We start from the raw sequence: 72,089 nt of genomic DNA, 5'->3' as shown, positions 1-72,089 counted from the left end.
CAGATTGGCAAAAGACTTTCAGTGAGTGATCTCATCGTACACTATATAAAACCTGTTGATACAAAATTAAGGTTTTACATGGAAAACCGAAGTGTTTGAGTTAATGCTGGAAGCGACTAAAAGGGATATTATCAAGTCATTAATTTCTTGGCCAGGTCATGATTGTGATATGCGACCAAATACTGTAGGCTGTGACTGGCGTGTAGTTGTATACAGTAAAAGAACCGGAAAATAATTAAGCAAACCAAGCAAGTGTCGCCCGGAACTATGCAATCAGGAATTCGACATATTTCTTCCGATACTTCTAACCTTGCAAATAACAAAATATCGGTGACGAGTCGTAGCTTGAATATTGCTCATTTAGCCTACAGAACACTGATTTGATTTGACACCAGATCAGAAGACAAAAACAATAAAACAGCCACCACAGGCACCAGCTTAAATAATCTGAAAGAGCTGACAGATGCCGACGCTTGCTAGATCCTTACAACGTTTCATTACATATCATACCTACAAAAAAGGTTTGATACCTTTCTTAATTGCCATACCTACCATTATTAGGTCACAAGAAGGAATAAGTTTTCATTTCCTCATTCTTTGAGACACCAGTCATGAAGTTTACATTAACGGAAACAGTTCACGACTCTTGACTACTGTTAAGATAACGTCAATATCTAGGTTACATCTCAGGAGTTTCCGGAGTTTGCCGGAAAAGTCCGAAGATGCCCGAGTACTTGTCGTTCGATTACGACAGGCAATGTAGTCTATCCGACTAAGCTTCCACTTCGGAAAATAATTTGTCATTGTGTCAAGAATGTTTCTGGTAAAAAATTGAATTGACTTCATTGTATTTTTTGCATTTAGATAAACTATGAAATGATAATGTACATGTACTTTTGTCAATATCAAATCATTTAGCAGTTAACTGGAGGCCTATGCTTTCTTTCTTTCTTTCTTTCTTTCTTTCTTTCTTTCTTTCTTTCTTTCTTTCTTTTTCCATTTTATAACATACTGGCTACCATTCATTAGGTGTGTTGACTCTTGAAGTTTTCTTTTGTTACTTTTTCTTATTTTGTATTGATGCCGCACAGGCTGACGGTCGGTCAAGAATACGTACACATTTCTGAATGCTCCTTAACATTCTTCCTGGTCTTAATTCACCGCAATAGCCATGCCCACAATTAAAACTTTACACGCGTCTTTAAAGATTAGAGTCGGAATAAAAGTGTTGACAGTCAAGAGAAAATGTAAAGATTTGAAATAACAATTAAAGCATTGCTGGAAAATACTTTTCACCTTCCCCGATCACTTGGATGACTTTTTGCTCATACCTGAGATTGTCCAGTCCATGGCAATCCAAGCTATCCAGCGGAACTTACGTTAACTGATATTTTGAACTTGAAAACCAATTAAAAATAACCAGAATAGAGAGTAGTGTGTGACATTTGAGTTTGTTCGGTACGGGGGACTCAGGTTAAAGAGCGGAAACGAATCTTCCATTCAAAATAACAATGACCTTTACAATCCCGAACAAGCTTGATAAGAAAACAGTATTACAATTTGTCATATTGAACTTGCGCCCTTGTCGGGAAATGGTGACCTTAGCGTTTGACATATGGATCCCACAATCTATTCCAAGCAAGCACTCCTGACTGAGTTTGAGTTTGATTGATCCACTTGAACTGCTATATTGTATGCAAAGGTTTATGAAGACGGCAGGACGGACGGCAGGACGGACTGACGTCCCTGCGTCTGTAACAACGATTGCCAGTTTCATTCCTGGAGGGATTCTAATCCAACTGAATACACTTATAAAACACCAAAATATCAAATATCTTGGGAAAAGTTGAGTATTAGCGTTGTTGAGTCGAGGCCATTGCTACATTTTATAGAAAATTGTCACAGCTCTTACAACGCCATTCCAGTATGTTTCCTTTCTTTCCAAATAAAAAAAGAAAATATATTGTGAAAAATAGTAGGCAGGGGATGAAGTAAAGTAAAAACAAAAGTAAGAAAAATATCTCAATGGAATCCGAGTGTATGCTTAAGTATACATTATTGCTGCGCTACTGCTGACGTTCATTTAACAACTTAGTCCGGATTAGCCACTTGTCCTATATCGTGTCGCGCATAGTTAAGGACAGGAATCTTCAACGGATACATTTGATTGGCTGATGATGGTTATTGATGTCTTCAATGTGGAGACAAAGACACTTCATTCAGTGAGTGACTTCCGGATCCATTTTGTTGAAAGTAGGTTTGGCTAACATTATCATATTTCGGTCAAATCCCGACGTCAACAGCTATCTGAAAACGGGATTATACATGTACCAATGTCAGTTTCTGATTATAACTGCTGTTGTCAGGACTGCATTAGTTTTTTATGACAAAGTTAAATATTAGATCAGCAAAGAAGATATTTCCATTTTCATATCATTGACTTTATATAACAACGCAAATCTGTAAAAGAATTGACGAAAGCACATACGTCGATAAACAAACAATATACAGTATGTACATAAAAATGATGTGTATAATCTGGTGATAAAAAGGGAGATAACTTGTACAGACCACATAAAGTACAGAGGCGACAGGATATTAATCTATGTATATGGCTTCCGAAGGCTCTCAGAATCAACATTGACATAAAATTGATTAGAGATGATAAACTAACACATTTAGTTCGTAGACAATAATCTTGCTACTACGTTCTCATATACGATGTATGTTCGAAACTGTTGAGTTATATAGCGTTCAGTTGATCAAAGTGTGGCTACAGTTGGTCCTTTGTTTAGTGTAAATTTGATCAAGATTTCAAGGTTTTATTCAATCACTTTTGACACACTAACGTGTGTGGCAACAGTTCACATACATATAGTTTACATTATACATGGCATGTGATAAGAAGTACAAAAACATTTTCTGTTAATAATGACAATTCACTTTTGCATAATTACACAGAGAAGGAGCACCACCAGGTACAGAAATTAGCTCAATGATTCATCAAGTTTTCTATAAATCTACAACTTTTTGTGAAGATTTTTACATTGAATATAGCAAACAAATCTTACATTCTAATTTGGCTTGGACAAGTGAATTGATATATTGGTATGTATTTCTCTCTTGTGCATTTTACAGATTCATTTTGGCAATTCAATAAATAGTGAAATTCATTTCCAATAATCAGAATAGCATAAAGTGCAGGTTGTCTTTTGATGAGGAATACCTTACCATCTTCCTGTTTCTACAGGTAAATTCATATTTGAAGAACGACACTTACATATAATTTTCCTATATTTAGTATTAAGCTGATTAAAATATTTTTCTGGTTTTTTTCTCTCTTAAATATTGAATATGTCTACCATTAAGATGAGTTAAGAATATCATTTAACCCTTTTGTATATATTGATCCTTCAGTCTATTTCTTAACAATGTCTTATTTTCATTTAAAAATGAACATGTAATTTGATAGTACCAGACGCAATTCAGGCCAATTTGAGATAGAATTTCTTTTTAACATTTGAGGGCCATTTAAATGACGTGGTTCCATGTTCTTGTAACGTATACATTAACTTATAGACAGTACTTGATAACTTATTAGCGGTAATTACCTTATACCAGAATACTATTATTCTACATTTAATTTCAATGTCTAGTGGGAATCTTATCAGTCCACCTTAAACAAAGGTATTAGCCGTGTTTTTTCTCCGCGACATTAAGTGCATTTTTACAAAATTGCACATGGGTTTTATCTATGATATTTTCGAACCCCCCATATTCCTGATGAATACAGGCGAACTAGCAGGATTACTCAATCAAATATTTTCAATTGTAAATCAACTGGTAGTGAAAATTTATCTTTTATAGACTACAAAAACATATTTCTGTGTTTGTTCAACAACTTCTGACTTTGCTTTAACAACGCGACAGTTGAAGTAAAATAAAATACCTAGGTAGGTGCATCCTTCAAGTATTTCTAATTATGTTACATAATGTAAATGGGGAGTTCTTTTACAATTCCTTTATGAGAAAATGACAACTTGAGTTTTTCTTGAGTTAATCGTCAACTTCCGAGTACTACAGAATTATTCAAATTCGTTAAATGCTAATTGTAAACCATCTGGTGTCTCTGATACTAGAACGGTATCATTACCATACAATAAACATTTTGATGTACATTCCAATTTCGTCAATATAAAGTTTTGTATCAAGACAAGTTACATTTTTCTCTTCAAGATAAGTTTCTGAATCATATATATATAAATAACAATAATATTGTTTGTTGTAGAATTAAAATTGATGGTTTGATGTTTGTATGGCGTACAGTTGATGGTTTGATGTTTGTAAGGCGTACAGTTGATGGTTTGATGTTTGTATATCGTACAGATGATGGTTTGATGTTTGTATGGCGTACAGTTGATGGTTTGATGTTTGTATGGCGTACGGTTGATGGTTTGATGTTTGTATAGCGTACAGTTGATGGTTTGATGTTTGTATGGCGTACAGTTGATGGTTTGATGTTTATATGGCGTACAGTTGATGGTTTGATGTTTGTATGGCGTACAGTTGATGGTTTTATGTTTGTATGGCGTACAGTTGATGGTTTGATGTTTGTATGGCGTACAGTTGATGGTTTGATGTTTGTATGGCGTACAGTTGATGGTTTGATGTTTGTATAGCGTACAGTTGATGGTTTGATGTTTGTATAGCGTACAGTTGATGGTTTGATGTTTGTATGGCGTACAGTTGATGGTTTGATGTTTGTATGGCGTACAGTTGATGGTTTGATGTTTGTATATCGTACAGATGATGGTTTGATGTTTGTATGGCGTACAGTTGATGGTTTGATGTTTGTATAGCGTACAGTTGATGGTTTGATGTTTGTATATCGTACAGATGATGGTTTGATGTTTGTATGGCGTACAGTTGATGGTTTGATGTTTGTATATCGTACAGTTGATGGTTTGATGTTTGTATATCGTACAGATGATGGTTTGATGTTTGTATGGCGTACAGTTGATGGTTTGATGTTTGTATGGCGTACAGTTGATGGTTTGATGTTTGTATGGCGTACAGTTGATGGTTTGATGTTTGTATATCGTACAGATGATGGTTTGATGTTTGTATATCGTACAGATGATGGTTTGATGTTTGTATGGCGTACAGTTGATGGTTTGATGTTTGTATGGCGTACAGTTGATGGTTTGATGTTTGTATGGCGTACAGTTGATGGTTTTATGTTTGTATGGCGTACAGTTGATGGTTTGATGTTTGTATGGCGTACAGTTGATGGTTTGATGTTTGTATATCGTACAGATGATGGTTTGATGTTTGTATGGCGTACAGTTGATGGTTTGATGTTTGTATGGCGTACAGTTGATGGTTTGATGTTTGTATGGCGTACAGTTGATGGTTTGATGTTTGTATATCGTACAGTTGATGGTTTGATGTTTGTATGGCGTACAGTTGATGGTTTTATGTTTGTATGGCGTACAGTTGATGGTTTGATGTTTGTATGGCGTACAGTTGATGGTTTGATGTTTGTATATCGTACAGTTGATGGTTTGATGTTTGTATAGCGTACAGTTGATGGTTTGATGTTTGTATATCGTACAGATGATGGTTTGATGTTTGTATGGCGTACAGTTGATGGTTTGATGTTTGTATAGCGTACAGTAGATGGTTTGATGTTTGTATGGCGTACAGTTGATGGTTTGATGTTTGTATATCGTACAGATGATGGTTTGATGTTTGTATATCGTACAGATGATGGTTTGATGTTTGTATATCGTACAGATGATGGTATGATGTTTGTGTACTTGAGACTGATACATGACTATGTGTTGTGTACTTGACACTGATATATGTTATGTGTTGTGTACTTGACACTGATACATGGCTATGTGTTGTGTACTTGACACTGATATCTGTTATGTGTTGTGTACTTGACACTGATACATGGCTATGTGTTGTGTACTTGACAGTGATATCTGTTATGTGTTTGTACTTGACACTGATACATGGCTATGTGTTGTGTGCTTGACACTGATACATGGCTATGTGTTGTGTACTTGACACTGATACATGTTATGTGTTGTGTACTTGACACTGATACATGACTGTGTGTTGTGTACTTGACACAGATACATGGCTATGTGTTGTGTACTTGACACTGATACATGACTATGCGTTGTGTACTTGACACTGATACATGGCTATGTGTTGTGTACATGACACTAATACATGGCTATGTGTTGTGTACTTGACACTGATACATGGCTATGTGTTGTGTACTTAAGACTGATACAGGTCTATATGTTGTGTACTTGACACTGATATCTGTTATGTGTTGTGTACTTGACACTGATACATGGCTATGTGTTGTGTACTTGACACTGATACATGACTATGTGTTGTGTACTTGACACTGATACATGGCTATGTGTTGTGTACTTGACACTGATACATGTTATGTGTTGTGTACTTGACACTGATACGTGACTATGTGTAGTCATAATGTATTATTACTTTTTCAATACATTGAGTATACATATATATTATATCACACAAACTATAATTGCAGAGAACAAGGTGAAGGATATCCTCATGTACACCCCCATGGAAATAAATCAGCCTTAGTATAGTTCATGTAATATCTCGTGTAATTGTTTAGCTAAGTCACATCAATCAAAAAAGTGTTAATTTAATATGTATTATTTAACTTTCAAACACAACTATTATATATATTAATTATGATATAGTTTACATATCTTCAACATATCAATGACGGACTTTATCCTGAATTCATTCACATCTCCTTCGCTAATCTGGTAGTTTATATTTCCTCTAATCAATATATGTAATATCTGAAGCTCTGGGAGAGAATATAAATAGACACTAAACCATTTACCATTGATATCAATTATACACCATAATTGGTCCCTCAGCTCTAAAGTAAAAATACACGGTAGCACTAGATGTGTCATTGGCTATTGATAGAGAAACCCACATTTATGACATTTCATGGTAGGGTTATTTTGTCCTATTCCTTCGTAAGACTATGTTCAAATTTCCTCAGTTATGAATATAACGAAACGTTTTTGTTAAAGTTGTAGTGGTGAACCAAGCCATTGTAGTACAGATGAAGTCCACGCTTGTGTAAAGTTTTGGTGTATTTTATTGTGATGTAGTTCTAGGGACTGAACCTCACGGTCCAGCCCCTACTGGGTGACTGTTGAGTAGACAACCCCAAGTATCGACTGAGAGTGACCAAGCTCTCTGCTGTATTTATACCACGGTCCTATATTATTCAACATCTTGACAGATAAAGACAAGTGACCAGACAAATTACTTAATGGTATTAAACTCTACATGACCGGTATTAAACTCTACATGACCAACATGCATATCTATCATGTATTGAATATATAAACACAGGTGTTGACGTTTGAGATATAAGGGTATTTTGACCACAGGGTATATGTAACAATATGATGTAATATTTAAAGGTCCATGCAATGCTCAAAGGTCAGCTGAACTCTATAATAATTTAAAGGTCAGATCAAGATTAATTCTTATAATGGTTCATGAGAACAAGTATGATTTTACAGATTGATTGGTATTTCGGCTCACTGGGCCCACCTCTCTTTCTCCTGGGTTCAAGTCCTTGGTTTGGATATGAAATTGAGCCATTTACTGATAATTTCGTTGTTGACCATATTTGGTCGAAGTTCCTTTATGTGGAAGGAATGAGCCTAAGTGGAACAATGATTAAAAAGAAAATTTTGTAAATTTTATTGAAGAAGAAGAGAACGATATGTTCAAAAAAAATTTGAAAAAAATGATATTATCTATCATAAACCATGTGTACTAATCAATAGTCATGAAATTGATGATGTTGTAAATGCAATGAGTAATCTGTTCAAAAACTGTGCAAAAACAGTTTTGGAGAAAAGAAGATTTTAATAATTGAAATAAAAGAAAAAGCCACCAATAAGCCCTGGTTTACATAGGAATGCCAAAGTAAGAGACTAGATTTTCATAAAGCAAAGCGTCTGTATCATAGTGATTAAAGTATCACTAACAAAATTACATTGAAAAATACAGGTTTAGAGTATAGGAAAACCTTGAATAAGTCATAAAATACACCAAGATAAAATGGAAACAGAATAGAGAAATACTTCAAAATATGGCCCGAAAGCATTTTAGCACATTCTAAACGAAATTGATGGCGTTTGTAAGGGACAGAAATTGGATAAAAAATACCAACGACTTGTACAGTCATTTCAGAGATTTAAACAAGGGCGATAACTCTGATGAGACCACAATTGAAGACATAGTTGTAGACGGATATGATGATATTTTAAACGGAGACATTGCCGAGTCAGAAATTATTAAGTCTATTGCTTTTTTTTTTTAAATAAATAACAAGTTTTCTGGTATGGATGGGATTTTGAATGAGTAGTTAAAATTAACTATTGAGTTATTCACATCATTGTAGCTTACAGTTTAATATCACATTAAACACTGATTGTATCCCTGATTCTTGGAAAATATGATCCAATTTATAAATGTAAAGGCGATCCAGATAATTTAAATAATTACAGAGTCTCGTTTCATGTTAAAGTTTATACATCAATACTTAATAAGAGATTAAACAATTTGTCTGATGAAGTTAATCTTATCACTTGTTCTAGGTTTAGTAGGAATCATTCTACCAATGATAATATCTCCATTCTACATGCCTTAACTTCTATATATTTTTCGCTTGGAAAGAAATTGTTTTGCTCATTTATAGATTTTCGAAAGGCGTTGGACTCCGTTTGGAGAGTTGGTCTATGGAGAAAAGTACAAAAAAGTAGTATAACAGGAAAGATTTTCAGAGCAATATTTAATTTATATGATAGTACAAAATCTTGTGTCAAAAATGAAATATTAGAATTATTGAGCTGTAATGTAGGGATAAAACAAGGGGGAAATTTATCACCATTTATATGTTCAATCTTCCTTAATGATCTAGAAGATTTCTTGCAAGAAAACAATGTAACTGTTTTCAAACGTCAGAAAATTTTGGTAAAGATATCGGAATAAACAGATGACGGTATTATTATGTCCGAGACAGCCGAAGGATTGCAGTCTGTTCTTGACGCATTTTAAGAATATTTTAAAAACTGGAAACTTGGTGTTAATACCAATAAAACATAAATTGTTATTTTTGCCAAAGGAAAATGTCGAAAACCATTTCATTTTAATATTTTCAATGAAAGGATAGAAATTCTTGAGATATATTCTTATCTTGGTGTTTTAGTAATTTATAACGGAAATTATTTTAAAGCTAGAACACGATTAATAGAACAGTGTAAAAAAGCTATGTTTGCAGTTTATAAGAAAATCAGAAATATTCCATTACCTGTTGACCTTCAATTTAAAGTATTTGATTCACTAGTAGTACCTATACTTCCTTATGCAGTAGAGGTATGGGGCTTTTTGAAAATTTGAGCTCTATAGAGAAACTCCATTTGCAATTTTGTAAACGAATTTCAGATGGTAGAAAAAGCACGTCAAATTTTATGATCTAAGGAGAGATTGGCAGATTTCCTTTGTCTACTGAAGTTAAAAGTAGAATAATTGTGTATTGACATAAGTTAATAACATGTAATAATTTGTCCAGCATTATGTAAAATTTGATGTACAATTTACAAATAAGTAGTAATATGAAATTCAACTGGTTAAATAACCTACGCAAAATATTGATAGAAACTTGTGTAGATTTACTCTGGGATTATCAAAAAACATGTACATTTAAGCGAGATTATATGCAGTTTGCTGTAAAGCAAAGATTACAAGATTAGTTTATTCAAAAATGTTTAATGATATTGAAAATTCCTCTCCTGGAAATACATAATCTATAATGAAGTGAAATTTCGAGAACGTCAAATACAAATCTACCCGTGGAAACTGGTAGATGGATCGGAATGCCTAAGGAGAGCAGAACTTGTAATCTATGTTGTAGAAATAATATTGGTGATGAATTTCATTGTTTGTTTGAATGTGAGCATGCATCGATGAAAGGAATTAGAGATAAATCTATTTCAAATTATCATTGTGTGAATCCTAGTCTTAGTAAAATGCATTAATTATTATCAATTTGTAACATCAAAATTTTATCTAATGTAAGCAAATTTCTTTTAAAAACTTGAAAAAAACATCTAAATGTACATATTTAATTGTTTCAGGATACTTGTCCGCCATGTCAAGAATTACTATTAATATCGACCTCTTGTAACATATCATGTATGTCTGAGTGAGAAATAAAATCTGGAATCTGAAATAGTTTTAACAATTGACCGCTAATTCCCTAGAGGTATCCCTTCCCTTTGTTCCAACCATTAATTCCCTAAAGGTATCCAATCCCTTTGTTCCTACCAATAATTCCCTAGAGGTATCCCATCCCTTTGTTCCTACCATTAATTTCCTATAGGTATCCAATCCCTTTGTTCCTACCACTAATTCCCTAAAGGTATCCCATCCCTTTGTTCCTACCACTAATTCCCTAAAGGTATCCCATCCCTTTGTTCCGACCATTAATTCCCTAAAGGTACCCAATCCCTTTGTTCCTACCACTAATTCCCTAAAGGTATCCCATCCCTTTGTTCCGACCATTAATTCCCTAAAGGTATCCCATCCCTTTGTTCCTACCACTAATTCCCTAAAGGTATCCCATCCCTTTGTTCCGACCATTAATTCCCTAAAGGTATCCCATCCCTTTGTTCCTACCACTAATTCCCTAAATGTATCCCATCCCTTTGTTCCTACCATTAATTCCCTATAGTACCCAATCCCTTTGTTCCTACCACTAATTCCCTAAAGGTATCGCATCCCTTTGTTCCGACCATTAATTCCCTAAAGGTATCGCATCCCTTTGTTCCGACCATTAATTCCCTAAAGGTATCGCATCCCTTTGTTCCTACCACTAATTCCCTAAAGGTATCCCATCCCTTTGTTCCTACCACTAATTCCCTAAATGTATACCATCCCTTTGTTCCTACCAATAATTCCCTAAAGGTATCGCATCCCTTTGTTCCTACCATTAATTCCCTAAAGGTATCCCATCCCTTTGTTCCTACCACTAATTCCCTAAAGGTATCCCATCCCTTTGTTCCTTCCACTAATTCCCTAAAGGTATCGCATCCCTTTGTTCCGACCATTAATTCCCTAAAGGTATACAATCCGTTTGTTCCTACAAATAATTCCCTAAAGGTATCCCATCCCTTTGTTCCTACCAATAATTCCCTAAAGGTATCCCATCCCTTTGTTCCTACCAATAATTCCTTAAAGGTATCCCATCCCTTTGTTCCTACCACTAACTCCCTAAATGTATACCATCCCTTTGTTCCTACCAATAATTCCCTAAATGTATACCATCCCTTTGTTCCTACCAATAATTCCTTAAAGGTATCCCATCATTTTGTTCTTACCACTAATTCCCTAAAGGTATACCATCCCTTTGTTCCTACCACTAATTCCCTAAATGTATACCATCCCTTTGTTCCTACCAATAATTCCTTAAAGTTATCCCATCATTTTGTTCCTACCACTAATTCCCTAAATGTATACCATCCCTATGTTCCTACCAATAATTCCTTAAAGTTATCCCATCATTTTGTTCCTACCACTAATTCCCTAAATGTATACCATCCCTTTGTTCCTACCATTAATTCCCTAACGGTATACCATCATTTTGTTCTTACCACTAATTCCCTAAATGTATACCATCCCTTTGTTCCTACCAATAATTCCTTAAAGGTATCCCATCATTTTGTTCTTACCACTAATTCCCAAAATGTATACCATCCCTTTGTTCCTACCACTAATTCCCTAAAGGTATCCCATCCCTTTGTTCCTACCACTAATTCCCTAAAGGTATCCCATCCCTTTGTTCCTACCAATAATTCCCTAGAGGTATCCCATCCCTTTGTTCCTACCACTAATTCCATAAAGGTATCCCATCATTTTGTTCCTACCACTAATTCCCTAAAGGTATACCATCCCTTTGTTCCTACCACTAATTCCATAAAGGTATACCATCCCTTTGTTCCTACCAATAATTCCTTAAAGGTATCCCATCATTTTGTTCTTACCACTAATTCCCTAAATGTATACCATCCCTTTGTTCCTACCATTAATTTCCTAAAGGTATACAATCCGTTTGTTCCTACAAATAATTCCCTAAAGGTATACAATCCGTTTGTTCCTACAAATAATTCCCTAAAGGTATCCCATCCCTTTGTTCCGAGCATTAATTCCCTAAAGGTATCCCATCCCTTTGTTCCTACCAATAATTCCTTAAAGGTATACCATCCCTTTGTTCCTACAAATAATTCCCTAAAGGTATCCCATCCCTTTGTTCCTACCAATAATTTCCTAAAGGTATACCATCCCTTTGTTCCTACCAATAATTTCCTAAAGGTATCCCATCTCTTTGTTCCTACTACTGATTCCCTAAAGGTATACCATCCCTTTGTTTCCTTCTGATTAGATTCTTAATCTGATCCGATACACCAAATAGTCACATGGGATGTTTCTTCAATTCGATGTACTTACTATCAAGTATTTCTTAATATGTCGTCTAATGTATTATCTAAGTTCCCATGCCGGCATGCCGTTTTGTCATAGACTTGGCATTTAATAAAATTTGTTTCACTGTAATGATGTGTAACAAAACTCATATAGCATCAAACCGTAATCATCATAAAAAGTCTTACGATTTTTGATATTACGGTTTCTAGTGAACATTCTTTGTACTTTAAATAACACATAGTTATAAAATGTCTTACGATTTGTAATATTAAAATTTCTAGTGAACATTTTTATGTGCTGTAAGTCAAAATCATCGGTAATTATACTATGGCAACTTGTGATTATACAACATTTGATGTACTATAAAACAATAAATCAAATCACACTTAGTAATCATAAAACGCTCTGCAAGTTTTAATACAGTTTAAATTGTATTACAATTTGAAATGAACAGATTATGTACCAAAACCATCAAATTCACTACAAATCACATGTAATTATCATAAAATTGACTACAACTTGTTATGTTACAATTTCAAGCGAACATTATATCAAACGTAAAGATAAGAAAACTTACAACAACTTGCTTTATTACAACTTTCAGTAAACATTTAATTAAATCACCCGTAAACATAAAATTTACGACAGCTTGTTATGTTACAATTTCAAGCGAACATTATATCAAACGTAAAGATAAGAAAACTTACAACAACTTGCTTTATTACAACTTTCAGTAAACATTTAATTAAATCACCCGTAAACATAAAATTTACGACAGCTTGTTATGTTACAACTTCAAGCGAACATTATATCAAACGTAAAGATAAGAAAACTTACAACAACTTGCTTTATTACAACTTTCAGTAAACATTTAATTAAATCACCCGTAAACATAAAATTTACGACAGCTTGTTATGTTACAATTTCAAGCGAACATTATATCAAACGTAAAGATAAGAAAACTTACAACAACTTGCTTTATTACAACTTTCAGTAAACATTTAATTAAATCACCCGTAAACATAAAATTTACGACAGCTTGTTATGTTACAATTTCAAGCGAACATTATATCAAACGTAAAGATAAGAAAACTTACAACAACTTGCTTTATTACAACTTTCAGTAAACATTTAATTAAATCACCCGTAAACATAAAATTTACGACAGCTTGTTATGTTACAACTTCAAGCGAACATTATATCAAACGTAAAGATAAGAAAACTTACAACAACTTGCTTTATTACAACTTTCAGTAAACATTTAATTAAATCACCCGTAAACATAAAATTTACGACAGCTTGTTATGTTACAATTTCAAGCGAACATTATATCAAACGTAAAGATAAGAAAACTTACAACAACTTGCTTTATTACAACTTTCAGTAAACATTTAATTAAATCACCCGTAAACATAAAATTTACGACAGCTTGTTATGTTACAACTTCAAGCGAACATTATATCAAACGTAAAGATAAGAAAACTTACAACAACTTGCTTTATTACAACTTTCAGTAAACATTTAATTAAATCACCCGTAAACATAAAATTGACGACAGCTTGTTATGTTACAATTTCAAGCGAACATTATATCAAACGTAAAGATAAGAAAACTTACAACAACTTGCTTTATTACAACTTTCAGTAAACATTTAATTAAATCACCCGTAAACATAAAATTGACGACAGCTTGTTATGTTACAATTTCAAGCGATAACTTTACAAGCTATATTTACATTTCCGATGAGTATTCTCTAGTGTTTATTCTAATAAACAACAACGAGATGTTAATATGTATTAAATATTATCTAACCACACAATAGTCATCAATATGAGCAAGTATATAAACATCAATGAACTTTTTTTTATGTTTAAAAATAATTAACCTCCGTCCGATCTCGTTGCTCAGTAACATGACAAAATTATGTATTTCCGTGATAACATTTTTTTCTATCGGCATTCCTGTACATTTCAATTTCATCACGAAAAACTGTAAGCATCAAAATTGTTTCAGTTTTAAATTTAATTATTATAATATACATACCGAGAACATAAAATAGAAATATCCTTTTCTAGACCATACAGTTTGATTTCAATTACATATTTTCAAAAGAATCAATCATGTTTGAAAAAATAAAGAATTAAACGGGAGTTCTGGTTGATTTATTTTAATACAAAACTGTAAACTTCTTCATAGATAAGTCTGGGAAATGTGGAGAAATTCCTACCACTTTTCATGATAATGGATATTCCGAAACTGGTGTTAATCAACCTATATGTTAATTGATATTTTCCCTGTCAATCCACTGTGGAAACCCCTAATCGTATGTGTTTGGGTAATATAAATGTATCATGTACTGATTTGAAAACTGATAAAGCTTTAGGACCAGATAGTCTTAGTCCCATAGTGCTCAAGGAACCACAACATCATTAGCTGAGCCATTACATATTTTTCATAACAATTCCTTACTATACGGAATATTTCCATTTTCGTGGAAGGAAGCAAATGTGTTACCACTATATAAAAGAGCTATAATAATGTGAAAAACTATCGACCAAGTTCACGTTGACGTATAAAGTGTTCGAAAAGTGCCTTTATAAACGTAATTTTCTCTCTGATTTGAAAGTAATAACAAATAATCCATCAGGTTTTACACCAGGTGATTCCTCCATCAATAAATCACTAATTATTTCCGAGGATTTCATTCTGGCATTAGGTTCTAGCAAAGAAATAAGTAATATTTTGTGACATCAGCAAAGCAATCGATAGGGGTTGGCTTTACGGACTGTTGCACAGATTATCGTAAATCATGATCGCTCCTATAATATTGGGAAAGTTACATTACGAACAAGAAACAAGGAATTATAATCAATAATATTCATTCTGATTGGACTGAAATTAAGACTGGAGTTCCTCGCGTTCAGTAAGACCTTTTTAATCTATATTAATGGTATTGTCATGCTGATGACATTACATAGTACATGATAACTGAAGCAAATAATATTATGATGTCACATCTACAAAAATACGGAATAATCCAAATCCTGGTTAACCAATTTCAATCCTAAAACACGGAAGCATGACTCTTAGAAAGAAAAACAGCTAATTCCATCCGATTTTACATATGTGCAATAAAAATATTAGAGGTCCTTTTACATATACACTCAACAGTTCTTTTTTCGAACAATTGTAGCTGGTTTAATTCATTATTCAGGAAACAATGTCTAGGTTAGATATGTAAACTTGAAGACTGAAAATCGACAGGTTAATATTACAAACCATATACTTTTCGTTTATACGACCACTTGTAGAATAGATAGCAAAAGAAAATATTTTCAAACTAGAGAATGTCAATTTGGAAGCTGCTAGGATTGTACAAGGTACCAATAAACTTACAAGCTTAGATAAACTATACAAAGGGGTTGGATAGAACAAATAAATAAATAGACTGTAGACATCATAATAAAATGTTACAATTCCATCAAATATGTTTTACCAAAGTATCTGTTTAATCTCTTACTTAATTCAGTTACTGATGTTAATAGTTACAATACCAAACTTTCTGCCCCATCATGTATCATACCTAATGCATTTCTACCATGTAAACAATTCTCTTCCTTTACATGTTTTAACTTTTAAATCGAATTGTAAACCATGCCCACCTTCATACTACTTCCAAGGATCCTGTCTGGTTCAAATCTATCAAGACTCTTGATGTCATGAAGCTCCCTAAATGAACGTTTGTATTCTACACAATAGATACCGTCCCCGACTTCTTGATGCGGTGCCATTGAAAATGTAACAGATATACAATACACTTAGACATGTTCATATTCTTCGTTTGCAGCATCAAGTATCTAAGAATCTCTTTAGTGATGATTCTCTAACCCATCAAGAAAACACTACATGGCTATGATGAATTGTTTAAGTCAATTGTTTTCTTAAAAGTGCAAAAAGCGCCAGGGACGAGGCGAGAAAATATTTTATGGAACTTAAGTTGGAATTATGATGGCTAGCATTTGAACTGCAACGTTTGTTTTAATAATAATGTTTTTATTAGTCATAGCGGTACATTCTTTCAGAGATACTATATGATACGTAAGTTTGATTATATATTTTTGAAATACTTCAAGAGTCTATTTACAGCTTTGTTGATTATTTCATCGACAATCATAGTTACAGTAAACGTACATATTCTGGCGGTAATCTTATTTTAGTGGTTTTCGAGCTCAACACCTTCCGCTGAATTTTACTTGCGCTCATCCAGTTTCTGTATTTTGCCTTCTGCAGCAAGTATTGCGATGCTTTAATTTGCCTATCTGTGTAAATTCGGTCTCCGCTAAACTGGAGTGCGCCAAGATAAGTACGCTTACAAGATATCATATCGATTCGTGTTCCACATACTCATTAAATATAGTGTATTGATATAACATTCCCGGCTTCCACTGCATACCAATCCTTGTCCCCTTCCCGTTTTCTGTCTTTGTTTTATTGTGTCAATTACTTCATTCCTGTAGTTAATGTTGTAATTGTTGAAAATGCATCCGGTTACCAATTTACATTATAGTCATGACACTTATTTTTGTTTCATTTTCTTATTTCATGACCTGCGAAAGTAACGAAATCGTTCTTACCTGTTGAGCACGTATATGCATGCTCCTGTACCTTGTTGGTTTAGCCAGGCTATTCATCATTGTTGAACTGATATGATATTAAGCATAAATATAAGAAAACTGATTCAATTTACATTCTTTATGATTCTAGGCATTTTTGTTACTTATTATTTACTTGTGTTTACATAGAACCCGCCTTTGTTTCGCTTGCCTTTTTATACCTCGAGAAATATTTATTTTGTTTTGGAAAAAAAGTAGCGGTAAAATTTATAAACACGATTATTACACGAAAAACTAAGAGAAACAAACATTCCTTGTAAACTTGAAATGTTTTCAAACAATATCAACAGAGTTTCTGACCGAACAAACATAGCAAAGATACTGACTATCCAGCTTAACCCCATCATCGAGGAAATCTTGATTAACAAAAATATGAAGTTTTTGTTAGCGTCAGTGCTGCTAGATATTGATGTAATTTTTATATAATGAATAATCAAAATAAACAATATAATATTACCGCACAGAAAAATCGAAATTGGGATTATGAAAGACAGAAATAAAACATAGGTATGTGAAATGAAACAAATCTTTCCCCCATACCATGTTTTCGTTGGTGATAAAAGTACATTTAATAGTTTTGTGCCTAAAACAATAGAAATGTTTAATATGAAACCAACACAACAATATTTTGAAGTTTCCCAAATTCTTTCCGATCTATTTATAGCTTTAAGACTTCTGATTTCTAAGTTAAAACGGAAAGAACAAATAAACATAAAAATAAATGTACCAACCCAAGCAAAATGATGCAAAACGCCGATCCATTCACACAATGCCCTCGCAACTTTGATCTGAGAAATTATTAAGAAAATGCTTTGTGAAAACAACAAGTAGAACATTAAAACAAACAACAGCTCCAACTTTCCCTGTCGAAGAAAAGGAATACTGCAATACTGGACTAGTGAGTAGACCAGTGATATAATTGATAAACATGTACATATCGTATTGACAATATATCTATAATATACAATGCTTTCATCGGTATAATTGTCATTTTGATACTTTGATAAAAAAGTATCTATACAAAGAAAATGATTTCCAGCCTTGAAGAAAACATCTTCAGATTTGATTATCGTTTCATTTAAGTAAAAGTAATGTTGATATGTTCTTTTATCAAGAAATTTGAAATCTGAATGATTATATTCCGAGTTATTATCTTGCGGATGTACCTTAACTGCCGGGCATGGTGGAGAAGCAATCTGTGGAAAATCATCAACGACATACAACGGATTTCTGAATGAGATATTGCATTCACAAAAACATTCCGAGACGGCATCTATATGTTGTATAAAAGCACTATTGGATAAATTTTGTCGATAGTTTTTGATCAAATTGATTACCACAGCCTTTTTAAAGTCACCAGAAACCTTACTTATGTTGATTTCCCGAAGAAAATGATGAACGTGAAAGACGGAACAAGGTTTCAAAGATGTCACGTGATATCCTTTTATGAATGTCGTTTCGCGCGCTAAAAAGATAAAGTCGGAATGTGAAGTATATGTACTATTGATGACATTTTTTAACAATGCAAAAATGTTTCCAATAAATTCATTGAACATTTCATCAGGCCTGACAACGAAGTTAGATTCAAATAAAAGATCCAATGCGATTCCTTTCGTGTTGTATTCAAGGGCGTTGCATCTACCACCTGATGGTTCCATGTCAGTAGGACAGAACAGGGTTTGACAGCCAATCTAATACAGAAAAAAATATGTAAGTTTCGTTTCCTACAGACCGTTACAACTACAATCATGACTTTCGTTAACTTACCATAAAGAACCCGATCCGACAGAAGCTATGGATAATAACATTTGATACTTGTACATGACAGTTTTTGAAGGACAGTGAATGTAATTTATATTGTTATAACCTTGTAAACTAGATTATTAGTTTTAAAAAGTTAATGTCATCTCCTTAAAATATCAATTTCATATTGAAAATGAAGTTTTACGTTTGTATTAAGAATAGAGAGCTCTTACCTCATTAGAGAGAAGTATTTCATTTTCATCACATTGCATCTTTCTTGCAGATGAATAGAACAAAGATGAAACATCTATTAGACTACTGATTGAGTTTCTGTTTGTTGCTCTCCCCGATATGTCTAAATCAAAACATATAAATGAATCTTGCTTTAGGGAGAATGGAGAGAAGAGGCTGTCGTTCATCAAGCATTGTAAATTCCTGAAGATTTTGTTTTCCGCCGGGAATTTAAACCAAAAAGGACTTAAGACGCGATTTTCACAAGATGTGTTGTTCACTGTTTTCAAAACGTTCCACAACAGATACCATAATCCACGGTGACAATACCGAATAACGATATGTTTTGATGGTTCAAATTGGTAATCGCAGGCTCTGCTATTCAATCTTTGCATAACTGCATCTTTTGGTGATGTTGAAAGTTCAAAGTCATAATAATTGAGATTGTTGAAGCAAGTTACATTCAACAACCATGGAATCCAATTGTGTTTATCGTGACATAACGCACAATGTCGATTCTTGAACGTTACATTGGTACTGATATCAAACACTGGTATCAGGCCGTGGAGGTCTACGTCGGTGTTAATTTCACATTGATACTTTACAACATTGTCTCCTTCCCATGATGCTGGACAAGATGACACCATGAAAGCACCTAATGGGTTTGAAATGTTCTTAGAAAATATGGGTTCACAAGTGGTCTCCGCGAGGAAAGGAATTCGAGACTTCTCAACCTCGTCTCTTTTTTTCAATATTTCGTTTGCATCAAAACAGCAATCGTCGTAATATAAACATAAGCTGTCACAGCGACAAAGGATATTGTTAGGACTTTTACATGACAAATACCTCGCAAGGCACCACTGACGAAATCCGGAAAAAATATCCATGTTCCAGTCTGGATACAATCCTGATGTTACGTAAAATAAGTTGAAAAGAAGCAAACTAAATTTGTAAAAACAAAAAGTATCCATATCTGTTTCAATAATTACCTTCAAACAATTTTACTTTGCTCTCTTCAATAACTCACGTTTTTGTCAAAAACTTCCGTTCTGGTTATCATTCCGTGTAATCCTAGAATTGAATTAAAACAACACATCGCTGGAGATATTTAATGTCTGTCCCACTTGATTTCGAATTCAATTAGTTTCCTGTAATTTTATACGTTGTGAGTGAAGTTAAATCGCGAAAAATCATGCAAAAGTCATAAAGCGTGAAATCAACACACACGTAGTTATCATAAAGCGTGAAATCAACACACACGTAGTTATCATAAAGTGTACAAGTCACTGCCTGTTTTATTTCTAATACAGCTATAAAATTAGTAGGAAACATATCAGTTTTACTGATTTGTATGAAAAATATCACTGCCGTGTACTTAGACCGCAAAGAACAATTTAATAAGGCTTTGACGAAGCACATTGTACGACAGTAACGATATTATGGCGCCGAGTTTTATCATCACCGTGAATTATTGCAAAATTTTCTACAATGGATATCTTATAAAAGAAATCGTGAACATCATCACCTATGTGTAACAGAGGTCATTATTTACTCGAATGTCTCCGCTATGGTTCGAAGTCATGACTTCCGGTTTACCATTCTAACACTTAGCAGATTGAGCTTAAGAGAAGTTCTCTCTAGTCAAGCGGTATATTGCTTGTGAAATGTACCAACAGGCTTCATTTAGGGATATTAATCCCAAGATGATGTCGAGTAGGTAGGGTGTAACGATTATTTGCTTTATTACAAGTGTTCCAACGTTACATATATTATACTGAAAGGTGTATAAAAATATTAAGCATTTGAGTACATTTCGTATCTTCTTCATACATTAAATATCGTAATTCTGGTTCAAAATTGAAAGTGGTGTTCAACAGAGGGGACATTTCCATAGAAATTCAAGATATTGTCCCCTCCATTGACATCTACTTTCGTCGTAGCAAAATTATTGACATCAAATTATTTCAATGAATACTGCAACATTTGACATGCATAAGTATACAGCGTTATCTTCATATTATATATATAACATTTGAATTTTTGGGGAAGCTAGATTTCCGATGACATTCAGTATCAAATTAATAAGAATTCACTTTTTGTTTGAATACTTGCCTTTTTCACGTATTGATATCGACTGCAAAATTATGAAGGTTCGATAAAAAATCGATTTCATTGAAAGTCTTGATGGCATGTAATGAGGCATCCCACTAAATACGCCGACTAGAAAGTTCTGTTTTTGTCTAATTTTAGGTGAATAGACAAGTGGCACAGCAATTCTAAAACAGCTAATTCATAACCCAAGCTCTTACAAAAATCCACACAGTTGGCTTTCGGTATGTAGGACACGGATTCAAATGGAAATGGAAAATCAGAACATGATATGTTCTACTTCGCATGGAAACCATACAAAAGCTAACTTTAAAATTTCTGAGTGTTAAAAAAACACACAGTTTATAATACGACAATGTAATGGTTGGAGGTCCATTGATTATTAGTCTCTTGATGGCTATTTCAAACCTTTATTAACGGATGCTTTAAATTTCGAGGCTGAGATATTTTAGTAAACTATCCCTACACCATTCAGCTGACAATAATGAGAACTTGTCCTTGCGATTCTTCCAACGCTTGTTTAAATCTTATCACGTCATCCGTTCTAGAGGTTTATAAAACTATTTGAAAACATAGTTCTAATGCCGAAACTGTTTTTTTATGTTTTTTTTTTTTTTTTTTACAGCTTGTTGACATTTCCCCCTTGTAGCTTTTGTCTTTCTTCATCTTCGCCAAAATATAGCCTATATCTTAAGACACTGACCATGTAATCTCTATATCAGATCAGAACGTCGATACTCATGCGTATGTGTCCCCAATGGACGTAGCTCCGACAAATGATACCATTTCTGTGGCATTTCTTTGTATATTTTCTATCATGGTCTTATCCTTCTGTTGGAATGGAGACCAAACAGCGGTCGCATACTCAAGAAGAGGTCCCACCAAAATTTTGTAGAGAGTTTCGAAGAAATCTGCATCTACGCAAGTGAAAGTCTTGAATATTACTCCCAGTATCTTATTTGTCTGATGCCGCAGAATTCACTTTACTGATAAATTTAGTTTGTCACCAATCACAACACCAGATTTGCTTCTTTTTCCAATTTCTTCAATCTGGTTACTAAGTTGTTATAACTCTAAATGAAACTTTCCTATGCTTACCCTTCAGATGTTCATCTTCATCCACTGATTTCCGGTCCAGTTAACAATGTTGTCTTTTCTGCGTTGTTTTGTTTGCTTTTAGCAAAGATGGCTGCCCGCGAGTATACAGTATTTAAGTGTCGTCTACAAAGAGTTTTATAAGCAGGTTATAGCTTCAGCTATGTTGTTCACATAGATGAGGAAATCCATTGGTTATAAGACGCTTCCTTTTGGGACACTACATATTACTGGCAAGCTATTCGAACTGTGACCATTTAGAATGACCTCCAGTTCAATACTAGGTCAAGATGTTTTGAACTAAGTAGTTTACCGTTACTTCCGTACTGTGTATATAACAGAAGTCTGACGAACTTTGGCGATGGCTTTACTAAAGTCTTAGTAGATAACATATGTATTACGACAGTAACCCAGTGTTCAAGGAACTCCAGACATTGAATGGTACAACAGCGACATATTCGAAATCCGTGTCGTTCACATGGTTGAATGATCTTACGAGGCACAAATGTTAGTTAAACCAAGAGGCCGATAATCTCTAGAACCATTCATTTGGCCCTTTTTGAAGACAGAACAAGCATTTGCCTTGTTGCATGAATTAGCTAGTCTCCCTTCCTGAAGTGATTTAGAGAAGATGATGGCAAGGATTCCTTTTATTTTGTTGTCTGTTTTTGCAATTACACGTGGTAGTGGGTGGATGTTATCAGATCCATGAGACTTTTGGGGGTTAATTTTGGACATGGCCACCGTGAAAGTATTCCTAGTAATTGGGATATTCTCCAGTGGCATTTTATTGACTCTCAGCAAAGAATAGAGTGGTGACAATCGAGGTATCATCCCGCGACAAAAACGCTAGTAGAGTAGTTATTATATTAGTTGGTGTTAATGATTGTGAAAGTCGTTTTTATCCTAAAGAGGATAAACTTTCAGTTTGGATTTATTCTAATAATGTGCGCCAAGTCCGTTCCATGTTAGTATTCTGAGTGTGTGATGGTACGGACAATCTGATTTCTGGTAGTCTTGTCAAAATATCACTGCAGTTTTGACGCGTTCATAAATAAGATAGATCTAAATATTCGCATGGTGTATCATCTGACAATCTTGAAAAGAAAATAGGCTATTCCTCATTCTATCCTCGTACGTCGGCCATCCCTGGATACCTTATCCATTAGTGGAGAACGTTGTTGGGGAAAATAGATTCAAATTGATTTCTTAGTGATCCAAGATGTACCCCGAAAGATATATCTTGAACGGGGATTCTGTTGGATCTTCATTAAGTAATCTACATACCCGCTTTTGTTCAGGTGATCTCAGGTGTACAATTAAGAAACTGAAACTATTGTTGTCTCTTTGGTTAACAATTACTATCAGACTACTTTCATATGTGAGTCAACTCTCCCTTCCGTCAACATTCTCGCCCGTGAGTTTCACCGTCAGCATTTAATGCATTCAAGAATAAAAGAACATCGCCAAACTCTAAGTTTCGCCTTTGAATTGCTGATTCGACAAAATAAACTCCAACTCCTACCAATTAAACGTTCCAACGAGAATTCATAAACAGCGTTTTCTAAACTTGTAATACAAATATAGAGTGTTTCTACCAAATCATTATAAAATCACGACTGTGTAAAAGTGCTTGGCTGCATTCAACAGCAGATCATATTTCGAAAACGATATTTCTAAAATGCACACTCTAATGACACTCATCTATAGCCATTTTTGAGTTCACGTCAACCATCCCTGTGAAGTAGTCTCTGTCGAGTTCGCGGTTCGGAGGGGACACATCAAGATGGCGTCGTGTAAACTGGACACTTATCCGATGGACTTTAATGCATTTATCTGGTGCTCGAGATACATGTTTACTGAACCTTTACAAACACACTTCCATCATATGCTTTGATCAAAAATCGAGCTTTATATGTGAAATACTGGGTATTTGAAATACGCACGTGGAATCGTAGATGCCATGATGTGAATTTTCCATTTTGGGATAGAAACTTCCCTGCGTCTCCAACCTATCGTGTTAACATTTCGCAGTTGATTCGATTTTCGTGCAAGAAGTTGACAACCGAGGTTACGAAAAGATACAGGTTGGTTGAGATATGAAACTGGACGTGTTAGATGCTCGTTAGTTTGCCTGTTGGTTCTGTTGTTGTATACCATGTTCTCATTGGAAAACGTGACATGACTTATTTGGATTGGCCAAGATTTACATGGCGGGTGTCATCGATAAAGCAGAAGACATTTACTCTTCCGGAACACCAATACTTAGCCTCCTTGTACTATAACAGGAGTCTGCGTGTAGATCTTTCTTTCGTTCAAATTTTGCATAAGGTTTTTTTTTGTTTTTTGTTTTTTGTAATTTACGTTTAGATTATGATAATGTTGACATGTTGGTATTTCTTTATTCTTTTAATGCGGAGTCGTCAAAACCATCCAATCTTGCTGTGTGAAAGAATAATATATTTGATTTAATGCATACTGTATATCACAACAATGTATAATTGTATTGTATGATGAGAGTATTGATTGTATTGTGTAATTTCTGTATCATTTGTGTAATGTTGACTTCTAAATCATTGTAAAATTGTTTGGATTGTTTTGTTTGGTGCGTGCAATATTGCCTGATATGATACATCATGAATATGATGTGTGTGTGTGTGTGTGTGTGGGTGTGTGTGTGTGTGTGTGTGATGGTGTGTGTGTGTGTGTGTGTGTGTAATACTGTCTGTATGTTGACGTCTTGTCGAAGGTGTGCCCGAATGATCAAATAAATCTTGAAATCTTGATAATCTGAGAAAGAAGCCCTGATTTTTGAAAATTCAAGTAGATCCTATGTGTTATATGTATATATATGATAAAGTCTAAAGTTTGCCAATACTTAGAATTACAGATGAAGTATCCACTTTGTTGCAAAACTTTTCCCACTGAATTAATATCCTACTTTAAACATTGTGAAGGTACAGTTGTCTATGTGTTGTGTCTATATGGGTTTCTGTGGTAACGTCTGTGCAAAAAACGGAAGCAAAATGAAATATCCTTGCACCTTACCCAATTCAGATTTCTTGTACATCGTCCTCGGATTAAATAGCACTTATATTTCGAAACTTGTTTGTGCCGTTTGCGTAAATGTTGCTGTTCAACGTTTCTGTCACGACAGCTACACTGTAGAAAACAACACGTTATCTCGTAAACATCACTATGCGTGTTTCGTTACCGCCATCTTGATATGTCCCCTCCGGACCAGACACATTCACGGCAGTGTTAGTGTAATAAGGGAGTAATGAAAAACACCCTGCCCTGGCGATGTTCGAACAAGCGACCTTTCGGTATCTAGCTGGACACTCTAACGTTCAACTAAAGCCGCTAAACTTAAAGGAAATTCCTGTACTCATAATTTCTACACTTCTCCCTCCTTCTCAGAGTTTTCAACATCAACGACAACTTACATAACGGTCCGAGTATCTCCAAGGAAGCGTCTCCATCTCCCATAGCTTCTAGCCTTGGAGGTGTCATCAAGTCTAGTCTTGTACAGACGACATCCTTAGTCAGGGATTTTCGACGCTCGTTTGGAATGTGACCTTCATTTCTCGCTCGGTCTCTTCTATAAAATATTTTGCATTCAGGGAATATAACACCTGAAATGACAACAAGTCCAGTACATATTCCTTCCGACGAGTCCCTTGACCAGGAATCGAAACCGGATCTCCGGCGTTCGGAATAATCGCCCGGTTCTACCAACTGGGACAAAGAAGCGCGCTGCTTTTACACATAAAAATCTCGTGTTACATGTAATTTTGTAATAATATAGTTAAAGCTACAAATTAAATGTAATCTAATCATGGACTTCTCAAACATCATAATATCGATCTAAATACAAAAGTTAATAGCAAATCTGGTCACAATTTACATTGTGAAAAAAAATAAAGATACATAGTGTACCTAGAATGTTAGGCAGTACAGTGTAGATCTGTAAATGCAATTTTTCTTTTGTTCCATTTACTTGTTGAATACTTCTAATTTAATTGCATGTCTCTATATCATAAACCCAACACAAAACCGCAAATTAGAAATGCTTGATACTTTTTATAATTCCCCCCGCATTTCAGCTTTCTGATACATATATGCACATATCTCGGTATATAAGGTTGTATATTGGCAGAGCGCCGTTTGCTGACGTCAGTGCGTAGCTACAGTGTAAGCCCATGAATGTTATAATTGGGTCACGTATCATGTACTAGGCGGTGAGTGTGCTGGGAGATACTGTGCACCTTATTGTCGTCGGAATTGGATTGTTATAATATGCCATCAACACCAGAGAAGTTGACAAAGTATGAAAAGGTAAGTACAACGTATGATAGTCGTATCCTGCTGTTTTCATTCCCCATAAGGACAGTTGCTGTTGGTCCAGGGAGAATTGTGGTACCGGAGAAGGGGAGGTGGTCGAAAGGGGAATCCTGACTTTGAAGTGAACGAAGTCATATTTTCAGATTATTGAGACTCTAAACACAGAAAACTATCACAGAATTTATCAAAGCCGAAGGGAAAATATGTTGTTTGTCAATTTTAATGGTATAATGCTTCTGGTTTTGAGGGAATGTAGGTCACCGCCATGGTAGGCCTGTTATGTTTTGTAGTTTAGATTCGAGTCTGCATTATTGTTGGTATCATAACGTTTCAGAACTCTGCTTAGTTTGTTATCTTCAACGTTATTCTATTACATATCTCTCCTTTATGTTTCGTATCGCCAAAGTAACGTCCAACATAATTTGAGTTTCTTACGAAACACAAAATGTGCTGCTATTTATAGACGGGAGTCCATGTTGTTTTGCTGCTACCGAGTCTTGTTTACATTAACTTGGTTGTAATATGTACTAGTTAATACAGTTGTCGTTAATTAGTTAAACCATTGAAATCACAGTTAAACTATTGGCTCTATGATTGATGAAAAAAACTATTTAATACAGCTGAAGTCATTTAACGCGTTTTCGTGTAAACAAAGGTCTGCGAGCATGAGGGGTTTTGATTGGTTAATACAGCGGTGTGTGGCAGACACACCTCTAAATAAATTACCCTTGCTCGCGAAAGGTCAAGGTTAGGCTGATGTGTAGGACGAGCCAAGTCCCAAGCATCGTGATAGTTTTCACTGCGTAAATAAGCAAGTAAACAGATTGTTTACGGTTCTTAACTATTTCTTTTGACGAATTGGACAAAATGTATCATCAGATTGATCAAGTTTGATATGTATGATTATAAAAAAATACTTGAAAATGTTCTGTGTTTTAAAACATTTAATTTTCATGCCCATCTGGCCATCAAGAAGTTTGAATGGATATGGGCTGACGTTGTTGGAACATAACTTCCATCAGTTGTAGATTTTTACGTGTCCAGAGATAATCAGTGTTCAAACAAATTCTTTCAAAACATTGTAGGCTTTCATTCCAATTGTGTATTTTCGTAAAGTCAATTAATAATCATCAAATTGATGAATCAGGGAAGTAGATTACACAGATTGTATGTATTTATTGTACTAGTATGAATATTTCTGAAAATTTTACCATCTCAACAATTTACATTTTGAGCTCAATTTTATGTACTGCAAAATGTTTATAGGAATGCTGACTATGGATCAGTTAAGCAATGAAGTTAATCTTCGGGCCAGATTGACATCTTCTATTTGGCCACCTTGGTAGTGGTCTTGAAAATCCTTCATGTTTTAAAACTTAATTTCTGTTTAATTGATTGTATCAAACGAATAAACTTTTGTCTTTTTATTTGACTGGGACTATTACTCTCAATAATCACTCAATGCATAAGTATACTGTGTAATTAGGGTATCAGAAAATGCAGGAGATTACATTCTTGACATGAGCTTTAACTTTCTAGCCCACCATCATGGTGGGTATTTAAATTCCCCTTTGTCCATCAGTAAAAAAATTTAGCTACCATTGTTTCTTCAGAAGTACTGTACAGATTCTGACTTCTTAAATCTATTATGTAAGTTCATCTTGGTCCCTAGTTGTGCCTGTTTTATTTTATGACTTAAAAGGAAAACAAAATGGCAGAGGAATGGTGGCCATCTTGGATTGTAGCAATGAAAGTTTGTTATCTTTTCTTTGTGATAAGACCTGGATGGAACTCTCAATTATCATATGTGCGTTCCCCTTGGTCCCTTGTTGTACCTGTTTGATCAGGAAAGCAAAATTGCTAACAAGCAGCCATCTTGGATTTGGCAGATGAAGATTATTTTTTGCTATATTTTGAGACGATTTTTCAAATTTCATAAATTATTAGCTAATACAGAGAAGAGAAAAGATCCAACTTCGAAAGAGCAAATAGCAATTAAACAATAATGGGTGCCAAGATCATTCTGGAATCTCTTGTTTTTTCACCTGTGTCCAGAAATACGAGAACTACAGAATGACATTTGACTAAGATGTTTGTACAATCCATAATTATTTTGTTCAGTTTTTCTTGTAGCAGCATATTACACCATACAAGTTATAACCATAAGGTAAATGTCACTGATAACATGATAAATTAGAATGTTTTACATTAGAAATGACCTGATGTCACATTTATATCCTTTAGGAAATTCAGATAAGTTACAACTCCACCAGGTGCTCAGAGTGCTGCTAATGTTTTCTTTGCAGTATAAGACTCTGTTTTCCTGAATACAGTGTACAAATAAAAATGCAATACATTTGTTATTTTGTGACAGATATATTCATTTGCAATTATATTTTTTTTCAAATCCAATAAATAAAGAAACATTTTATAAAGTCTCTGAATTAAACTTTGAATTGAATGATTAAATTATCAATTATACGTTGAATTTATCTCCAAGTAAAGATACATCCATGATCTGTTGTCTATCCATCTGTCCATAAACAACTTTTGTTATAGCTATTTCTTGAATAGTTCTTGATGGATCTTTCTCAAATTTCATTAGTAGTTTCCCTTTGGTCACTAGTTAGGGTATGCAAGTATCAGTTTCCCTTTGGTCACTAGTTAGGGTATGCAAGTATCAGTTTCCCTTTGGTCACTAGTTAGGGTATGCAAGTATGATATTGGGACTGGTCAGGGAAACAAAACGGCAGCCAGACAGTCATCTTTGGGTTTGACAGTGAAAGTTTGTTGGAGAAATTTATCTTTTTCAAAGTTCATATGTAGATGCCCTTGGTTTCTAGTTTTATCTTTTTGATTCTGGAACGGGTTAAGAAAAAACATGGCTGATATGCTGGCATCATGGATTTTAGCAATGAAAGATTGATATCACAATTTCTTTAAAAGTACTCAATGGATCTTTCTCAACTTTCATATGTAGATTTGTCCTTGTCCCTAGTTGTGCCTTTTTAATGACTGATATGAAAAACAAAAATGGCTGATGAGCAACCTTCTTGGATTTGACAGTTGTTTAAAATTATTATGGCTATTTCTTAACAGGAATTTTAGATTTCATGTAACTAAGAGCAAAAAATGGAGGAAAGAAGGCAAAAGATTCAAATTTATAGAACAAATAAAGATCAAGTGATATTGGGTGCCAAGATCCCTCGAGGATCTCTTGTTTTTCTTAAAAAGAAATATTTAAGATTCCATATTTGTAACTTCTGAGTTAAAGATCTTACAAGTCCCTGATGACTGACCACTAACAGAAAAGGGGTTGTTAGGAACTAATATTTTCTCAGTCATGAAAGGGGATTTTAATTGCTCTTTAAATTGAACTGTTTGGGTACTATTTAAGTTTATGAAATTTTAAACTTAAGATCTTACTTTATTTTCCAGATTGAGAATTATGTGCGGGGATTTAAATTATCCTCCCTAACATACAAGAGAGTGATGCATCTTTTGCATGATGAAATGAACTATGGTCTCCTTAAGACCTCCAATCATATGGCAGATATCAAAATGTTTCCCACATTTGTCCGTGCCTTACCTGATGGGACAGGTGAGTAAAGGTCTTCATACTTCAACTTGCTTAACCTAACTAATGAGGTATAATATTTCACTATTCTGATGTGTTAACCTTGAAATAAACTGATTAAGATATTTGCTTTTAAAAGTGTTCTTTTCCTTTTAAAATCTTTAATGAAATGTATCTTTTACAGAAAAAGGAAAGTTTTTGGCTCTAGATTTGGGTGGAACCAACTTTCGTGTACTGATGGTAAAGTTGGATGGCCGAGAAGTTGATATACAGAGTAAAACTTACCTTATACCACAGAGAATTATGCTTGGCACAGGTATACAGGTAAGTCTAGATCAAACATGTCATTTTTTTGTATTAAAATGATCCTACATGTACACATGACTTCAGAGATCCTCCATATATGGTACTTCTAGACAGAAGTGAGGAAATCTTTCTTAGTCCCATTAATAACCTGTATGACACCCTGTATTGCAGACTTTGTAACTTAGATCTAATATTTTGACTTTCAGCTATTTGACCATATTGCAGACTGTATTGGACGATTTGTGAATGACCATGATTTGCAAGGGGAACAACTGCCCCTGGGGTTTACTTTCTCCTTTCCATGTAAACAAGAAGGTCTTGCAACTGCACGCCTCTCAAAGTGGACAAAAGGATTCCGATGTGAAGGAGTTGTAAATGAAGACATTTGCAGGTTACTTCAAGATGCTCTGAAGCGCAGAACAGTGAGTACTTATAGTTTACCAGCCACATACGACCTTGACAAAACTTTTCATTCATAATCAGTTGATTTTCTTTGCTGGTGTTAGTGCTGAATGAGACTAATGTCACATGATTACCTTGATAGTGTTATGATCACCTGTTATTTGTTATCATTGCATACTTGACACCTCTCACAATGGAAAAGTAGGTGATAAATCACTTGTTGCATTAGTCCACTGCACACCTTATCCCTTTTCATAGGTAATCCTGATTAAATGACCATGAAAAGGGCTGTAAGCAGTGGACTGTGGTAACAACCCGTAAGAAACATGGAAATATTTATTTAAATTAGTAATGTCCTAATCAATAATAAAGATGGAAGGATGAATTTTAATGATATAATCCACATGATTCACACAAATGCCATTACAAATTACCACTTATCTCATGTTTCACAAAGTTGATGCATGATTTTAGAATATCCTTTTCATGAGAATGTAAAACATCTTCCTCATTTCTTGGAAATGTTTGTGATCTCTTTGGAGCTGCACTGCATATTTCCTTGATCACAAAATGGCACATTTAAATAAAACCATTTCCTGAAAGATAAACACTTGAAAAACTGAAATCACTTTGTGATGAATATGCCTCTTGTATGGAAGTGGTTTCAGTATCCTGTATCTTAAACCTGATTCACAAGAATTAGGATCAGAATGTACAACTTACGGCTATTTTTCCCATTATTCTCCAAATTTACAGAACAGATTTTCCCGTTGTATCCAATACTTTGTTCCTTCACCTCTGAAAATGGTGTTTGAGCTTTCCAATTAACCAGGATTTAAACATTTTCAAATTTTCCTGATCCTCTCATAATATTTCGTGTTGGAATATCAATAACATGTATGTCCATGTATATCGTAGTTTGGTGATTTTAAAGCCAAACATCCACAAGTCATCTTCACAGGTAAGTCTTGTGTCCATCATTATGGATAAAGACAGACTGATATAAATACTGACCCAAGAGCTCCCTGGTACCGAGACATACTAATTCATACAGGTAAATCATACATAAAACAAGATTTATGGTATAGGGACTGACAAGATCAGTTTTTTTCACTCCCTCTCTGTTTGTTTGAGATGAAAAGTATGTAGTAAGTCAGTTATACCATGATTTTTGGACATTTGTTACTTATTACACCCTTGTTATCCGTCAGATTTAATAAATCCCTTGTTACTCAAAACCCATGCAGTAACCAATGCTTATTAGAATCTAAATCTTGTCTTAGATGCCACTCTGAATAGACAGCATTGTACAGTGCTCTACATTACAGCTTTTTGTGCAATTATCTTTAGGGTTAGTTGTATTCATCTTTCAGAGAAAATATGAAAGTGTGAGAAATGCATGAGATCATTTCCGTAAAACTACTTGGTAGTGAAAAGAAAGTTGTCATGTCTTTGTTTTTTTTATCCGACAAACATCCTGCTGACTAAATCTAATCTGACATGAAGTATACGTTAAATGAAATTTAAGAGCAAATTAATTTGTATGTCCTAGAACAGACACAAAGGGCTGTATGTCCATTTCATTTGACTTGGTACCTAATTTAAATTTATATTGATGATGACCGTTTTACTGGTGTCAATATCACCAGGTATAAAATACACAAAATTTAGAATATTCAATGAAAATGGCTGCATCCTGATAATATGTCGACAGAATGTGTATATAGAGGATGCATGTTTTAGCTGTCAGGTTAGTGAATTACTCCTGTTAGCTAACAGCATGTGTTGAGCAGTTGCTATATGACATGTGTTATATTTTGTGTATTTCCCTGCATTTATATGTGTATATATCCGTACCGCTGTAGCCTTGGATACATTTGCTGTCGTTGGACTGGTCGTTATAATAACTAAGATTCCAACATTTTTCATTGGACAGAAATTATCTAGCATTACCAACAACTGTAAAAATTGCAAGTGTTCCACATCATAATTATAATGAGCAGTGAAGCTATTCATTTTCGATTTCATGAATATTGTAGTTCACCCTATTTAAATTTCTCTGTTTGTGTGTCCCTATTCTAGGCCAAATATCCAAACCTTTATTTGTACTTAGGTTCCATTATCCCTTCTAAGTAGAGTGCATTCATCCATTTACAGATCCAGGTTCCTCATCTTGGTTTTGTCTTAATAGACAGGTGACCTTGATACAGAGGTTCAGTTGAAATTAGTTTTATGGGGACCAAAACAAATGGCCTTTGTAGACAAATAGTCCTTTAAAACAAAGTTTAACTATATGTATATATGATAAAAATACCCCTTAATGTTCTTTTCCTACCGTCTCATTGATAATTGATATTTAACACCATTTACTGAACACTTGAAGTACTAAATTAGTCTGGTGATATGCAACAAAACAGGGATGCATTTAGTTGATATCTGATTTAATTGGGACATAAAATGTACAAGAAAAAACGACCTTTCAAATACTGATGGTAAGGATCGGCCAGCCACAAGTAATCTATACCTGCTGAAGTCTTCTGGCCATCTGTGACAAGTTACAGATATAAGGAGAGAAGATTTGTCGTATGATAAATAATGACCTTGACACCATACCCATAATACCTTGTCTTTCACACTAGCTTTAAGGTTGAATGCCTATCTAATACATTGTACAGCTAAAGAAGGTAGGCATACCGCAGTATTATGTTGCATAGTCTATCATCAGGTGTTCACTGTTAAATTAAAAAAAGAGTGAGGGAAGTTTGTTGAAATGTCCCCAGATAAATACCTGGCCTAAGTATCATGTTTGGTGGTATAACCCTTAACAAATCCTTGGCTAATATTTCTGTCTGGAGTATAGATCTGTTGCAAGTCAAGTTTCAGCCAAGGGTAACATTTTAGTTTGGTTGGAGAAATATATCTAGTTTGGGTTAACATTATGGCCTTATCAGGGCAATATTCAACTTTTGGGTATTTTTCCAGCCAGTAGTTTGTGGTGGATAATACTCCAGCCCAGAGTAATATTGTAGCCAAGTTAGAGTAATACTGTTTTTTGTGTGTATGTCTAGCTTTGGGTAATATTCCATCCCATATGGAAATATTTAAGGCCAGTCCAGGGAAATATTCTCGCCTATATAGATGATAAAGAGCCAAGATAATTTTGATGAGAAAAATGTGTTTATGTTCTTATGATTAAAAAGATCTGATGACCAGGTAAATTTGTTTCTATTTCATATGATATTGAGGAAACTTACAAATGCTCTATTTGTCAGAAACTTGTTAATATTCAAGACTTGGGTCTCTGTCGTAGGAAATCTATGAGACTCTGCTTTGTCATTGTCTGATGGGTTTTAGACATGGCTGCCTGGGGTCTTTGCTAGGGTTCTGATGATATTCAAGCCTCAAGGGGCTTCTGGTAATATTCTAGTCTACTACAATGTCTGCCTGTGGCAATTTTCCAGCTATCCCTATTATTCTTGTCTCCCATGATATTCAATGGTATATCATATTATATTAGAACAAACTAAAGACACTGTATATATACACAGTCTAATCTAGGATGTTGTTTCAGTTACACAGAGTTAGATCTTTTGAGAGTGTTTTAAATAAAAGAACTGTATTCATGCCCAAAAATAAAATGTAGGTCATTCTGACTCGCCAGTGTAGCCTGTGCTAACAGTACAAGGTCAGTGTGTCAGGGTTATATATAGGGTGTGTAGTTGTTAGGTAATATTCTGATCTGTATGTGTTGTAATATTTCACAGGGATAGAAGTATATCCTAATTATTATACTGTTGTTAACATTGTTGTATTATGATGCTACCAGGGAAATATATTAGTATGATAGATTACACTTAATTCATTCACAACAAGGATAAAATGTTAATCAGGGACCACCTCCTAACGTTACCTCCAAGTAGTGGACAACTGCTAAATCTTGGTACATGTTACTGATGCATCACAGGCTTCTGGAGGAAAATTTGAGGATACCTGAGTACATTATAAAGTATTGATGTATTATTGCCTTATTATCAGCTATCCAGACAGGAAGCTGTAAAGTGAGATAAAAACAGTTTATACCAATTACAGCAAAACATGTTTATACCAATTACAGCAAAACATGTTTATACCAATTACAATGAATTCATAATGATAACCTGGTGGCTCTCATTCCGCGACAAATGTTGTGTTATTAATGTGTATAACACATTTCACGTTACAAATAAAGGTCTACATTGTACAAGGTATAGTACCTTCTACAAGGCAAACTGTGTGTATTATATGGATTAGGACAGTATATTCTAAGTACAAGGTTGGATCATTACAGTGGGTAAATTCAAACAGGAACTAGTTATTGTCAAACCTAATCCATGTAAATACATATATGGCATGCACAAGGAGATTCTAAAGTCCAATTTTGATGTAGTGAAATACTCAATGGTAATGTAAATAAACACTATCGTGTTGAGAAATGAGAGCAGGTTGAACAACTCTGTACAAACAGTCCGTATATATACCTTACATATCTGTTATAAATCCAGGGGGTTATGTACTTGATACTGGATAACAAGTCCAGGGGACTAACACAGCATTTATTACTTAAAGTTGGGGAGAGGGGATGGACTTATCACAAGACCCTAGGGAATTAACCTATTTCTTCTTACTCAAAGTCAGGGGATGGGCTTATTACAGGACCGCAGGGGCCCTCACATTACTTCTTATTCACAGCTAGGGGGTTTGGTGGGCTTATTACAGGACTTAGGGGGCCAACACTTTTCTTCTTATCCGCAGTTAGGGGGTGGGCTTATTACAGGACTTACGGGGCCAACACATTTCTTTTTATCCGCAGTTAGGGGGTGGGCTTATTACAGGACTTAGGGGGCCAACACATTTCTTTTTATCCGCAGTTAGGGGGTGGGCTTATTACAGGACCGCAGGGGCCCTCACATTACTTCTTATTCACAGCTAGGGGGTTTGGTGGGCTTATTACAGGACTTAGGGGGCCAACACATTTCTTTTTATCCGCAGTTAGGGGGTGGGCTTATTACAGGACTTAGGGGGCCAACACATTTCTTTTTATCCACAGTCAAGTGGTGGGCTTATTACAGTACCCAAGGGGGCCAACATATCACTTCTTACTTCAAGCTTAATACATGTGTGCAATCCTTGATTAAAAGCTATTATATAGATAATGATTTAGTAGTACGGTTGCAGTGATGTTTCCTATCTGTGTTTCCTCTCTTCTAGAATACTGTGATTGAGATTGTTGCTGTCGTGAATGACGCTGTAGGAACGCTGATGTCCACCGCTCACAGCGACAGGCAGTGTGAAATTGGTCTCATTCTAGGTAAGCTTCATCACACGTTTTGTTGGTAAGCGGTATTGTATAATCTGTAACACTGACCTTGTGTAAATATTTTAGGTCATTAGTGATCAAAACTGCTGCAAACTTAGGCAATTTGAGGCAATCAAAATTCAGCACATTATCACTTTTTGGAAAAAAGCACATTGTTGATAGATTTGCAAATACACAATACTTATTACATTAAAAAAAACATAGAGAAACTGCAATAATCTCATTCCTGTGTAAGGGAAATGATAATGTGTTAGCCAAGAGTTTATAGTGTAACCCTTCATTATAACTTGGCAATTTGTTTAAAAAATGTGTGTGGAAACAGTAGTATTATAACGTATTGTATTACATGTGACTGTGATTCTGAGTGACTGACTTCTCAGTTTAAAACTACTACAATGGCATTATATGTAAATTACCTCGGAGTCTGGAACCTGTAGTTAAACTTGTGACAACCAGTGATTTTAATTCAAATTCATTCACATTTAAAATATCAAAAGCAAGCCTCTCACCGAGTTACAGAAGATATTATATGTGTAAGAGTGATAAAGTTATGTTGTCTAGGACATCATTATTGTTGTGTCCAATGTTTATTTCCATCAGCAATCGCCCAAAGCTTTCTGAACAAAATAAATGAATAAAAGATGAAGTTTGTGTGAATGTTTTATCAGTGATAAATGAGGAATTCAATTTTTTCTGCATGGTTAGATACAGACCATAGTGTATAACGGACTACTTAATCACTTACAGATAAACTGTAAATGTAAGTGTATTATATTCTATATAATGACTGTGATACTGGGACATATTACATGTGACATGTACTTCAAACATTTAGGTATTTTTAGAAACCAAAATCTAATGTTGAAGTGTTCCAATATTTCAGAGTGCTTTTTGCAACCTTGTTTGGTAGCTCTCCTATGAAAACTAAGAACTCCATTGTGACAAGGAAATATCATTCCCATGTCACGGTCTTGATTGTATATACATTTAGAAATTAGGTGACCTTGTGTCTTCTAATTATTCATGAGAACATTTCAGTCAGCCTTTTTAGGTCAAGATGGGAAAGTTGGTCAATATTTGGCTTTAACATGCTACTACTCCTTAATACTTCAACAGATTTCAACAAAATTAGTGAATTCTTTGGGTTTGTTCATTCATTCCTCGATTTTCAGATGACTGTTAAGGGCCAAGGCCCTCGTTTACATTTATAGACCTAAATGATTAATTGTGGTAATTAGATGGCAGTAATGTTTGCTATACGTAAGTTTTATTATATATGTACATTATCTTCAGAACATTAAGGTTGTGCAAGGGAACAGAATATATTTGAGGTGTCGTGTCATAAAATGGCACTATTTTCCAGTCATGGTAAACAGTTTAGATATTGTACGTCCTGGAGTAAGGTATAAAAATGTAAATGCATGTATATATGTAGGTAATGGTTGATTATTAATGCTAGGTACCTGACATAAATAACAAGGGGTCAATTATACTACAGTAACTGATCTTGGGTTTGGTCTCTAGTGGAATTCCCACTTATAAACACCAGAAGAGTTAACTATTCAAATACCTCTCCTAATTTCCTGACCACAGAACAATATATCTCTCACTTACTGCTTTTTGAAAACAAATTATGTACATATGCATTTGTGGGAAATTAAAAAGGTAATCTTTATTTTCCTAGTATGTCAGAAACTCTTACAAGGTGATGAACATATTTTATTCCTTCAGTGAGTCAAGATCATTTCACTGAGATGAATTGCGAGTTATGGACATTGTGTTGAGATGGACTGTGAGTTATAGACATTGTGTGAGATGGACTGTGAGTTATGGACATCATGTTGAGATTGACTGTGAGTTATGGACATTATGTTGAGATTGACTGTGAGTTATGGACATTATGTTGAGATGGACTGTGAGTTATGGACATTGTGTGAGATGGACTGTGAGTTATGGACATTGTGTGAGATGGACTGTGAGTTATGGACATTGTGTGAGATGGACTGTGAGTTATGGACATTGTGTGAGATGGACTGTGAGTTATGGACATTGTGTGAGATGGACTGTGAGTTATGGACATTGTGTGAGATGGACTGTGAGTTATTGACATTGTGTGAGATGGACTGTGAGTTATGGACATTATGTTGAGATGGACTGTGAGTTATGGACATTATGTTGAGATGGACTGGGAGTTATGGACATTATGTTGAGATGGACTGTGAGTTATGGACATTATGTTGAGATGGACTGGGAGTTATGGACATTATGTTGAGATGGACTGTGAGTTATGGACATTGTGTGAGATGGACTGTGAGTTATTGACATTATGTTGAGATGGACTGGGAGTTATGGACATTATGTTGAGATGGACTGGGAGTTATGGACATTATGTTGAGATGGACTGTGAGTTATGGACATTATGTTGAGATGGACTGGGAGTTATGGACATTATGTTGAGATGGACTGTGAGTTATGGACATTGTGTGAGATGGACTGTGAGTTATTGACATTATGTTGAGATGGACTGGGAGTTATGGACATTATGTTGAGATGGACTGGGAGTTATGGACATTATGTTGAGATGGACTGTGAGTTATGGACATTGTGTGAGATGGACTGGGAGTTATGGACATTATGTTGAGGTTGACTGTGTGTTATAGACTTAATTTTGAAGTGGATTGTTATTGATGTTATTGTTGTTGCAGGCACAGGTTGTAATGCTTGTTACATGGAACAGCTGGACAATGTTGAACTATGGGAAGGTGATAATTGTCACCCTCAACAGGTAAATATGTCTAGGGTTGGGCTAGGACTTATTTTCATATCCTTCATTTGATTTATGTTCAATAGAATTATCAAGAAGTGCTATTTCTTTGTCCTGTAATAAGCCCACCCTTTGACTTCTGATTCGGAGGTTATTTGTAGGTCCCCTGGGTTTATTAAAGGATGGATAATGTATGTACTCATTACTATCTGTGTTTTAACCACAGAGGTCTAAAAACATCCCTTGAATTACCTGGTTATTAACTGTGTAGTCTTATTTACCATTTATAAATACATTTACTAGAAAATTAACAGGTTATTTTACGTTTTCTATTCTTATACAATTGTACTTATTTTATGTTTGTTATTTGATAACTCTTATGAGGAATAACCATGTTATAGTGTAGGCAGTGTACAGCCTTAACCTATATGTATCATATGATGTTTCCTACAGGTTATTATCAACACTGAGTGGGGAGCGTTTGGAGACAATGGCTGTCTGGACTTTATCCGAACAGAGTATGATAGAGAACTGGATAACTTCTCCATCAATCCTGGAAAACAGATGTAAGTCTCACCTTGGATATAAACGTTGCTATACAATTAATTCGTAGAAAGATTCATTTAAATTTTGTTCTGAAGTCTGGAATACCCTGGATGTTTTTTTTTTTTTAATATATTCACAATTGATATGTTTTTGTAAAAGATAATCATATCAATGGCTAGTATTAAGCAAGAAGCTGTATACTGTCTATCAAGGTTGAGAAATGTCTTTTGTTTGGTATGATGGAGTTGATATGATGTTTGTTTTCAGTATGGAGAAAATGATTTCTGGGATGTATATGGGTGAGATTGTGCGACTTACCCTAGAACGACTTACCATGGAGGGACTTATCTTCACAAGTATTGACCGCGAGTGTGAACTGTTTGTCAGGGGACGTTTCTACACAAAATATGTATCTGAAATTGAAAGGTAAGTTCGAACAAGTTTCATCTGGAATCTGCTTCAAGTCAAACTAGATCATTGGTTGAATAGTGTGGGAAATATCTATTGTAAAGAAAATTATCAAGGTGATCCTTAATATTGTATATCAGATGTGAAAATATTTCTCAGATCATATCTATTTGTTTTAAATCTCCAGTTATTTCCAAGCTTCTATTAAGAAAGCAGTCCCAGAGCTGATCTTAAAACTTGCCACATGAGTCAATTAATCCTATATGTGTGAGGTCTTGGATTTTGTGTAACTGCTGGTACCTCAGGACACAGCTGTTTTCATTTTCAATATCTGGAATTTTTTTCTGATTGTGCAGTGTTTAAATATTGACTGGTGATATTTATCTATTTCAGTGATCATGATGAGTTTTTCGCTAATACAAAACAAGTTCTAGATGAATTGGGCATTGAGAACTATACAACAGAGGACTGCAAAATTGCCAAATATATTTGTACATTGGTTTCAGCGCGGGCAGCTTTCCTTGCATCAGCAGGTAAGGAAGATGTATAACCAACTCATGACGTTAATGTGAAAATGTCCCCTCTTACCTAGCAACAATTTACTAACAAAAACGACCTCCCTTATCTAGAAACAATTTACTAACAAAAACGACCTCCCTTATCTAGAAACAATATACTAACAAAAACGACCTCCCTTATCTAGAAACAATTTACTAACAAAAACGACCTCCCTTATCTAGAAACAATATACTAACAAAAACGACCTCCCTTATCTAGAAACAATTTACTAACAAAAACGACCTCCCTTATCTAGAAACAATATACTAACAAAAACGACCTCCCTTATCTAGAAACAATTTACTAACAAGAACATCCCCTCTTACCTAGAAACATTTTATTAACAATACAACCTCCCTTATCTAGAAACAATATACTAACAAAAACGACCTCCCTTATCTAGAAACAATATACTAACAAAAACGACCTCCCTTATCTAGAAACAATTTACTAACAAAAACAACCTCTCTTATCTAGAAACAATATTTTATGACCTCTCTTACCTAGAAACAATTTACTTACAGAAATGATCCTCTTACTTTGAAACAATTTATTAACAAAAACGTCCCCTCTACCTGGAAACCACTAACTGACAACATACTGTTATCTATCATGTCCTCCAAACCGTGTCTGACCTGATGACAACTTCCCTACAATGACATGTTAACCATTTATCTTTAATGACCTTTAAACTTGTTTTCACAGGTCTGGCCACACTTATTAACAAGCTCAATAAGCCAGAGATGACGATAGCAGTTGATGGCTCACTTTATAGATTCCATCCTCGGTTCCACAACCTCATGTGTCTGAAAATACAGGAACTTGTAAAGCCAGGATTAAAGGTAATCCTGTTGGCTGAATGACTAGATTTATTTTCGATTCTCATTTCTTGATTGTATAGGAATGCTTCTCATTATGGATATTTAACTGCTTTTTGCTTTTATGAATTATCCAATCCATTATGCCATGAAATAAAAAAACAAAAAGTAGAATTTTTTAAAATGTAAATTTTAATTCGTGGTTAACTTTATTTGACCTTTTCTGTTTTTCAGTTCAAGTTAATGCTTTCCCATGATGGAAGTGGAAAAGGTGCCGCCCTTGTTGCAGCAGTCTCAATGCGTCTTCGTGATAAAGACTATCAGGAAGACAAGGCAGGGTTGGCTTGTGTATGACAGACACCTTCAATCTAAACATGAACAGCATTTATTGTGTGAGTGACAAATGAATGCAAGTGGAGGAATGCTAGAATGTATAGCACATGAAAGGACCTCAATTCCAAGGTGATCCTTACAAGGTCACAATACTAATGCTGCTAGACTGGCTCCCAAGCCTGTTCCTGAGATATACACATGTGCTAGTAACGTGTGATTCTCCAGTTCACTACAGCGTCGTGTGATGTAATACAGTGATGTTTTACTGTATCAAAGTCACTGTGTTAATCACACAATCAAGACTTAACTCCTGTCCTGTCCTTATAATAGAAAGGGTTGTTTAACATACATTCAAGATAATCATGTACCTGATATAAAACCAAGCATTGGTTACACAATTTCTCTTACAGTATAGCTTTCATTTTAGGGGAGAAAGTGTGTTCAACATTAAAAACTTCATATTTTGTGTTTCAAATCATGACAGATTGATTTTCACTTTGACTGCCTGGTTAAGGTCAATATTTAGGGTCAGTTCAGTATTCCTGTGTATCAACTCTACACTAACCAGGTATAACGAGAGAAATCTCACCCTGACAATTACAAGATAGAACTGTATGATAATGTTAAGATGTCATAAACACAATCCAAATTTAGGTCTAGAGACATAACTCATCCAAAATTTTGCTTAGAACCAAATTGTTTGGATAAGAAATTGATTTACGGTTTGCATTTTCTTATCTAGGTCCATTCTCTTTAGCATTTTGAGCAATCAAAATATTCCGACAGAAAAATGAACAAGATTCAATACTTTTAAAGACCAAATCAAGCAGCAGTAAGTGGCTTTCAATGACACCAGTATGTAGACAACTCCTTTACCCTTTTTGTTATTGCCAAAGAATACTTTTATGACTACGGATTAAATTTTACATAGTCTTTTCTTCTCTTGTGTAAAACGAAATATTTCTCACATTTCCTTCCAAAGTAAGAGTGGGCTTAAAAGTGGCTTTATCTCTTGATAAAGCCAAGAAGATTATTGTGTGACTATGTGATTTATGCTTTTTAAGCCATAGCAAGGCTTAACAATGTTGTTGCAAGCTTTTTGTAGTGGACGAAGAGTCTGCAAATGTTATTTTTGTTGTTAATGTATATAGTTGTAAATATGTCTGAAGGCCTTATACTGCTGTGTATTTATCAGCATTACACTTGTTAATTAATCTGTATATAATTGAATGTTCAGTTACTGGATATATATGTTATCATGCTTGTGTAGAAATAGTATTGTATAACCAATTTGATTAAAACAGATTCCTAAATACTGTTATACTTCCTGATGCTAAAACAATGTGACTGCTCCAGATATAGAGGTAATTTTTCGTTTTATACCTTTCATGGATCTAAATTGATTCAGGTTTGATATATCTGTTCAAATTTTATTTGATAGAATACACGTACTCTTTGTATCAAAACTTTTTCGTGTTGTATTATATCAACTGAACTCCTACTGATTTTTAAATGATAATTATACAAATTAATTGCTGTATCTTGAGGTCAGTCAACATAGCAAATATCGAGTTACACCTACATTTTCAGACCTGACAGCCATCTTCAACCAATCACTTTATTTAATAACAAGAAGTTTAACTAAAATAATTGCCTGTAGATGGCCGTCAGATCTGAAAATGTTCGTGAAACAGAACATTTGCTATGTTGACTAAGTCATCCAACAGCATTCTATCAATACAATATATATATATATAAAAACTTTATCATGATAAAAATATAATGTAGTAAATTATGGTATGTTAGATCTGTTATTAACCAGATTGGTATACAAGTTACATAATCTCTGCATGTTTAGCACAGGGACTTGTAGCAGGAATCTGTAGCATGATCCCATTCTCACTCACAATGTGTATACATTTAAATGGAGTTCATTCTAAAAGTTTGTCAGAGAAAAATTATGTGATCATTTTTGGATTGAAAATAAATGGTGAGGTATATGTAGGGAAAAGGTGATATGTATGTATATAGAGGAGGTTGATGTGTTGGTATTTAGGGGAAAGTGATATGAAAGGGAAGGTTTTATGTAGGTATATGGGGGAGGGTGAAATGTAGGTATATGGGGGAGGGTGATATGTAGGTGTGTAAGAGAAGGTGATATGTAGGTGCATGGGGGAGGGTGATATGTAGGTATTAGGGGAGGGTGAAATGTAGGTATATAAGGGAGGGTGAAATGTAATTATATAGGGGGCGGTGATATGTAGGTGTGTAAGAGAGGGTGATATGTAGGTGCATGTGGGAGGGTGAAATGTAGGTATATGGGGGACAGTGATATGTAGGTGTGTAAGAGAGGGTGATATGTAGGTGCATGGGGGAGGGTGATATGTAGGTATTAGGGGAGGGTGAAATGTAGGTATGTAAGGGAGGGTGAAATGTAATTATATAGGGGACGGTGATATGTAGGTTTGGACAATGAGGGATACGAGGATTATGCTACATTTTCCTGTGGTCCAGCTGTACACCTTACATTTAGTTCTGTATTACATGTAATATACTTTTTAGTGCTGTATTAAATATTAAATTGAGGACAATCTTTTTGTAAACTGAAATTCCATTGTAAATATGGAAATTGTAGAGTTCTTAAACCATTTTCCAGTTTTCACTAGAAAAGCTCATAAAAATGCTGTACCCATAAAGGCATGAGTCTAGAATTCTACGAGAACTGTTTATGATGTATGTATTATCTTTATAACTAATTTGAACCATCTTTGATAGAAAAAATATTGGAGTGCATATATCACTCTAAAAGTTGGTTTTCAGCCTTGGTCACAAGATGAAATGATTGTCGGAGGAGCATCGGTTTTTTATGGATGGAGAAGTAGAGTTTATATTGTAAACTGCGTGTAGGTTTTACTCATCTGACATATACTCTTTTGAATTTACTCAAGATATACAAGTTGTATTCATTTCAATGTTATAATACTATTAATTTTTAATTTGTAAAATCTAAGACGTCTTGTTCTGTGCTTTTTACAGACAGTGTTGTATTGTTTTTAAAATCCGTGATGAGTTTGATCTCACGAGAGTAAATGTCATGGCATTATGATATAAATGCTGGTGATGTCACTGCTGATTTTTAATTGAAATGGAAACTTCCCAATACATCTCAATTATTGATGTATTCCAGTTTTTCTTGATGAAATATTAAAAAATCTCGCTTTATTTCATTTGAGATCCTAGTAAATTTAATAAAACTACACCAGGAAAATAGAATGTATTCATCTGATTTAAAATGGTGTGGTGGTGTTGAAGCTTTAAGGATGTGAATCTCATACTAAGTATTACCAACAGGCATCCAGCATGTGTCCTTCACAAGTGTTTGTAGGGTAGATTGTATTCACAATTACAGACCTTGCATGTGTGAACCCTCACAAATGCAATAAACAGCATCAGACCATATAAGGCATTTGTTGACACAAATAGCATTTAATTTGAAATATTTTACAACCAGAACAAGTGGTTAATTCTGTTTACACCTTACTTACAATTGGCACACTATGTCTTAGCAATACTAACAATGTCCACACTCTCTAATTTGAACCTACAATTGACCTGCTCTGTCTAAACGGTACTTACAATGTGTATCCTCTCTAATTTGAACCTACAATTGGCCTGTTCTGTCTAAACGGTACTTACAATGTGTATCCTTTCTAATTTGAACCGGTACTTACAATGTGTATCCTTTCTAATTTGAACCTACAATTGGCCTGTTCTATCTAAACGGTAGTTACAAAGTGTATCCTCTCTAATTTGAACCTACAATTGGCCTGTTCTGTCTAAACGGTACATACAATGTGTATCCTTTCTAATTTGAACCTACAATTGGCCTGTTCTGTCTAACCGCTACTTACAGTGTGTACACTCTCTAATTTGACCGTATACTTGGCACACTCTGTCTAACCGGTACTTACAGTGTGTACACTCTCTAATTTGACCGTATACTTGGCACACTCTGTCTAACCGTTACTTACAGTGTGTTCACTCTCTAATTTGACGGTATACTTGGCACACTCTGTCTAACCGGTACATGCAGTTGACACACTATCTAGTGGTACCTACATATAAAGTCTCTAAATTTGTTTGCGATTGACACGATGAGGATTCTACTTCACAGCTTCAGTGATGGGAAATGATTAACAGCATTTTTGGTGCTGTTAGCATGTATATTTTCAATGTTCATACAAAGTGAAAAAAGGTCTCCCTCCACACTTGAAAAAGTCAGATTCCTTTTTTTATATTGTAAAAAAACATTTTATTGTTTAGAAGTATGTCTTTTTTTTGCTGGTGACTTTTGATATACCACCTCTTTTGTTGCATATTTTCATGTAATATTTTGTTTTAATGTTGGAAGAACAACAGTCAGAAAGAATTTTTCTCTGCCATATATATATATATCAAGTGTAAGAATTAAAAATGTAACACTGCATTTGATTGGTCCACTTCAATAGTTACCGTTAAATAATGCCAAATATACAAGAAGTTCAGATGGCAGTTGTTGATGACGTCAGTAAATCGGACAAACCTAAACACGTGATGACAAAAGTGCAACTAACAAACTTTGATCATCCTTCAAACTTCAGTGATGTTGCTAATGGGTGTAATTTGTTATTTATATTTCTGAAATTTTATCTTTTTTGGGAATTTTGAAATTCCCATGACATATGTCCTGTTTATACTGCCAGAAATATCCATTTTGCTGTCCAAGTGCGGTAAGGACTATCACAAGTGTCAAGCGGAAGTAGGCAAGGGTTGTCCCATTATAGAAGTGTTGGTATTATTCTGGTCGTGTCACAATCATGTATTGGTCAATATTTTAAACATGTTGAAGCATTCAAATGTAAGTCAATGTCACCACGAACCAGAAACCAAGGTTTTGATGGAATAAAATAAAAAATTAGAGTGAAAATACAGGATTTTTATGATATGTCCTTATAACCATGATATGGTATGTTATGATAAGGTAGAAGGTCAATCAGTGCACGACCTTCGAGGGTCTGTGGTATACATAGTATTCATGTCTAGGTCGGGGTGATAAAACATTGCGCGATGTTTAAGGGTCAAATTCCAGTAATATTTGAAATGTCTGGATGGTCCAAGCGATATTGCCACGGATTAATCAAAGCATTTATAAAAATGACTATCATAAAGCTGAAGCAATGGTTTTTAGAAACTCGTTAATTAATTAATTATTGTAACCAAACTTTTTTTTCTGTTGAGGTAATACTCTGACATGTAACTATTTTTTCGTCCATTAAAATAAATCGTCCAAATCCCGTATGTTTGAGTTTATATCGGATAATTGAGATCTGGTAACATATGTCACAGGAAAATATAGCCATACACACGGGAACGCTTTGTGACCGTTCTTATTCCTTGCACATGTGAATCTGGCCGTTCCCATTTCCTGCACACCTGTCAGCCAACTTAAACATCATCAGCATTATGGTTTGTATAGTGTTGTCACAACAAATGGTACTCTTAACGTTGGTGGGTCTGAAGAACCACGAGATGATTTGATCCTTTATTCCACTCTATGAATTGTGTCTTGCCTCTATGAATTCTTTAAATTGACATGAAATAAAATGTCAGAAGTATTCAAATTGTTATCTTATTTATTACGTCATTTTAAATGACGTCATCACTATTTTACTACTGGCCGAATTCATACGGAATTTATGTAAGAGTGGTTCTCAGTAAATGAACTCCATGGGAAAAGTTTAATGTCTTTGCTCGTCAGAGAAATTTTACTTTTGTATTTATATGTCTCCGAGCGATATACGTGTTCAATATATGTACGTATACATAGTGGATTCAGGACTCTGTCTGAAAGGTCTTATTCTTCTTGTATCGTATCCGAAAGTCACATTTTCTTCTTCGCATAACTATTCTGGAGTTCGAATGATGATTTTGTTTACTCGTCGCTGGTGCCTTAATCTTTTGTCGAAACCGTATTTTATTCAACATTGGACGAAACAGTTGTTTTCAAACCTGAGTAACGTCGGTCTGAACCATGGTTTTGTTGATGACTGAGCGAATCAGCGCGACCAATATTTCAAAGTATTGTTTATGTTTGGACGAAATAGTGTTCACAATATTTAGTTCGAGCCTAGAATTATGTTGTATGGATCAGAAGTTTACCGTCAAATTAAATGTTTGTTGACATTTATTCAGTGTCACCTGGTGAATAGGTCTCGGTATATTATAAGCCTCTTTCATGTGTATGGAGTGGAGGACGGAGATATTTTTCCCAAGGAGTAACAAACCCGAGGATTTTACCACATTTTGTGACCCCGGGGGTTAAATATTCCATCAACACCCAGACATATTACCGAGTAATTTTCTCTCATTTCTCCTCCGAAACCGTGTATTGAAAAATTATAATTTCAGACGTTGACAGTGAACTACCAAGGACGCATTATTACATGATTTTTTTATTATTTTGAAATTAATCGACAAGTTGATCTGTCTAGATTTGGAAAAAAGGTTTTCATAGAAAAATAATACAAAATATAAACCGTCAAAGCTACTAACTATTTGTACACGTGTATATACATTGTATCAGGCAATGACGTCAAGGGACACGTCACGTCTCTACGCGTGCGTGCCTCTATTGAAGGAGTGGGTGTGTAAATCTTGTATTACACAGGTAGAAACGAGAGAATTATTTTTATACTGTTTATCATTTTATTCATCCTAAGAAGTATATCGTTGGAGGAAGCATCACCCTATTGGTACTTAGTAAGTCTGTCTAGTTCTCACTTCACTTTGTTCATTGCATATCTTAACCTGGTGCGAAACTCGTTTCAAGTAACATTCTGTGTAAGGCAAGTCGTCACTCAGTCATGCTTGTACATAGTAATGATGTTTTAGGACAAGTATTACAGGAATGTTTTCCTACCAAAAATTTGGAACCGTGTGTTCACCTCAGATGACGTCACTGTCACCATTAACGCCGATGTATTATTAAACCAGCGATTTTGCTAAGTGTCTTGTATTACGATCGCGGCGTTGTGATGGTAACCATACCCGGACTAGAGAAACAGACGTACATATACTATATATACACAGACTATTACTACGTCACAGTTCGACCCTATAAATGTTGTTTACTGTACACCTGCGTCTCGCCTCCGCGAACACGTGTGAAACCCGTTTTGTTTACGCCTCGTTTCACCTTTTTTCATCCCTATTGAAATACGTTTATTTGCGTAATTATCTGATATCTAAGATATGTGGTTATCTGGACATTAGCATTAGTAATTCACTGCCATTAAAGTCGTCAATGGTTATGCGAATACATATGTAATTTTATCTTGCAACTGCGCTGCCATTGTCGGAATACACACGCTACGTGCATTTTGGCTGTAGTCGGCAGTGACTGAAAGTCGCTATATTTTAGCACGTGCATTAATTCGATAGAATGACTTCCAGATTTACTTAAATATTTCATAAAATGAAAATAACCTTTTAAATAAGCGATTTTATTTATTGCAACAAACAAAATTATTTATGAAAATTCATAAAATTGCTTTTTAGTATCCATTGAAGTGTGGAACTTTATTTTCCCCGGTTTGATTATTTCGATGCGTGTCATCAAGTGCAATTTAGCTGTTGAATAAGCCTAACAATAAACTGTCGGAGTTTTGATAATCAGAAATACTAGTATCTATAGGGTTATACAGACTGCTGTCAAACATTCTCTATACACCTTGCCGGGAATGATAAACTAACATTTTCGATGGCCGTTACTATACGGAGACTTTATACCTGATAAATAGTAAACTGACGTTAGATTACCATGGCGACTAGAAAAAATCCGTGTAATGGTGGCCATTGTAAATATGCGGGGAAGTAAAGTTGTTAGAGGAAAAAGAGTGGAAATATTTGGTTTACAACATTTGATTGCTTTGACATACAAGTATATATGCAAGTTAGAACACAAATGTTCTCTCTGTTGTAAACTGTATAAAACATACAGGCTATAGAAAGGAATTCCGACAATCGACCAGGACCAAGACAAAATTAAAATCGTGGATAGATAGTTAGAACCAATGGGAGTAATAAACATACACATACCTGACAAATATTCCATGATCAAAACGTGGTACTTGGGAGGTCAGTGTCGAAAGTAAGTAAACATTAAAAAATAAACAAAAGAACAAAACAAATGTATTACAAACATCACGGTCTACCTTCCCTATTTTTTCAGGCAAAAGATGGAAACGCGGCATTGTTTTTTCTTAGAGTATATTACTCATAACGCGGGAGATCAGATTTGTCTAAACTTTTATCAAGAAATTTGAGTATTGGAAAAGACAACAAGTGTCGACGACGTTTAACTTATAGCTGACTAACGACATGTAACGTACGGGGACTTGGCAGCAGCTGATTCGGGTACCGATGGCGTAGTTCTGTCCTACATAATATCAGTAACTTTGACATTGAACTTACCAGACTTGATGCTATATTTAGTTGTTTTGGAGATTTGTTATCACGCTCTGGAGGCGAGGCTTTGTGAGTATGTCCCTATTATCATTCAACAAATTGTAAATAGATATTTCACCTCCGTCTGACCCGACATATAAGTATAGACTTATTGACAAATCCGTATGGCCCTGACCCAGTAGGGGCCGTACAACCACCTTATACTTTAGCAAACGGAAAGGTAACATTCAAAAGTCTTAACTTTTTAAGTTAAACTCTTTGGTTTTTTTAATGAGTATTCAAAAAGTGTTCGTGGAAAACAATGCAACTGTTTTTGAAGACATCCGAAGCGATAAGTCATTTCGTCTTAAAACCCCATCTTTATCCAAGGTGTGCCAATATTAAAATTTTTAAAAGCGATAAAAACGTGAGTTACCATTTCATTGTAATAATGTATGTATACTCCGGGTATTTTTTAGATGAAAATTGTAAATGGGGTAGACACATAGAAAATACATGTAATAATGCATCAAAACAAGTAAGTATTCTCCGTAAACTTTATTACATGTTGAATAGACGAACTTTAGTCAAAATCTATAAAGCATACATACTTCCATTATTAAAGTATTGTTGTGAAGTTTGGGGTGGGTGTTCTCTTAGTGACGCAGACAAAATGGAAAAACTTCAGTTAGAATCCGCTCGAATTATTACAGGTTTGCCAGCATATAGCAGCAGAGAATCTCTCTATATCGAAAGTGGTTTAGAACTGCTATCAGAACGACGTTCTAGAAGAAAACTTCTGCTATTCTACCAAATAAGTAACAAACTCACACCTAATTATCTATCCTCTTTATTGCCTCCTTTAGTGTCAGAAAACTCCGCGATGCACAAAACTATTTCTTGTCGAATTTCCGACTACAACTTCCGAACTTATCTTTTTTTCCCTTCTACTATCCGACTTTGGAACCAACTCGACCTTGAAATTAGACTGTGCTTCTTATTCGGTTTTTAAAATATCCATTCGAACCCCTGTAACAGTTTCAACTTATTATTTGATTGGTGAGTTAATATACTTTATGCTCGACTGAGAAATAATTCTAGTACTTTAAGCAATGACCTTCTCAGACCACATTTAATAGATCACCGTCACTGCCAATCCCCCTGACGACACCTACCACCACTTCTTCACTTGTAATAATTATGCGAATCAGAGAGAAATTCTATACCGGAAACTAGACCTGCACTTACTGTTACATGGTAGTGATAATTTCTCTATTGAATATGATGTAAAAATGTGTCAAATCACTCAGTAATATATACTTAACTCTAACAGAGTTTGATATATATATATCTCCTTCTCTCTCACTCTCCCTAAAATGAAATGTTAAATTTCTCTCCTCACTCCGACCCGCATGACAGGAGAAAATTGGATAAGGCACGGGATGTGATGATGTATAGCTGAAAGGCATTGAAAAGTGTACAATGTAACCGAGAGTAGTGTGGTCCAGTTTAGGATAGACTGATTTACATCTATAAACATAAATTGTATATATTACTCTCTCTCTCTCTCTCTCTCTCTCTCTCTCTCTCTCTCGTGTTATATTTAAAACATGTCGTCTTGTCTTGTCATTATGTGTTTTGTCAAACTTTATGGAGAAAGGGCTTAATATAAGTTGGAAAACTTGTTCTCAGTCCCATTGAAATTGTTCAATAAATATATTTAAATGTCACAATATATAATATATATACAATATATAAAGGTTTGTTACTAATATAAACGATACCTGGGTTAGTACATATTAAACTCAACTGTGCCTATTTGTATGGAAATGTGCTAAACATCTGTACATCTTTGTTTAAGTGGTAGACACTGCTGTGGACTTTTAGTCTCGAGGTTTGCCTTTGCCGAAACGGGCATGCCACATTTCAATTCATTAGACTTATTATTTAGATACTCTCTTGAAATTATCAGTTACGTGAATATTTCGAAATGATTGACTTACGGGGCTAGTGCTACCCCCATATTTTGACATTTCTTGCGATCGAATTTGCTTTTCCTCAGTCACTTCCTGTGTTTCAAAATTTAGGCCCTTAGCATCCTTGACCGTGGGCGAGTCTTAGACGAAGCAGCTGTGTGATGCAGTTTAATTCATTATATGGAGCTACTGTATTTAACTCTAAATTTGTATCGACAGGTGCTATTTACTTATATATTCTTTACAATAGTTTAACAGTAATTTTAATAACTTACGTGTTCCCTGTAAAATCATCTAGACTTATAGACATTTAGAATTAGTAAAAATAAGAAAGTAAGGAAGTACATCATTAATATTTGTGTTCTGGAGTGAAGTTGCTTCTAAGTGTTGTTTGGAAGCTTCTTTTGTCCAGCCTTAGCAGCAGCGGCCTCATAGTTCTCTGTTTTTGAACGATTAGTGTGTAAAGTTTGAAAATCATTATCCAGTGTCGGATAGAAAGAACGAAAGGATCTGTGTTTGATCTTGTAAACTTAGAAGTCAAGGAGGAACCTAGTCGTTCAAAAAGACTGAATTGTATCGACATTAATCTGGACATTTTCTTAAAAAGAAGAAATACGAATACCAAATGTTGGAATGCAGTTTGGTTTATTTTGAAGTAAAGTTTTGTAATTTAGATTAAATACAAGTGCAAGTGAATTTAATGACCGATATTTATCTCGATGATTATATAGTGATTAACACTGGAACTGTACTATAATTTTGATCATATACGTACTTAAGGGTGGTCTATATTACAAGTTCGTGATCATAGTAATGAAAAAACAAAGTCGTACTATAAATATATTAATTTATTTCTTAATATTTAATTACAGAAGCACATCAAAGTTCTACAAACGACAATTCATTACAAAATATACAATAAATTAAAATGATAAAGTCAAGCACAATCATCACAAATTCTACTTTATGTGTAGAATTCATGAAAAACATTTGAGTTTCAGTTGTGAATACGAGTGTTTCAATAAATAAGTATATATCAAACCATTTCTCCACGTATTTCCAAATGTCAATTATTGATATGCATCGTACATGCACAGTTACCTGTCGTAACTGTATTGTATCACGAGCTATATACAGTCTTTCTCAAACCCATCCATCATTATATTTCATTAACTTACATCAGCTAGATGACTGATGATTCAATGGATAAATGGTTGTACAGTAATGATTAAATCACATCTTTCTTAGCGGATAAATGCTATAGCCAAGGTCATGGTCAGTATCATTTGAAGTAAGAAAATGTAACTGTATGGTACATCCTGTTGAATATCGTATGCGCACAAGCAGTCACGTTTTTACGATTAGCAATATTCCAAAACTGTTCTTTCATTTGAGTAGTAGAAACAATGTTCACTTTTCCCAACATCGCAAATATCTGCGTCATATCTGGGAGGTTCAGATCCGACAGGTTACTGTCGCGGAGTAACACATTAGCGGCGAATAGAAGAATAGAAATGATAGTTCCTGTCGCCATACACATAATCAATATCAGAGCCATACTTATGAGCAAAAAGACGAACATCGACAAAGCAACCATTGTTGACACCAAAATGAGAATTAGTATCGGAGTCATCGTGATAACTTACAGGCTGAAACAACACAAGTTCTGCTGCTCCAAGGCCTCAACAACAAACTAGTACTATCTCGGGTCTTTGTGGTCCGTTGTGTCGTGTTTTCCTTCGGCCCTGTGGCAGATGAAAAGATAGGTGATTACTAATGCGATAATGATATACAAACATGTGTTATCACAGTTATCCATCATAGTTGTAACACGAGCCCCTCACATGTTTGCCTCTAATACGTCACCCGACACCACCATACAGGGAGGATCACCTAGTAGTAACGTCCTATCATTATGGTAAATAACGGTGCCATATACAGAAACATCCCTCAGGGCCGGAATAGTGGAGGGTAGCGAGGAATCTAGCGATGTGCCTTTACTGAGGAATGGAACCCAGGATGTATGTTTGGGTTAGGGTAAAATGGAACCCAGGATGTATGTTTGGGTTAGGGTAATGGAAGGGATTCTTGGACAGATATGAATGTGTACGTCACAGTATTTAGAGTAACCTAAGAGATCATTGAACAGATAGGAACACATTGCAACCAAGATAAATACTAGCCATAATATACCGCTCGGCTAGAAATATTTTCTCTTTAGCTCGAACGGTTTGACGTAAGTCTAATTAGACAAATATCTCGGTTCGAATCCTAAAGGAGGCATTGAAATAAGTAATAACTTTCAAGTCGACAGAACACCAAAAAATCTAGCAAACTCCGAAGAAACGATGACAAAGATACGTACAATTATGCCATGTCGGTTGTCCGCATCTGCACGTGATTTTTTTTTCAAAACCGGAAGTGTTGTGTGTGTCATAGCATGTGCATGATAGCCATCACCACTGATGACTGGAAGTTCCCGAGCTACCAGGTTCTTTGTGAAAAGGTAAAAAAAATACCCTCGGGGCATGCCAAATGTGGCCAGTGATATGTGTCTCAGAGAAAATCAAATATGATAATACAGAGTAGTTGAAAGTAGAAAGGTTTATGACGTGGGTTGGGAACTCGGAACTATGGTCGAGGCACCATAAGTAATTACTTTTGATTAAACATTTCCGTATTGTCACATTGGAATCGATCTGGGTGAGTTGATCTGGTGCAGGTGAAATTTCAAGCTGCTTCCGAAACAGAACCAAGGACGAATTGTTCATACCTGTCAGATTATGATACAAAATTCGTGATCTGATTGTTCCTTTCTATCGATGGACGACTTTCCACTCGATCAATAATTGAACAATAAATAAACTTTCCTGTGAATATGAAAGACATCGAACTCGGCCTCGATCGAAGTAGGGCAAATTGATAACTACATATATGTAAGCAACACCGGTCGATATGTTTTGTTCATATAAACAGGTACTTACCTTAAAATTTCACACTACAAACGCTTTTATCCGTTAACACGATTTCCAATGTCTTCGTTCTGTCAGTTTCCGTCTATTTCTTACAAATGTAACGAGAAAGACTGCTCTATTTCGCAGAATACGCATGTATTGACTTGTACTGGTCATCGCATGGCTGACCGCCGTGACGTCATCATAACCGTAGGTCGATAATACTTTGTATATAACGGGACCAGGTGGTACAGTGATTAAGTAACATCCTATCAAACAGCGGCCAGCAGCGTGGACATGCCACGTATACACGCGTGTGTTTACCGTTATCGACTCGTCCACACGGAGTGGCCATGTCATGAACATTCATCCCCTGTCTCAAATATCTTAAACGTCTGTGGAGAAATCAGATGTGTGTTGGTATTAAGTCTTGAACTAATAATCAAATACAGATTGAATTAGAAGGTTTTGAGGAATAAAGAGAGAGTATTACTATTATCCGTATGACCTCTGTGTCAACTGGGTGATTATGTTTATCATCGCATTGATACACACTCGTTTACCGATCATTAAGTGATATCCAGAGGCTATTTTGTCACACACTTATATAACATCAAGTTTATATTTACATGTGCTTATGTGGTAGGTGACCCGATGGTGTTGTTCTGGAACGAGACGACGGAAATTAACAGACGAGTGTGTGTATTAACGTATACCTTATTTATGTCGTGATAAAAAGATTATTCCAAAGTTGGAGTTATTTCATGGGGTTTATTCCACACGTGAATGTTTATTCCAATTTAGGGAGTTTATTCCATGGGGAGGAGTTTATAATGAGTCAAGTATTCAATATCCTATGATAGGAGAAATTTCATTCGATCGAAGGGATTTATTCTGTAGAAGGATGCTTTTTGTAAATTTCTTCCATCCTAAGGAGTTTATCTTATAGATGATTTATGCTATTTTGAGAGATTTTAACAAAAAGGATATTCATTCCATCCGAGTTAATACAATTTAATGTTCCTTCCATCCATAGTTGATCAAATACGAGAATTATTCCATCCGTGACAGTTTACTCAATAGGATAGGAGATTTATTCTAATTCAGGGAGTTTATTCAGAAGAATATTTATTCTATTCAAGGGTTTATTCAGAAGAATATTTATTCTATTCAAGGGTTTATTCAGTAGGAGATTTATTCTATTCGAAGGAGTTTATTTTCGAAAGGAGAGGTTTTATTCCAAAAGAAGGAAACAATCACAACGAGAAAATGCTCGAGAGATGGGTTACTGTGATGTGATGTCGAAGGATAGCTTTGGGTTTTATCACAGAGTTTATCTAACCTTTGAGGACATGGACCTACCTTACTTTGTCTCGTGTGATACTTAAACCGCGACTTGGTACAGTCCTTCGCTCGGACGATGACTAGACGTTACGTCACTGTGCTAGTTGACAATGACCCGATCAAGGTACATATTGTGTTATCTTAGCGTCTAGCCTTGTGTCAATCTTTTGACCGTGACTTTTAGTTACAGTACATTTGTATCAGATTGGCCACGAATTACAGTATATAAGGTTACCTGTGTTTACATCACGTTCTCACCAGGCATCTTTAATACACAGATACATGTAACACGATTGTATATATTATACAATAAATAGCCAAGGCTGGGAAGGCGACCCGTGCTCTCAAATTCTAAATATACGTTATCAGGAAGTGACTGGGTGATAGGATGGTATTGTATAGGTGTCTGGTTGTGACTGGGTGATAGGGTGGTATTTTATAGGTATCTGGTTGTGACTGGGTGATAGGATGGTATATTACTAGTGTCTGGTTGTGACTGGGTGATAGGATGGTATTGTATAGATGTCTGGTTGTGACTGGGTGATAGGATGGTATTGTATAGGTGTCTGGTTGTGACTGGGTGATAGGGTGGTATTTTACGGGTGTCTGGTTGTGACTGGGTGATAGGATGGTATATTACTAGTGTCTGGTTGTGACTGGGTGATAGGATGGTATTTTATAGGTATCTGGTTGTGACTGGGTGATAGGACAGTATTTTAAAGGCATCAGGAAGTAACCGGGTGATAGGATGGTATTTTATAGGTATCTGGTTATGACTGGGTGATAGGATGGTATTTTATAGGTATCTGGTTGTGACTGGGTGATAGGACGGTATTTTAAAAGCATCAGGAAGTAACCGGGTGATAGGATGGTATTTTATAGGTATCTGGTTTTGACTGGGTGATAGGAAGGTATTTTATAGGTATCTGGTTGTGACTGGGCGATAGGATGGTATTGTATAGGTGTCTGGTTGTGACTGGGTGATAGGATGGTATTGTATAGGTGTCTGGTTGTGACTGGGTGATAGGGTGGTATTTTACGGGTGTCTGGTTGTGACTGGGTGATAGGATGGTATATTACTAGTGTCTGGGTGTGACTGGGTGATAGGATGGTATTTTATAGGTATCTGGTTGTGACTTGGTGATAGAATGGTGTATTGCTGGTGTCTGGTTGTGACTGGGTGATAGGATGGTATTTTATAAGTGTCTGATTGTGATTGGGTGATAGGATGGTATTTTATAGGTATCTGGTTGTGACTGGGTGATAGGATGGTATTTAATTGGCATCAGGATGTAACCGGGTGATAGGATGATATTTTATAGGTATCTGGTTGTGACTGGGTGATAGGATGGTATTTTATGTATCTGGTTGTGACTTGGTGATAGAATGGTATATTGCTGGTGTCTGGTTGTGACTTGGTGATAGAATGGTATATTGCTGGTGTCTGGTTGTGACTGGGTGATAGGATGGTATTTTATAGGTATCTGGTTGTGACTGGGTGATAGGATGGTATTTTATAGGTATCTGGTTGTGACTGGGTGATAGGATGGTATTTTATAGGTGTCTGGTTGTGACTGGGTGATAGGATGGTATTTTATAGGTATCTGGTTGTGACTGGGTGATAGGATGGTATTTTATAGGTATCTGGTTGTGACTGGGTGATAGGATGGTATTTTATAGGTATCTGGTTGTGACTGGGTGATAGGATGGTATTTTATAGGTGTCTGGTTGTGACTGGGTGATAGGATGGTATTTTATAGGTATCTGGTTGTGACTGGGTGATAGGATGGTATTTTATAGGTATCTGGTTGTGACTGGGTGATAGGATGGTATTTTATAGGTATCTGGTTGTGACTGGGTGATAGGATGGTATTTTATAGGTATCTGGTTGTGACTGGGTGATAGGATGGTATTTTATAGGTATCTGGTTGTGACTGGGTGATAGGATGGTATTTTATAGGTATCTGGTTGTGACTGGGTGATAGGGCTGTATTTTATAGGCATTAGGAAGTAACCGGGTGATAGGATGGTAGTAGTAAGAAATTGCCGGTATGAGCGCATTTTCATATTAGGGTTGAAAACCAACCACTAACACATCCGACTCAACAAGCTCAAAACCAACCACAACAATGTTTAAACATGGTCTAAATGACTTAAAGAAAAATGACGTTTCTAAAAATGACTTAAAGAAAAAACATTCTATAATGTAACGAGCGGCCTCGCAAGCTCGACTATCTCCTTATTGCTGACACATGAATTGAACGTCTCTGGATAACCCTTCCACTTGACCAGCGACCTCGTTTTACCCTTCTTGACGACTTTTTCTATCCTGTATACCTCTTGGCTCGTCTTCTGCAACTCGGGTTCGTAGAAGGTACCCCGAATTTCTTCTCCGTTTTGGTCGCTAATCTTATACGTTACGGGCGACGTGCGTTGTACCGCCGTTATCGTGAATACTTCTTCCGTCCATCTCAGTTGATAGCCCTTCTCAAAGGTTTTCTTTTTCTTGCTTATCCGCACGGCGTCTCCGACGGAAAACTTGGGGTGAATTATCCTAGGCTCATCATGGTTGGGGTATAGATTCATCCACACTCGGGTTTCATTTTTCTTCTTGCTGGCTTCGGTGGGTGTATGTTTTGTTGACGAGTGTGTCGTATTATTGTACTGATCGACAAGTTCGTCGAGCACATTGATGTAGACACTCGTGGAATTGGAGGAAAAATATTTCCACATTTTTACCTTCATCGTTCTGATCCATCTCTCCACCACACTCGATTTTTCCTCGTTTTCAATCGAGTATAACTCGACTAAACTCTGCACGTTTTTATTGTAAAACTCTTTGCCCTTATCCACCCAAATCTTTTTCGGTTTCCTCCCCTTGAGTATCTTTTTCAGTGCAGCTGCGACCGATTTCCCCGTTTTATCTTTTAATGGCACTAACCAACCGTACTTGGAGAAAATGTCGATAACGGCAAGGGGATACTTGGTGCCGCGATTAAATTTCGAGAATGCCTGCATGTCTACCAAATCTGCGGCCCAAATTTCATCGATGCCATTAACACGTACCCTCTTTCTCTCAAACTTTTTTCTCACAGGTCTGTGTAATTCTTCAGCCAATGCTTTGAGTGCTGTAAGTGTTGAGCTCATCTCCTCAACCTGCTGCTTTTTTTCCCTCCCACTCCCATTCCAAACCTCATCTTAGTGCCAATGATCTTGTCCACAATAGATCTATCCAACCTCTGTAGGGTTAACAATTCCACCCAGTTCAGCTAACATATTCTTGTCACATACCCTATTTCTTGTATTAGTGTCCTTGTTTTTCAAGTAACACACATCGTGATGGTATGCAGCATTATCAACCCTGTTGATAGGTTTACTCCATTCCTTTGGTGTGAGGTCTGGTTTCAGCCTTTTACCGAGATTAGTTCCAGGTCCCGTAAGATTATGTCCCGGGAGATGCATTTCAAACGGTAAATGATTGATGGCTTCATTCACCATTGATCCGCCTACAAATTGTGTTTTTGTTGTCCCACACACGACACATTTACCCCGCTTCATATTTCGTCCATTTTTAGAAACAGCGTTTTGAACATCACTTGTTTCAGTGGCTCTTTTGCATTTAAGGCAGTACATTATGTTTTTATATATAAAAAATAATATTTATATTAAAAATATGGAAGTCAAAGATTTATCGTGGAATGAAATGGTATCAAAACGGTTCAATCACAAGCTTCTGCCAAAGAGCATAAGGGGAGTGATTGTAGGCAAATCGGGTGTGGTAAAACCACACTTTTGCTCAATCTTTTACTGAGACCGGGTTGGCTTGACTATAACAAGCTAGCAGTATTCGGCAAGAGTCTATTCCAACCTGAATACCGCATCCTCAAGAAAGCTTTTGAAGAGAAATTGCCAAAAGAAGCTATTATGCGCTTGTTTGCCCTGCGCGATGAGGTAATGAAGTTAGATGTGTCACCCTCAGCGCTTGTTGAGGCATGGTCTAAACAACTGAAAGACAAGTCGGACATACAATGCTGCTTTTGCGAATCTGCCGAAGACGTCCCAGACCCCCATGATTTAAGTTCCGAAAACAAGAATTTAATGATATTTGATGATTTACTGTTGGAGAAACAGAATAAATGAGAGTCTTACTATATTCGTGGAAGACACAGCAATGTAGATTGTTTCTACCTTTCACAAAACTACTTCAAGCTACCACGCCAAACGATAAGAGAAAATGCAAACTTTATCTGCTTGTTCCCACAAGACCTGAAGAATATCAACCATATCTATAATGATCATGTGAGTCAAGACATGTCAAAAGATGAATTCAAAGGTCTGTGCAAGGTAGCATGGGAAAAACCACATGGGTTCGTAGTGATCGACCTGACCAGTAACAGGCAGAACGGTAAGTACAGAAGTGGATTTGATACATTTTATATTCCGAGTTAAAAAAAAAATATTATATTATAAAAAAAATGGAATCAATACTTGAAAAAATAGCTGAAAACACTGAGCCTAAAACCTCGTTTCAGATTGTCCTGAATAGCAACAAGACAAGATTTAGAACTAGGTTCAATCCACCAATTCAACTCGACAAAAAGAAAAAGCACGAGATGGCACTCGTCAATCTCGAGACTTACTACTCTTTTCCTAACATTGATGCGAGTAATAATTATTTTAGATACTCGCCCGATGGCGGAACAACGTGGTTCGAAATTTATTTACCAGAAGGTATCTATAACATCGATGACATTAACGACACAATTCAACAAAAGATGAGGCAGAATGGACACTATGGCAGTGTCAATGAGGAATATTACGTTACAATTTCTGCAAACACGAACACACTAAAGACTGTCCTTATTTTAGATAATAATTACCAAATAGACTTTAGGCATCCCAACTCCATTTCCAGTGTGTTAGGATTTAACCACGACATTTACGCACTAGGATTTCAGGAGTCTGAAAATGTCGTCAACATTCTTAGTATTGTCAGCTTGCATGTTAATGTTGACAATATCTCAGGGAGCTACGTTAATGGAGCTTCACAACACACGATATACTCCTTCTTTCCAAATGTCACCCCTGGACATAAAATAGTTGAAACACCACGAAATTTGGTGTATCTTCCCGTGACACTAGACACCATACACAGTCTTGAGACTTCACTCACCGACCAAAATGGCACGCTGCTAAATTTAAGAGGAGATAATTTATCATTGAGGTTTCACATCAGACAAGTGTAATAAAAAAAATATTCGTATATATAAAATGTCACGATATACGAATGTTAAATTGAATGTTTCAGAAGGGCAGAAACAAAAATTACGAGAGGCCCTTCAAAACGGTTGTCCTGTCAGTGTCCGTTTTGGTCACGAAGATTTGAACGGTGAAGATGTCTTAGCACTGACAGACAGACAAGTGAAGAGATTAGCCAAAGCCTATGAAGGTGGTAAAGGAATAACCATCAAAATGAGTAAAGCTCAACTCAAACACAATATGAAAGTTGAGGGCGGTTTCCTTGGGATGCTTGCTGGTTTGGCAGCGCGTGCATTGCCTGTTTTGGCAAAGACGGTACTTCCAGCATTAGGCATTGGCGCTCTTTCTGGTTTGGCTAGTTCGGGAGTGCAAAAGGTGGTTGGGAACGGGTTGTATCTCAAGAAAGGAGGTTGTGTTTGCCAGATAGAGACAGACGGAAAAGGACTTTATTTAGGACCCGCGACCGGTTCGGGTCTAGAAGCCGTTGGTGATGGACTTTATATAAATAAAGAAAGGAGATGGTATAATGGGAAGGGTCTTATCCTGGGACCTAACAGCCCATTCAACAACATTCCGATCCTCGGTGCAATATTATGAGTGTTTCATGCATACGTGGTCATGAACATATATATATATATATTAAATATATATATATATATTAAAAAAAGAATGCCTGTTCACAAATTTGGTGTAAAACCGAAAAATTGGTATAACTTGCCAAGACAGCCGAAGACGATTTACTTGATACCGGTAATGGATGTAAAACATCCTCCACAGAAGGTGCAACCAGTAACGTGGGAAATTTTCAATCAAAATAAACTTACCATCGGACCAAAAGAAAATAAAACGATTAGATTAAGGTTTGGATTGAGGATGACTAGTGGTATGGTTTTAACGACACTAAAGCAAAGCCTTAAAATGAGGCAATGCAGTATACAAAATGAAGCCATTCTCGAAAGTGTTGATGATGTGGTGATAAACATCGCGAACAATTCGAACGGGGTTGTTGTCATTGAGGAAAACGAGCCTCTATGTCTCATACATTATATGACATAAAAAAAATCTCACACATATAAAAATATGGAAATCAACAAAGTGAATAATGATACGGCGCTTTATCCAAAGTTGCCAACAGCTCCCCCTGAAGATGAGGGACAAGGTTATCGTTTACAGAAAATTAACGAGATTCAGAGGATTCTCGAGGAAGAGAGAGAAAAGCGTGAGACCCTCAGCAAGAAGTACCACAGAGCCGTGAAGATAGTGGATGATGTCGATGTTGGTCTTATCGGCGTCACCATGGGGCTTGGCATCGGTGGTGTTAGCCTTTTATCTACGGTAGTAGCAGCACCGATTGTTGTCGTGATGGAGGGCGTTGCGCTTGCTACCGGAGCTCTGAGTATCGTCGGAAAATATGTGAATAGGAAGTGTGCGGCCAAAGCCGAAAAGCACGAAAAGATCAAGGTTTTGGCACAAGCAAAACTGAACACGATATCGTCGTACATCTCGAAGGCGCTAGCCGATAATGCAGTAAGTGATGAGGAATTTCAACTCATACTAGCAGAGTTGGTCAAGTACCGCGAGATGAAGGAAGAAGTAAGAAAGGTTTCCAAGAAGCACATGGACTACGACCTACAGCAATCCCTGATCGAACAGGGAAGGCAGGAAACCCGCGAGTCCTTCCGCAAGTTGTTTGAGAAAAAGTGAGATGAAAATCGAGATGAAAATCGAGATGAAAATCGAGATAAAAAGTGAGATGAAAAGTGAGATGAAAATCGAGATGAAAATCGAAATGAAAAGTGAGATGGAAAGTGAGATGAAAATCGAGATGAAAAAAGATATATTATCTTTAGAAACAAAAAAAAAGTCATTTCTAAAGATTACAGATCCCGAGAAAAGGGATTTAATCGTAAAAGAGTTTCTCGAGCTGAAAAAGAGGCTCCAAAACAGAGAGATAGAGAGACGGACTGGTGAACGAGAGTTACAAACAGATCTCGGTAAAATATTCAAGCCTATAACGGACGTACAAAAAAGTACGGCAGAAGACATAAGGTCTGATATTAGACCCATCAAAGAAAACATATCGGAATTGAAGAAAATCACATTTCCAGCGTTTCCATCTATAGAGGGGTTTCAACAACAAGAAAAGGAAGATACTGATACGCAGTTTATCGGACCAATCGCGCAAGAATATTTAAGGAAGTTCGCTTCCAAATCCGAGGCTGATAGAACGTACGGGCTATACGATAAGAACGGCAATTTTTATATAGGCAATAAGCCCGTCGCCTTTGTAGATGATAACATAGTAGTGGATGGTGAAGAGTACCAAGGAACACCGGGATTGTGGGAACTCATCGTAACCAAGAATCCAGACGATCAAATATACACCGACCAGGACTACGAAAATTACGCGAAGATGATGATTGAATCGAACGCTCTCAAAAAAGGCAACGATCCAGAGAGTAACAGACCAAAGGCCAGCAAGGGGTTGAAATGGAAGAATGTGCTTAGAACCATTTGGACTAATAGGGATTATTACGAAGGGAGCGGCACATCTGTTGTCATTCCTAGCGATCCTAATGCATTGCTCGAAAGACTAGACCTGCTGATGGCAAGCAAGGCAGCGGGTAACACAGGCGTTCGGAACGAGCTTGTATCGATTTGCGATGAACTAAAAAGACAAAAGGTGCTGGACGTCAATGCATATAAAAAAATAATATCTAGACTATAAAAAATAATGTTTATAGCAAAGAATCGTGGATTTAGAAGACAGTATGTCTATGGCGGTGCTGGAATGTTTGATAGCATCGCAAGTTTTTTCACTAGATTATTTACTAGCAATGCTGCGAAACAGATGCCTCTACCGCTCTAGATGCTGGTAAAAGCGTTGCTAAGGAAGTTGGGAAGAAAGCTATGGATGCTGGAAAGACTGCAGCTCTTGATGCTAAATCGCACGAATGCTGCGAAACTGCGAGATTATAACAATGATGTTTATTTACAATGAAACAAATAAACTATATATTTAAAGCCTCTACCGCTCTAGATGCTGGTAAAAGCGTTGCTAAGGAAGGAAGTTGGGGAAGAAAGCTATGGATGCTGGAAAGACTGCAGCTCTTGATGCTGGAAAGAAGTTCCTTGAGAAAGGAGTGCGCGGTCTCGCACGTAAAGCTCTTACACCCAAATCTCGAGCAATTCTACAAAAGCATGCTGGTACACCGGCGAAGCAGTCATCCCCAGTTGATCAGAATATCCATTCACTAATAGATGGGAGCGGAATGCAGCAACAGAGGGCGATTGCGATTCAAGACCTCGTCAAAAGATTGAATCAAGGATCTGGTCTAAAATTGACTTAAAGAAAAATGAAATCTATAATAAAAAAAATGGCTATCGAATTCAAGCGTCATGATTACCAAACACGCGATTCATGTATTTTTGTCAAGAATGCAAGGATCAGCCTTGAAGGGTGTGAATTCCTTGAAACTGAAGATGTAAATGGGCATCATAGAGGTGTTGTCTTGAAACTACCCGAAGAGAAGGTAGACAGGATGAAGAGATTGAGGGAGAGGTTAATGATTATCTTTATAACGGTGGTTTAGGCAAGATAAAGCTTGTCTACGAAAACAAAATTTGTGCAATGTATTGGAAATGTACTCCTAAAGAACACCTTGATAGTATTGTGTTGTCGGACGTGTATGTTAATAATGCTGGCAGGGCGCTCGCCCATTTGTGGGTTCTGTAAAAAATTTTATATCTGTAAAATGATATAAAAAAAATTTCTCTTGCTAATAAAAAAATAAAATATGATGAACATTCTAAATTTTACTGAGGCTCCCATGAAGGATGAGAGCATCGAAGAATACGAACACCATGAGTACGATCCGATTACCGGTACGAATCTCAATAACCCAGGTGAGCTCAGGATCAATATTGAAACACAAGATCTGTTTACTCACCCAAGCGAGAGCTATCTGATCATCGAAGGGCGTCTGACAAAAACTGACGGGACCGCTTACGCAAACGATGATAACGTTACACTGACGAATAATGCTCTCATGTATCTTTTCAGCAACATCAAGTACCAGCTTTCAGGACAGGAGATTGAATCTCTCTTTCATCCAGGACAGGGTACAACGATGCTTGGTCTGTTGAAATATCCAGATGACTTCTCCAAGTCGCAGGGTTTGAATCAATTGTGGTACAAGGACACATCAGCTGCAGCATCTGCAGCTGCAGCAGCAGGCAATGCCGGATTTAGCGTTCGCCAATCCTATATAATCAAATCTCCTGATCCAAAGGGCACATTTAGTTTCAGAGTACCACTCAAGCACATCTTTGGATTTTGCGAAGACTATGACAAAATTGTGTATGGTATGAAACAAACCCTGACTCTGGTGCGGAAAACGGACAACGATGCGATCTTCAGGAATGCAAATGTTGATGATGGGAAAATTACCCTCGAAAAGGTGTCGTGGTTTATGCCTCATGTACTACCCGCAGATGCTGAAAAATTTCAGCTTTACAAGACACTCGATTCAAATGCGCTTCTACCCGTAATGTACAGGATCAGGCAATGTGATTCCATCTCCGTACCACAGTCAACTAGCTTCACCTGGAGACTATCTGTCAAATCAGCGCCTGAAAGACCGCGCTATATCATTGTCGGTTTCCAAACTGACAAAGACGGTGACCAAGAGCAGAATCCTTCCATCTTTGACAACGTCAATGTGAGGAATATATTTGTCATGCTAAACTCGGCTAGATACCCCGCAGTTGACTACAACCTCTCCTTTCCCAAACAGCAATTCAGTCGGGCGTACGGTGATGCAGCAGCCTTCAGGTCCAAGTTTTACAACATGGACGAGTTGGTGTCAAACCCCAACATCACCCCCGCCGATTACAAGACTCTTTTCCCACTGTTTGTGTTCGACGTCAGCAAGCAGAGTGAGCGACTGAAGACCGCAGTCACTGACATCCAAATAAAAATGCAGTTTAATGCCAACGTGCCAGCGGGTACCGAAGCATTTGCTGTTGTGATTAGTGACAAGATGATAAACTTCAAGACCGATGGGAAGAAGGTAAACGTTGTATATAGCTAGATTTCTACATTTCTTGAAAATGACTTTAAGAAAATAAAAATCTATAATTAAAAAACAATGTTGAAACTGTCTGAGTTGAAAACAATTCTTCGTGAGAATAAAATCAAAGGTTATTCTCATTGCGGCAAGAAGCGGCTGATCGAGCTGTTGAAAGGAAAGGAATTAATACCAGAGGAACCACCCAAACCAGTGAAGACAAAGAAAGAGGTAGATCCAATGGCAGTTAGAAATAACCCCAAACCTGTTGTGTTGAGGGATGTTAATACTGGAGAGGAGATTACATTTCCATCCATTTATAAGGCATCTCAATTCATAGACAAATCCTCGAGGATAATAACCTTTTGGGATGGAAGGGTGTGGAAAAACAAGTATGAGATTAAAGTGGGTGACCCCAGAGGAATTAGCAAGATGTAAGCAAAAAAAAAATGTTGTATGTGGGTTAACATATACAACATTCATGAAAAAATAAAAAAAAATTGAAAATGGCTTATAGAAAAAAAAATCTATATATAATAAAAACAATGAGTCTTTTCAGAAGAATTAGTAATGCGGCTATGAATGCTGCAACAAACATTGCTAGAGGAGCAAGACGACTGGCATCGGCTTTCATCCCACAGAGGAATCCTCCAGATCAAAATTTCTTAGATGCAGATGTACCTAGCATCAATGTGCCGACTCTTCAACCTGTCCTTATCCCTACAACCAGGGACAAGGTTAAACAAAAAGTAAATAAATCGATCAAAGCTGCTGTAGATTGGGTTGAATGGCTGCATGATGCAGACAGAGAAGTTGTTAAGAAGGCCCCATCGAAATTAAAAGCCTTGAAGGAAAAAGTAGATGCTTTATTCAGAAAGCAGCAGATGTTTGAAATCAGAGAGACAAGATCTGCTCTGAGGAAATTTACGACTCAATATACCATAGATGGCAGAGAGGGGTTTGATGCTCAATCGTTTCTCAACACAGCCCGACAAAATGTAGTTAACCTCTTGAGAGGAATCCGAGGCACTAAGGTAAAGCTAATTCTTAGATGTAACATGGAAAAAGTGAACCTTGTTAGTGCCTCGGAAACAATCGTAGAGCCTGCAGCCTTTCACTCTAATGTCGAGATTAACCTCGAGGGAACAGATGCAGATGAGCTGTATGATGCAATGGTAGATAGAGTCATGGAGGCCATGGCGACATTCCAGTTGCGAGGCAGCAACTGGACATTTAAATCTATCATTGCCATTGAAATTCATACAGTTGCTTATGAACCGTTGAGGGGGAGCTCTTACATCCCTACTCCGGAGGCCCTTGCACATCCTAAGAAGGGAGTGATCAATGTCAAAAATGATGACAACAGATGCTTCCTCTGGGCACTGGCTCGAGCATTACATCCCGTAGAACGTGATGCTTGCCGCATAACTAAGATGCTCAGAATGCAAGCAGAAAAACTCAACATGGACGGTATTGATTACCCAGTTAGTCTTAAGACAATAGATCATGTCGAGAAGCAAAACCCAGACATATCTATTAATGTCTTTGGCTATGAAACTAGTGTTTACCCCCTCCGAATAAGCAAACACGTTGATAGGGTAACAATAAACCTTTTATTGATCTCTGATGGGGAAAAGCAGCATTACTGCGTCATCAAAGACATGAGCCGTTTGTTGTCCAGCCAAACCGGAAACCACCAACACAAAAATTATTACTGTCTCAGATGTTTGAACCCCTTCTACTCACAGGAATCGTTGAATAAGCACATGGAATACTGTTATTCAAACGAGGCCGTCAAGATAGAGATGCCAGAAGAGGGCTCGACCATTTCGTTTGGGCACATACACAAGTCCATGAGAGTGCCGTTCACAGTGTATGCTGACTTTGAATCTTTCATCAAACCCGTAGATACGTGTGAACCGTGTCCGGGAAAGAGCTACACGAAGAAATACCAGAAACACACCCCATCGAGCTTTTGTTACTACATCAAATGCTTTGATGATGGTGTCTTCTCTAAAGATCCGGTTACCTACACCGCGAAAACTGACGACGAAGATGTCTCCCAAATATTCGTAGAAATGTTGGAGAAAGACATCAAAGAAATTGGCAAAATTCCGGCGAAACCAATGATTTTTGGGGAAAATGACCGCAAACAATTCCAAAAGGCGACAAAGTGCTGGATCTGCCAAGGTGAGTTCAGTAAGGATGACAAGAAGGTGAGAGATCACTGTCACTTTACTGGGAAATACCGAGGTGCAGCTCACAATAGTTGTAACTTGCAGTACAAGAAGCCGAAGTTCACTCCCGTGGTGTTCCACAATCTGAGCGGCTATGACAGTCATCTGTTCGTCAAGAACCTCGGTAAAACTGAGGGGAACATCAACTGCATCCCGAACAACGAGGAAAAGTACATCAGCTTCACCAAGGAGGTTGTTGTCGGTTCTTATACTGGCAAGGACGGGAAAGAGAAGGATGTTAAGCACCAACTCAGATTCATCGACAGCTTCAAGTTCATGGCCTCTAGCCTGGATAAGCTGTCCGGTAATCTGGATCAGGACTGCTTCACTAACACTTCGAAGTACTATAACGGAAAACATCTAGACTTACTAATGAGAAAGGGTGTCTACCCATATGAATATATGGATTCACTCAAAAGACTAGATGAAACAGCCCTTCCACGAAAAGTAGCGTTCTACTCCAGACTCAGTGGAGAAGAGATTAGTGACGATGACTATGAGCATGCACAAACTGTGTGGAAAGAGTTTGGCATGAAGTCACTCAGGGACTACCACGAACTGTACAACCAGTCGGACGTGTTGCTCTTGGCAGATGTCTTCGAGAACTTTAGAGACGTCTGCATCAAGAACTACGATCTTGACCCTGCCTGGTATTATACAGCGCCTGGACTAGCATGGGACGCTGCCTTGAAAATCACCGAAGTGAAGTTGGAGCTGTTATCAGATCCAGACATGTTGCTCATGGTGGAGAAAGGTATCAGAGGCGGGATATCGATGATCAGCAACAGATATGGCAAAGCAAACAACCCATACATGGGTGAAACATTCAACCCCCATGATCCTGCGAAGTATATTGCCTATTTGGATGCCAACAATCTCTATGGTTGGGCCATGAGCAAACCGCTCCCTACACACGGATTCGGGTGGATGACAGACAGTGAACTGGACTCTTGGAAGAACCACAGCTGTATACTGGAGGTTGACCTTGAATATCCAAAGGATCTGCATGATCTCCACAATGACTATCCGCTCGCTCCAGAAAGTCTCAAAGTCCATAATGTGGAAAAGCTTATTCCCAATCTCAATGACAAAACTAACTATGTCATTCACTACGAGAACCTCAAACTATACGAGGGCTTGGGAATGAAGATTACAAAGATCCACAGGGGCATCAGGTTCGAGGAAAGTGCATGGTTGAAGCAATACATCGACCTGAACACCAATCTCCGAGCAGAGGCAAACAATGAGTTTGAAAAGGACTTTTTCAAGCTCATGAACAACTCTGTTTTCGGAAAGACTATGGAGAACATTAGGAGCCGAGTGGATATCCGACTAGTCAACGACGAGACAAAAGCGAAGAAGTTGGCAGCAAAACCCAATTTTAAACATTGCACCATCTTCGACGAGAACCTGGTTGCCGTACATATGAAAAAGACGAAACTGAAGTTCAACAAGCCCGTTTATCTCGGGATGTGCATCCTCGATCTGAGCAAGACGTTGATGTACGACTTCCATTACAACTACATGAAGACAAAGTACGGAGAAAAGGCAAAACTCCTGTTTACCGATACCGATTCCTTGGCATACGAAATCCAGACGGAAGACTTTTACAAGGACATCTCTGGTGACGTGGCAGCCAAGTTTGACACCAGCAACTTCCCAAAGGATCACCCATCGGGCATCGAAGTCGGTCGTAACAAGAAAGTGGTGGGGATGTTCAAGGACGAGGCAGGAGGTAAGATCATCCGAGAATTCGTGGGGTTGAGAGCTAAGTTGTACAGTTACAAGTTGCTTGAGGGGTATGAGGAGAAGAAGTGTAAGGGGGTGAAAAGGTCCGTTGTCAGAAAGAGTATTTCGTTTGAGGATTACAAGAAATGTTTGTTTACGGGTGAGGATCAGTTGAGAAAGATGAACGTCATCAGGAGCCACTGTCATGATGTGTACACCGAAGAAATTAACAAAATAGCTCTTTCGGCAAATGACGACAAGCGAATCATCCTCCAGGATGGGATGCGCACACTAGCCCACGGACACTTTAAACTTTAATAGATATATATAAAAATGAACATTTCAGTGGGAAAAGTCGTTCTGCCAAATAAACCGCTAAGTAATATCGAGTTAATGAGGGCTGCAGATGAATTGAAAATACCAAACTTTAGAGGAGTATTTCTGCGCGATACACTTCCGAAGAGACCAAAGAGAAATGAATGTGGGATTCTGAATTTAGATTCTAGTGACGGAGGAGGAACGCACTGGACCGCCTGGTACAAACAAGGAAAAAATAAATACTATTTCGATAGCTATGGCATACAACCTCCGAATGAGTTGATATCCTATAGCGAGGGATCTTGTACAATACAGAGCAGGTTCAGCCAGCCGATCAGGTATTTTGCGGTCATTTGTGTTTATACGTTCTAAAAGAGATGAGCGCGGGGAGAGAGCTTCAAGAGATCATAAACGGATTGTATTGATTTATAAAAAATATATATATATTAAAAAAACATGCCTATTCACAAATTTGGATATATGACGTCAGAGTACAACATCCCAACACCAGAACCCGGTGTGTCTCTGTCGTACGTCAATAAGAATTTCCAAAGAAAAGCTGATGTGACTAAATTAGAGATGGATATCCAGGATCTAAGAGTACAAGTATTCTCAGCTATTAATGAATACACAAAAATTACAAAGAAAAATGAATAAAAATATATAACTATCTGGGCTGAAGAAAAAGGTGGACTGGTGAAAGGGAAGTACGATGGTGCAACAGGTAAAAACGCTGGCTATACCGTGCTAGCACCAACTAAAGTTTTGAAAATAGGTATGTCGGTTACAACACCAGAATCCACTCCCGAAGAGGCTGGTGTAGTCCTCGTGGTTAATGGTAGTAAAACTCAATGTAAAATTTTAAAGCCACAAGGAGA

The 72,089-nt window shown here is 36.3% G+C and overlaps 6 protein-coding genes across 6 annotated transcripts in view; 4 read left to right on the top strand and 2 right to left on the bottom strand.

Moving 5' to 3' along the window:
* Positions 1–617, bottom strand: part of LOC132564441 (uncharacterized) — a gene marked incomplete at its 3' end in the record, with an annotated part of 5,042 nt that extends 4,425 nt beyond the window's left edge. The window contains exon 1 of the mRNA XM_060229095.1: positions 553–617. Within this exon, the coding sequence (XP_060085078.1) occupies positions 553–555 (3 nt within the window). The remainder of the gene's footprint in view (positions 1–552) is intronic.
* A 16,808-nt stretch (positions 618–17,425) lies between these two features.
* LOC132564440 (uncharacterized) lies at positions 17,426–18,088 on the bottom strand. Its single transcript, XM_060229094.1, has 2 exons — positions 17,980–18,088; positions 17,426–17,547 (listed from the first exon to the last, which is right to left on the bottom strand). The coding sequence occupies exons 1-2, from the start codon at positions 18,086–18,088 to the stop codon at positions 17,426–17,428; spliced, it is 231 nt and encodes a 76-aa protein (XP_060085077.1).
* Positions 18,089–26,655: 8,567 nt separating this feature from the next.
* LOC132564435 (hexokinase-2-like) lies at positions 26,656–47,496 on the top strand. Its single transcript, XM_060229089.1, has 11 exons — positions 26,656–26,768; positions 30,213–30,375; positions 30,536–30,675; positions 30,864–31,079; positions 36,307–36,406; positions 39,121–39,200; positions 39,633–39,745; positions 39,993–40,151; positions 40,527–40,666; positions 41,397–41,533; positions 41,744–47,496. Exons 1-11 carry the CDS (start codon positions 26,730–26,732, stop codon positions 41,861–41,863), a joined length of 1,407 nt encoding a protein of 468 aa, XP_060085072.1. The 5' UTR covers positions 26,656–26,729; the 3' UTR covers positions 41,864–47,496.
* Positions 47,497–63,576: 16,080 nt separating this feature from the next.
* On the top strand, positions 63,577–64,838 carry LOC132564439 (uncharacterized). The gene is made up of 2 exons (XM_060229092.1): positions 63,577–64,483; positions 64,711–64,838. The coding sequence occupies exons 1-2, from the start codon at positions 63,577–63,579 to the stop codon at positions 64,836–64,838; spliced, it is 1,035 nt and encodes a 344-aa protein (XP_060085075.1).
* Positions 64,839–65,656: 818 nt separating this feature from the next.
* Positions 65,657–66,952, top strand: LOC132564438 (uncharacterized). The gene has a single exon (XM_060229091.1). It carries the CDS (start codon positions 65,657–65,659, stop codon positions 66,950–66,952), a length of 1,296 nt encoding a protein of 431 aa, XP_060085074.1.
* Positions 66,953–67,506: 554 nt separating this feature from the next.
* On the top strand, positions 67,507–71,211 carry LOC132564436 (uncharacterized). Its single transcript, XM_060229090.1, has one exon. It carries the CDS (start codon positions 67,507–67,509, stop codon positions 71,209–71,211), a length of 3,705 nt encoding a protein of 1,234 aa, XP_060085073.1.
* Positions 71,212–72,089: the final 878 nt, after the last annotated feature.

Source organism: Ylistrum balloti, unplaced genomic scaffold (assembly GCF_031769215.1).
Source record: "Ylistrum balloti isolate Yb309-2 unplaced genomic scaffold, AGI_CSIRO_Ybal_v1 Utg372280, whole genome shotgun sequence".
Classification (NCBI taxonomy): Eukaryota; Metazoa; Mollusca; class Bivalvia; order Pectinida; family Pectinidae; genus Ylistrum; species Ylistrum balloti.
The sequence above is the reverse complement of the archived record's forward strand: the minus strand, read 5'-3'. Positions and strand labels throughout refer to the sequence as shown.

Coding starts and splice junctions, on each gene's coding strand:
- LOC132564440 (XM_060229094.1), bottom strand. CDS start 18,088: ATGTTCTACTTGTTGTTTTCACAAAGCATTTTCTTAATAATTTCTCAG. Junction 17,548..17,979: donor GCATCATTTTGCTTGGGTTG/GTACATTTATTT, acceptor TTGTTCGGTCAG/AAACTCTGTTGATATTGTTT.
- LOC132564435 (XM_060229089.1), top strand. CDS start 26,730: ATGCCATCAACACCAGAGAAGTTGACAAAGTATGAAAAG. Junction 30,376..30,535: donor TGCCTTACCTGATGGGACAG/GTGAGTAAAGGT, acceptor TATCTTTTACAG/AAAAAGGAAAGTTTTTGGCT. Junction 39,201..39,632: donor ATAATTGTCACCCTCAACAG/GTAAATATGTCT, acceptor TGTTTCCTACAG/GTTATTATCAACACTGAGTG.
- LOC132564439 (XM_060229092.1), top strand. CDS start 63,577: ATGAAAATCGAGATGAAAATCGAGATAAAAAGTGAGATGAAAAGTGAG. Junction 64,484..64,710: donor GATGGCAAGCAAGGCAGCGG/GTAACACAGGCG, acceptor GCTGCGAAACAG/ATGCCTCTACCGCTCTAGAT.
- LOC132564438 (XM_060229091.1), top strand. CDS start 65,657: ATGATGAACATTCTAAATTTTACTGAGGCTCCCATGAAGGATGAGAGC.
- LOC132564436 (XM_060229090.1), top strand. CDS start 67,507: ATGAATGCTGCAACAAACATTGCTAGAGGAGCAAGACGACTGGCATCG.